Source organism: Triturus cristatus, chromosome 2_2, assembly GCF_964204655.1.
Source record: "Triturus cristatus chromosome 2_2, aTriCri1.1, whole genome shotgun sequence".
Classification (NCBI taxonomy): Eukaryota; Metazoa; Chordata; class Amphibia; order Caudata; family Salamandridae; genus Triturus; species Triturus cristatus.
In genome coordinates this window covers 295,672,750-295,744,838 of record NC_140582.1, presented here as the reverse complement: position 1 = coordinate 295,744,838, position 72,089 = coordinate 295,672,750, and positions in this window count along the sequence as shown.

Sequence of the window (72,089 nt, the reverse complement as noted above, 5' to 3'; positions counted from 1 at the left end):
TGCCATATTTTTTAGTTGAATTTTCCTTGCCTTTATTGCTTTTTTATAGGATCTTCTTGCCTCCACAATCCTACTAGCGTCTTTCCCACTGTCTTTTAATGCCAATAAGAGAGCGGAATGCACACTACAACATGCCTGGTCAAACCAGTTTTTAAACTTCTTAGGTCTTGGTTTCCGGTCGAGGGTTAGGTTGTCCACTACCTGTTTTGTTATTCTCTCAAAGGCACCAAGAATATCCACTGGTTTAGACTCTATTGCCAAGCATATATTTAAATCCACCAAATTACTATGATACAGATTCTCAAGGAAATCAATCGGGATAATGACGTCCCATCTCAGACGTCTTCCCTGTTTAATAGGGACTAAGTTTAAATTAGAGATGGCAGACAAAGGATTTGACCTAGTCACAGCATTAATGTTGATTTCCATAGACAGAGGATTATGATCGCTTAAGACATTTGGAGTAACACGAAAAAAGCCTATCAGATCCTTCAAAAGACAGGAAATAAAAATATAGTCAATAATGCTGTTATGGCCCTGACCGGTAAATGTGGGAACAGGAGATAAGGAATCCTGCGTTGGAACAAATAGATGAAAGGCAGATACAATACTCTCTAGGTACATCCCTCCCTTAGAATGGTCAAAGTGGGCTTCCTCCTGAGGGCAATAGACATGATTAAAATTTCCAAAACAATTGAGTTGACATACATGAATATTAAAATCACCAAAAAGTAACAAAAAAAAGGGTGTAACATTATTTGCATCAAACTCATCCAAAAAGGTGGACAATGCTTCTAGGTGCTCCAATTCATCCAACCTCGTGAATGAGTTTTAAAAATTCACGACTAATAATGTCGGGAGATTGGTACCTACTAATTTGACCGCCAATATATTAGGTGAACTAGTCACTACAAGTTCTGTACTATACAGTAACTTGAGACTAAATAATAATAGGAGACCGCCCCGAGGTCTCCCCGACGAGGAGGACACAGCATATTTATTAAAGGTTCAGTTAGCACAAATGAACAATAGAGGACATTATTTCAGCCGTGCCATTGGCACTTTTTTTGATATTAGTTCTATTTCTATTTCATTTCTTTTCTTTCAGTGCCCAGGATTATATTGGTAACCATTATAAAAAGTGATGGAATTCTTTATTGACATTCAATCCTAGTGTCACACAGTGTAGCCTCCATCTGTCTGAGTTGTAATGTCCTATTACCTCCCCTGATGTTGGCACTGATGCGATCTATAGCATGAAATGTGATATCCCTGTTGTTTGGATGGACATCAACAATATGTTGAGCTACTGGATTCTTTACATCACCATTTTTTATATCTCTTACATGTTCTTGGATCCAGATTTTAAGACTCCTGATGCTGCTCCTAACGTAAATCTTATCACAAGCACATATGATTACATATACAGTGTGCGTTGTGTTACAATTCATGAAAGCCATTATTTGATTTTCTTTAGGGCTATTATATTGGAAGATTTTCTTTTTGTTCAATCCATATTTACAGATGGAACAGCTTCCACAAATGTGGAAGCCATTGGGTTTCTCTGGTAACCATGTTACAGATGATGTTTTGGGTGCCATTACATGACTTGGGCATAGGATATTCTTAATCGTGATCCCTTTCTGATAGATCACTTTAGGTTTATTTGGAACAAAGTCAGATGGAAAGCTGTCTGTTTTGAGCAAATGCCAGTTTTTTCTAAGTATATTGAATATATGGTTACTGTATACCCCATATTCTGTAACAAACGCACACTGACCTTGAATAGTATTGTCAGTATCGCGTATCTTATGTATTAGGGTATCCTTTCTTTTACTTAGTCTGATCTTACTTTAGGCTTTCTTTAAGCAGTTGACATCATAGCCTCTAGCTTTAAAGTCCCGTTTGACTTTACAGATGTTATTCTCAAAATTATTATCCTCACTGCAGTTTCGGCGAATGCGCACCATCTCACCATATGGTATGGCGGCAATTGTTGTTTTAGGATGACAACTGGAAGCATGTAACACACTGTTACACGCAGTTGGTTTTCTATACAGATCACTATGGATTACACTCTCTTTTACATAGAGCCTAAGGTCTAAAAAAGTAATCTCATACTTAGATCTACTCACAGTAAGTTTGATGTTACGTTCATTATCATTAAGAAAGAGAAAGTAGTCATTGAGTTCAGAGGAACTCCCTCTCCATATCAAAAAAATGTCATCTATATACCGTGTATAGAAGAGGATATTGTTAACCCAAATTTATGCTCCCGGGCCCCAGGCATGCTTCATCTCATGCAACCCCATAAAGAGGTTAGCATAAGATGGAGCAAACCTGGAGCCCATGGCCATTTCCTGTTTTCGGAGGAACCACTCTTCCCCATGCATAAATGCATTCTGGGTCAAAATCATTTCGGACATGGCAAGCAACATCTGAGTGTGTTCCAAATGGCATGCATTACGTTTGAATAAGAAATGCTTTAAAGCCCTAAGTCCATCATTTAGACCTATACAAGTATATAGGCTCTCAACGTCCATAGTTACTAACGTGAAGATATCATCCTCCCACCCAAAATCTTCCAGTTTACATAGAAGTTCCCTGCTGTCCTTCAGATAAGATGGGAGATTCTGTATTAGGGGCTGTAAAAAGGTATCCACAAACTCAGCCAAATGCTTAGTAGGACCACCATTGCCCGATATTATGGGTCTTCCTGGGGAAAAAGATCCCCCCTTATGGATTTTTGGGAGTGCATAAATGCAGGGATGTCTAGAATTATTAGCTGATAAATATTTATATTCTAGATTTGTTATTAAGCAAGATTCATACCATTCAGTTAGCCTGCCATTAATATTTCTTTCAATCATTTTGGTTGAATTAGACTGCAATTTCATATAGCATTCCGTATGTCTCAATTGTCTGTCAATCTCAGCTGTATAATCAAGATAATTCATTATCACAATATTACCGCCTTTATCAGCCTCACGGATTACCAAATCCGGGTCATCTCGTAAGGCTTGAAGAAAGGCTCTCTCACTCCTGGTAGTATTGTGGTGATGTGTACATTTTGAATTGAAAGCATGATTATCTTCCAAATTGTAAAGGTCCTGTGTTACCCTAGAAGAAAATTCATCAATCAATAATCTAGTACAAGCTGGGGGTATAAATTTCGAAGGGTTTCTAAACCCGCTATCTATAGTAGTATCTTCCACAATATTCAAATTTCGTGCATGTTCTAATAGATCACCTATATCTTCCTGATCTTGTAAAGTAGCCATGACATAGGACGTATTAATATCGGATATCGAAAATTCTGATACACACGGAACATTCAATACTGGGAGACAGACTTGAGGATGTTCAAGAAAATATTTTTTTTATTTCAATTTTTGAACAAAGCGAAATAAATCCAAATGTACATCATCAAATACATGTTTTCCTGTTAGACAGAAATTAAGACTTTTACATGGAATTGCAGTCTCAGTACCATCAAATTGTCTTGATGAAAGATTAACAATATTAACAGCATTTGTTTCACAGTTTTCTTCTATACTGTCCACATCGTCGTGCACATTCTGTCATTATTTGTTGTTTCCCATTTTTGCTTTTGTGACTGATCTGGTGTTTCTTGCCACCCCTCCTAGTTCGTCGCCTACATTCTTCTTTTTGTTCCCTATGCGATATCTCTGAACCTCTCGTAAAAAATCAGATGCCGGGTTTGGGTTAATTGTGGTGGTGCTGGAACCTTCGCCCGGATCACTATCTGCTGAGGAGATGCAGGAAATAGAGGTACTACTAGACAGTATACTGGGGGCCTTTTGGTCACGTAAGGGAGCAGTTACACTCTTAGCACTAACATCGTCATATTTACGTGCAAATGTAAAAATGTGTCCTCTCTCGTAATCTTTTTGATCCCTTTCTATTTTTTGCTGTTTTTTGCCTTTCAAGTAAAGTTGATACAATGCTAGTTCTTTCTTGAGGATCACATAATTTTTTTGTATTACCTCTGGTAAGTTAACCTCATTTATTTCCTTTTCCAAAATCGTTATATCTTCCCTGATTTTCTTTACTCTATACTCAGAGTTACGAACTAGGATATCCATCATTCTGTATGAGGCATTATACACCCACTCTCCAAAGAGATTTGGTTCTAGATCGTCATAATTTGGGTAGATGAGGATATGTAAGCCCCTGGGAATGCGCTTATTTTCCAAATATTTTTTGAGTGTGTCGCCGTCCCACCATTTGGTGAGCTCTTGTTTTTTAAGTTTCTCTAGGCGCACAAATTTATTTTTGAGTCCATCATTTCTTGTAGACACTGATGGGACATCTGTAATATTGCTATCATTTTTGTTAAAAAGATCACCTAAAAGCTCCTCCCTATTGTCTTCAAAATTCATAATAAGGATTTTTATGAAAACTAAGTATGGATAGTGAAAGAGAGTTTGTTGACTGTGCGTGGAAGCTCAAAGTTATATATCACAAAGAAATGGGGAACAAAGCATAAATACCCGCACCAGTCTTAACATCTCATGTAATTTAGTCACAGAACAAGGTGCAAAAGAGCCTGGGACACAATCCCCTAGGCCCCAAAAAATAGAGAAACCAGGAGAGACCCAACCGGTTCCTCTAAAACCATACAACAAGAGATAGCTCTGCACACTTGTAAGTATTCAATATGAACAATCCACAATAAAGTACGACTATAGTACAATTGTTTGCTTTAATAAGAAGTCAATATTGTTCTGTTGGTATTAAATTTAATCTTTTATTCATTTTGCAACCGCCAACGCGTTTCGTCCAGACAATTGAGACATACGGAATGCTATATGAAATTGCAGTCTAATCCAACCAAAATGATTGAAAGAAATATTAATGGCAGGCTAACTGAATGGTATGAATCTTGCTTAATAACAGATCTAGAATATAAATATTTTTCAGTTAATAATTCTAGACATCCCTGCATTTATGCACTCCCAAAAATCCATAAGGGGGGGATCTTTTCCCCCAGGAAGACCCATAATATCGGGCAATGGTGGTCCTACTGAGCATTTGGCTGAGTATGTGGATACCTTTTTACAGCCCCTAGTACAGAATCTCCCATCTTATCTGAAGGACAGCAGGGAACTTCTATGTAAACTGGAAGATTTTGGGTGGGAGGACGATATCTTCACGTTCGTAACTATGGACGTTGAGAGCCTATATACTTGTATAGGTCTGGATGATGGACTTAGGGCTTTAAAGCATTTCTTATTCAAACGTAATGCATGCCATTTGGAACACACTCAGATGTTGCTTGCCATGTCCGAAATGATTTTCACCCAGAATGCATTTATGCATGGGGAAGAGTGGTTCCTCCAAAAACAGGGAACGGCCATGGGCTTCAGGTTTGCTCCGTCTTATGCTAACCTCTTTATGGGGTTGTATGAGATGGAGCATGCCTGGGGCCCGGGAGCAAAAATTTGGGTTGACAATATCCTCTTCTATACACGGTATATAGATGAAGTTTTTTTGATATGGAGAGGGAGTTCCTCTGAACTCAATGACTACTTTCTCTTTCTCAATGATAATGAATGTAACATCAAACTTACTGTGAGTAGCTCTAAGTATGAGATTACTTTTTTAGACCTTAGGCTCTATGTAAGAGAGTGTCATCCATAGTGATCTGTATAGAAAACCAACTGAGTGCAACAGTGTGTTACATGCTTCCAGTTGTCATCCTAAAACAACAATTGCCGCCATACCATATGGTGAGATGGTGCGCATTCGCCGAAACTGCAGTGAGGATAATAATTTTGAGAATAACATCTGTAAAGTCAAACGGGACTTTAAAGCTAGTGGCTATGATGTCAACTGCTTAAAGAAAGCCGAAAGTAAGATCAGACTAAGTAAAAGAAAGGATACCCTAATACATAAGAAACGCGATACTGACAATACTATTCAAGGTCAGTGTGCGTTTGTTACAGAATATGGGGTATGCAGTAACCATATATTCAATATACTTAGAAAAAACTGGCATTTGCTCAAAACAGACAGCTTTCCATCTGACTTTGTTCCAAATAAACCTAAAGTTATCTATCGGAAAGTGATCACGATTAAGAATATCCTATGCCCAAGTCATGTAATGGCACCCAAAACATCATCTGTAACATGGTTACCAGAGAAACTCAATGGCTTCCACATTTGTGGAAGCTGTTCCATCTGTAAATATGGACTGAACAAAAAGAAAATGTTCCAATATAATGGCCCTAAATAACATCAAATAATGGCTTTCATTAATTGTAACACAACGCACACTGTATATGTAATCATATGTGCTTGTGATAAGATTTAGGTAGGGAGCAGCATCAGGAATCTTAAAATCCGGATCCAAGAACATGTAAGAGATATAAAAATGGTGATGTAAAGAATCCGGTAGCTCAACATATTGTTGATGTCCATCCAAACAACAGGGATATCACATTTCATGCTATAGATCGCATCAGTGCCAACATCAGGGGAGGTAATAGGACATTACAACTCAGACAGATGGAGGCACGATGGATCTGTAGATTACACTGTGTGACACTAGAATTGAATGTCAATAAAGAATTCCATCACTTTTTATAATGGTTACCAATATAATCCTGGGCACTGAAAGAAAAGAAATGAAATAGAAATAGAACTAATATCAGAAAAGTGCCAATGGCACAGCTGAAATAATGTCTTCTATTGTTCATTTGTGATAACTGAACCACATTTTTTTTTAAAGCGATGGATTAAGTAATATTTTAGAATCCTGGTTTCTCCATACTTGTAGAAAATCACTCATTGTTAACTAGTGATCAGTGAGACACCAATAATGTATTTAGACGTTTGTTTTATATTCCATCTGAAAGAAAGAAGGAAAATATAAAGGATAGGTGACAATGGTGATTGTCTCATTTCTATTAAAAGTGACATTTATCTTATATACTTGTAAATATTGCCAATAGCGAACATGCTGTAAATATAACCAATATTAGCTCTATGTTAGGACACATGGGTCGTATTTATTATTTAATGTGTAGTTGATACATTTATAACCAGGTTTCAGTTGAGGCACTACATTACGTACTCATTCGTATCGCGTTAACATAAACCTTATATAATACTATCAAAACGCGTCTCATTTAAATATAAATTTTAAGTAAATATAATTTGTGACGCTCCATAATACGGAGCATATGTTTATATATATTTTAGGAATTTCGGATACAATCATAAATACTGTCGTGTCAAAACGCAATATTTTCGAAAACGAATAAAGAAAATTGTACCTTTCAAATTGAAATATAAAAAATACATCAAACAAAGAGCTAGCTCATGTGCAAAATATAATTTGCTTTGTTGGAATGCACTTTACGTTGATTATCACACCACTACAAAATGGCATCCAAATTGATAAGGTTGTGATATTATCCATTATGCGCTTAGAGATCGTAATCGATCATATATAATTGACTTATGTGATCAGTACATGAGGTTACAATATGAGTAATCACTTATACTCTTTTAAATACATTTTTATACGATTGTCATTATAAACAGATTTTATACAAACTAGCAAAACCCTTGCATAGTTCTGTTAGCCCGTTCCAAGATGACGCCTCCTTATCTTATTTCTCATTTTCGGTGTCTTATTCTTCCGGTTCTTTTGGTGCAAATCAGCGCACTGATTCTATTAACTTTTTGACTAATTGGTCAATTTACCAATTACGCTATATATAAATTGGCGTTGTAACGCAGACGCTTTGAAACCTTCATTCCGAACTAGACGATCGCGTAAGGACGGATGCACACTGTCATCGTAAGTGTATATAGGGCTCTTTGTTTTTAAAAATAGTCCTTAATAGTTTACTTTAAAGCTCTCTAAAGGAAACTATAATAAATATCCATTAGATCGTGATGTTTTTTTATGTGCAACGTGTATTTTGTGACTTTTTTTACCATTTTAATATGGCTGCCCAAATGACTGACATGAAGATTGGGATTTGCGCTGTAAATGGCAGATTGCACCAATGTATTAACAGCAAATTTTTTGAAGGCTTTTGGCAAGACACCATACTAAATATGCCAACTATCTCAAATCTTGTTCAGTTCAAGTAATGCATATATAAATTAAATTAGCTGTAATAGCCATTTTATATATATTCTCCTCCTGGTGCCTGTACATTGGGTCTTCTTATGAATAGACACTTTCTGAAGATCCATTTCGGCCTATGTAGCTAAATATGCTAATTAGCAAAGCTCACGAATATTGCACATGAGAATTCTTTATGATAGATCTGCCTTTAGGTAATACACTGTATCTGTTATACCTGATATATATATATAAAAAGAAAAAGAAAAAAGGCATGTAATGCACCTATTTTATGACCAAAAACCCTGAGCTCTGCGTAGACAAATTGACTTTGGCTAGTAATGGTCTCCTACACATTGCTCATTTTATATATTCTCCTTTTTAGGACCTACGCTTAGTCCTGATGAAACTATAGACGTACAATGTCTGGACAAATTTCCTCTTAAACAGACTTGGTTAGACATACTGGAAATGGATATTTGAAAATATAAAAGGTCCATATTGCGAGGTATGTGTATATCTGTATAGGACACAGTTGAAGATGATATGATATGGATAAAATACTGGACTGACCTTTTTTTATATAAAATTGTATGGATGAATGGGAATTCAATACAGTGTTACCACCTAATAGGTTGTGTTTTCTCATATATGATTGCTCCTCCTTTTTTCAATTATTGTAATAAGGTTTTGGGTTTGCATATATTTTTTGTACACCCTGGATATAATGTGTGCTTTCTATGTTCAACAATCATCAACTAAGTGATGTTGGTATTTTGTTATGAAAAATTTAAAAATTGTATATGTTCTTGTCATTTTTAAATGTTTGTATATTCAGTATTATAAATAGTATTTTTTATATATCTTTGTAGCCCTGAAGAAGTCCGATTGTGGACGAAACGCGTTGGCGGTTGCAAAATGAATAAAAGATGAAATTTAATACCAACAGAATAATATCGACTCCTTATTAAAGCAAACAATTGTACTATAGTCGTACTTTATTGTGGATTGTTCATATTGAATACTTACAAGTGTGCAGAGCTATATCTTGTTTTATGCTATGTTATGCTTTGCTATGTTATCTCAACTTATCTCCTGTGTATTTGTAAAGTGACCTATCATCTGAGAAGTTGTCCTGGTGCTGATCAGGTATATGCTTAACACTGTCTATAGTAGGTTGGTTAATTGAAAAGCAAGGTTCTCAGCTTCTTGCATAATTCAAGAAGAGAGGAGAAGGCTCTGAAGTGGAACACTGTTCCACACTTTAGGAATGATGTAAGCAAAAGCCCATTCTCCTGATCTGGTTCTGTGTATATGTGGAATGTGGACGAGCAGGTGTACTGCACAGCAGAAGTGTCTGGGTGTTTGGTGGAAGGAGACAGAACTGTTTAGGTAGGTGTGGCCTGAGTTGTGCAGTGTCTTTGATGCGTGTCTGAAGAGTTTGAATCAAGGGCATTTGTGTATCAGGAGCCAGTGGAGTTACCTATATTGTGATGTGAGTTCAATGTGGGAGGTTGAGGATAAGTCTGGCATCAGAGTTCTGGATGTTTTATAGTCTATTAGTGAGTTGTGTGGTGATCCCGGCATAGGACTAGTTCCCATAATCCAACTTGCTGGTGAATAGGGTGAGTGACAGTTTTTCTTGTGTTGCATGGGAGCCATTTAAAGATCTTTATCTTCATCTTCAGGGTGAGGAAGCAGGATGCAGTGATAGCATTGACTTTTGAGGTGATGTGAAGTTTGTTGTCTATGTGTATTCCAAGATTCCTGGCTTGGGCTCTGGGTTTGGGTCTGAGTTTGGTTGGCCACCAGTTGGAGCCCCATGGTGAGGTGTTCTTGTCAAAATCACTACATCTGTCTAGTCGGTGATGAGCTTGAGACTTTCATTCAGTTAACGACTTTGGTAATTCAGGTGGTGAACTTGTTTCTTGTGTTGGGGGTCTTGTGCACGCGTGAGAGTATGGGTTGCATGCCGTGAGCATAGGAGAGGATGTTGATGTTGCTTGGGCAGACGACATTAGCCAGATGGATCATGTATGTATTGAAGATGGTGGGGCTGAGCAATTAACCTTGAGGCACTTATTGGCTTCCAAAAAGTAAGGTGTCAGTCTGACAGCTTGTGTCCTATCTGTTAAGAAAAAGCAGATCCAGCAGAGAGCGGGTCCTTGAAAGCCAATCTCGTGCAGGTGCCTATTGAGGAAAGGATCTGAAACCCTGTCAAATGCTGCAGAGAAGTCCAGGAGAATGAGCGCTGCCATGTCTCCTCTGGCAAGGATCATATGGATGATGTGTGTTGTGGTGATGACTTCTGTTTCTGTACTATAGTTGGGCCTGAATTCAGATTGCATGCTGTCAAAGAGCAGATGAATGTTGTGGTGGTCGATGAGGCGTTCATTGATTAGTTTCTAAGACTGTTGCTGGGTTTGGTAGGAGGGAGGTGGGTCTGTAGTTAGAAAGCATGGCTCGGTCACTGTTTGGTTTCTTGAGCTTGGGGATGACCGTGGCATGTTTCCTGGTGTCTGGGAATATGGCAGAGTTGATGGAGGCATTGAGAATAGGTGTTATTATATGGAAGTGATTGTTACAGAAAGATTCAGAGAACTTGTTGCAAAGGGGTTGTGAGTGGGTGATGTTGCTGGAGGAAGACGGAGGTACAGTGTAATCTTTGAAGATGGCAAAGATTTCCTAGCTGCTGTCAGTGTTTGAGTCGTGCGATCTGCAAGGGATGTGCGCTTGTTGTTTCATATCTGCTTGCGGCAGTGTCTTAGGGCTCATTTGATGATGCCTTTATCTGCAGTGTCTTGTCTTGTTCTCCAGTTTTGCTCCAGTTCCTTGCAGTGGTCTTTCGTCAGCCTGAGGTCCCCTTTGTGCCAGCTGTCCTATGGCCAGGCTCTTGCCATTGGGTTGCACTACCAGCGTATGCATTGACCCAGCTGTTGAGAATCTTGAAGGCTTTTAGCAGGTTGCTGAAGTGCTTGCGCTGGTGCTCGAAGAGGGCAGAAGCCCACTCCTCTTCTGAAATGCTTTTACAACTGCTGCAGATGGTTCCGATGGTGATAGGGCTGTGGTGGTGTGGGATGGGAATACTGAGACTGATGAGGGCATGGTCTGGTGAGGTCATAGTTGCAGGCTTGTAACATGTGGTGTTGCTGATTGAGGAGATAATCAGGGCCAATAGTGTGGATTGATTCTTCAGTGTGCTTACTGAGGCCAAGATTTCTGAGGTTTTCAAGTAGGGACATTGGGTTTTGGTTGGTGCAATTTTCTAGGTGAAAATTAAGATCTCTGAGGGTGATCAAGGTGCTGTTGTTGATAATGATGGGTGAGACAAAGTCCATGACGTTGCAGGCGAAATTGGTGCAGGGTCCTGCTGGTCCGTACACAAGGGTTCTGCTCAGGAAGATGTTGGCTTTGATGCGTATTTTGAATGTGATGTGTTCTATGTAGCTGGTGTGGGTACTCCTGTAGGTGATACAGATGATGATATCTTTGAATATGATGGCGAATTTACCTCTGGGCTTGTGCTGATGGTCTTGCCTGATGATATTGTAGCTGGTGAGGATGGCTGTAGAGAGGTCTGGTGGTGAGATTGTTTTTTTTCATGTTTCAGTGAGAAAGAACAGGTCTGGAGCATGGTTGTGCCGAGGGTCCCAAAATTGCCTTAAGCTTAATTCCAGTAAGACGGAGGAGGTTTTGTTTGGTAACAATCCGGCTTTTTGGTCACCGGCATGGATACAATGGGCCCCCTTCCGACACCAATAAGGAAAGTAAAGAACTTAGGAGTCTATATTGAAAATAAACTCTGTTTTAAGGATCAGGTCAATGCAGTGGTCTCGGCAACATCTTATACTTTGAGATCCTGCAAAAAGATTATACCGTTCCTTCCCAAAGATAGCCAAAAAATAGTCATTACTGCCTTAGTTATGTCCAAACTGGATTACTGTAATAGTCTCTACCTTAATATCCAGGAAGGGCTTTTGAAAAGACTTCAACTACTGCAGAATGCAGCAGCCAGACTGCTCACCAGCACACCCAGACATGCCTCAATCTCAGCTGAGATTAAAAAGCTCCATTGGCTGCCCGTGAAAAAACGTGTATGTTTCAAGGCCCTGTGTGTGGTCCACAAATCCCTCCAAGGATACGGACCCCTTCATCTTAAATTGAATTTCCAGTGGTATGCTCCTAGTAGAACTCTGCGCTCTTCAGAAGCAAAGCAGGTATCAGTGTTCTATGTAAAGAAATCCAACTGGGGAGGTAGACGTTTTGTTGTTGGAGCTGCTAAGGCATGGAATGACCTATCGTTTCATCTTAGATGTATAACAAATCATCTGGATTTCAGGAAGGCCCTGAAGACTTGGCTTTTCCAGTCTAATTAATTATTAACTTTCCCCCGCGCGTAGGCCTCCATAGGACATTTGATTTCAGAGCCAGGACACCCTAGGGTAACAGTGCGCTCTAAAAATATCGATAACATTGACATTAACATCTCATGGTGTGTTTGGTGAGCGAGAGGGTGTTGAGGAGAAAGCATGCATGCAGGCATGGTGTGTTATTTGGGTGGTGTTTGGTCTGTGTGACCTTGAATGGGTGATTGGTTTGTGTGAGTGTGAGCAAGTGAGGTGCCGGTGGAGTGGTGGGTGTAGGGTGTGGGAGAATGCATGAGAGCTTGCAGGGGGTGTATGCAATGCTCCTTCTGTGTTGTGTGGTGTGGCAGCAGTGCTTTGAGTGGCAGCCTGGGTTAAGAGAATAGATAAGCACAGCAGGGTAACAGTGGAAGAACCAGGGTTCCTTGTGCTGGGTGCAATTCAGTTGAGGAAGGGCAGACACGGGCTTGCCTTTGGCACATGTTCTCTGCGCCAGTAGCCTATCCGTGCTGCAGCCATCATTAAATAGGTCCTAGGAGAAGAGAAAAGCACAGGGTACTGTGGGCAGGAAACCAGTGATGTCACTTCCTGCTCATATGGATGATGGGAAATCCAGTGATGTCACATCCTGTGAAGATGGATGATGGGAAATCCAGTGATGTCACTTCATGTAAAGACGGGCAACAGGAAGTAAAGTCCTCTTGGCTTTTTTTAAGGATGGTATTGTCGGAAAACCAGTGACGTCACTTCCTGTTCAAATGGATAATGTGAAATCCAGTGATGTCACTTTCTGTGCACATGAGCAATGGGAAATTAAGTCCTCTTGCTTGGCTTCTTATTTTAAACACTGTTTCACTGAGAAACCAGTGATGTCACTTCCTGTGCAGAAAGGCTGATGGGAATTGCAGTGATGCACTTCCTGTGCAAATGGGCTATGGGAAATCAAGTTGTATTTCTTGGATTCTTCTTTTAAAGCCTATGTAGGACTGAACATCCCGACGCCCAGCTTCAGATTTTACTAATGCACTGCTGCTGACATTCCCCTCAGTGGCTTAAAAAATGTCTGGAGTGGAACAGCAGAATCCTGCCTGCACCAATAAATATATATATTCCATTTTCAATGACGTGAACACTAGAGCATGCCTTTTGCTGCCAGATGCTTGCTGCTAAATACCCTGAAGAAAGCTTCCATGCCTGCTGGCATGCTTGTATTTCCACTGAAGTGCATCTTATCATACTTTGCCTGATGGCAACCTTCAGAGCTTGATTGAATACTGAAAATGAGGGCTGCTTTCTTTTCCATTCACCCACTGTCCTCTTCAGGGGGGAACATACTGTGAAACAACCATGGCCTTCTTGGCATCTTATCATCATCATCAATAGGCTCTTTGTTGCCAAAGAGCCTATTGCCACGTGCTTGTGAGTTCCTCATGTCACTTCCGTGCATGTTGTTATCTACCCTTGCAATGCTGTTTCTTTGATCATATATCTTGCACATTGGGTGAATCCTGCAGCAAGCCAACATCTTGAGGTGTATCATGCTCCCTTGTACTCAGTTGAGGGAATTTCCTCTTCCTACATAGTGTTTGGATGTAGCGTTTTACTGGACAGTCCAAACCCCTGTGGGCTTCCTGCAGAGCTGACAATGTCACCTTCCACGACTGACCTCCTGAGGGCCCCTTCCACAATCTTTCCCTGAGCTAGTGCGCACATGCCTTTTACTTACATTGAAATTCATCACAGATATCTATTTATTGTGTATGTTCATGCTACATGGAAGCTTAATATGGTTCTCTTATTTGGATTTTTAATACTGCTATGTTCAGACACATGTGTGCTAGGAATAAGTTATGGTGCTATCTTGGAGCTTAAAGAAGTTTTAATTGTAATTGTAATTGTATTTGTATACCGCTTACTACCCCTGACGAGGTGTTGATGCACTTTTCAGCAAGTAGCACACAACTCCGTAACCCAAAGAGGATTAGTGGTGAATTAGTATAGGGAGATATGAAATTAATTAGTGCTGTGGACATGTAAGTTTGTTATTTAGATTGAAAAACAGATAGTGGACAGATAGACGAGGTAAGGGTTTGCATTTATATAGTGCTTGCTACCCCTGATGAGGTGCCAAAGTGCTTTTCATGCAGGTAGCATGCTACTCCAGAACCCAAACAGGATTAGTGGTGAATTAGTATAGGGAAATATGAAAATTAATCTGAGCAGTGGACATATGAGTTTGTTATTTGGATTGAGAAAGGATAGTGGGGGGATAGAAGAGGGAAGGGTTTGTATTTACATAGAGCTTACTACCCCTGATGAAGTGTTGGAGCATTTTTTGGCAGGTAGCATCAATAGCATGATGATGATGGGTACTTTTCAGAGGTAAAACAGTTATTCTTGCATTCCAATGGATAGTGGAATGAGAGACCAGACAGCCAACAGGACGAGATGAGGTGGAAATAATCAACTAGTTGGAGCCAAAATCCCTTCCATATATATTTTACAGAAAAGGAAACAATGTTTTGCAGACAGCTGTGCTGTAAAGCTAGACCTTTTAATTGCCTGATTATCTGCCAGTGTGCTATACATAATACAGACCCAGGGTTCTTGCAATCCCGTCTTCAATAGTGCCCATCACTATGGAATCGTCCATCTTCTTCTTTGCTAGCTGCGCCAACCAATTGAAGAGGGCATGTGGTGTTCCAGCTTTTCCCGATTTCCCTCTCAATTCCCGAAATAAGCTCCCCTTTCCTCTCAGTTAACCTATACCTACAGCTCTCTCGAAAGTTCTTAAACACAGTTTAAAAATAATATATATCTAATTAATAACCTCTCACTGGATTACAGTCTAATACTGGCAAAATGCTATAGGTAGCCACTGCACTCAATATTTTCAATCATTATTATCTATCCTAATGCTGCTTTAAAGTCTTTAAGAAGAGGAGGGAAAAATCAGCAAAATATAGAAGTTAGTTTTCATTTAGGTCACGTAATCAATTTTTGTAGGTCTTGCGAGAGATAACTTTAGCTGGCTGTCATAGAACTACTTACTACTGTTTCTAATTAATTAGATTTACTTAGACAGGGTTTGCGTCACCCTCTTCTTCATGATTGTATGGCTTTGCTATCTGTTTCAAGATTTGATTCCATGGCTTTCCTCCAAATTGTTGTGTTTGTCAAACCCATGAGTATTTCCCGCCCACTGTGTTCTGACTGGATGAGTTGTATCCTTCCACTGCTGACTAATAGAGTCTTCCTTTCACTTTCCTTTTCTGTGTTCCTCCCCTGTAAGCTTGTTCCTCCTGACAATTCTATTGTGTTGTTTTTACTTTCTCCTTTCTCCTCTCACCGCTGTTCGGCACCCCTTTCTCTTCCCATTTATTTTTACAACCTACAGGTTTTCATTACCTATCATCCCTGCCCCCCTTTGCTTTATTTATTAACCTTCCCCGCGCATTCGCTGCTCTCTGGTCCTGCTCCCCATTTAAAAAAAATATATTTCTTCCTTTTTTTCTGTATGGGCCTGTGAGCTGAAAAGTGCACCTTTGTTCCTTTTTAGGTCTCGGCTAGACAGTGTTTGCGTTGTTTCCTCAAGACACGTTGCATTTACTTTGCAGGTTTCAGCCCGCACTGAGGCTTCCCATTGGCTGGATCCATCATTGCACTCCTATTCTTTCTCCCCATTTGTCCATGGCATGCATTTGTCATTCCTCCTCCTGTGTTTAGCCTTCCCCAATAGCAGGGACCAAGTAGTATATCAATTCGCAGGTCACCATTTTAGCATGTGTTTTAGGAACTATCTTTTTCTTTGTTGAAAAGCAATTCACCCGATCGGTTCTGTTTTCACTCACTACGAGCTCCTCCCTGTTTCTGTAAACTGGCTTGTGAATCTTGTTCTTATCTGCACATTTGCTGATCATTCAAAGACCGAGCTCAAATGTCAGACAATGTTTTCAGAGGGAACCTGTTCCGTGCACCCAACCCCTCTCTCATCGCTGTTTGTTTTCTCAGCTGGCTCCATTATGCACCCCCTCCCTCTGTGTTCTTCCCATCCACCCTTGCCTGTGTGCATGCAACCACCAACCCTCTCTTGTTCTTTTTGTTTCCTCTTTCCCCTGTCCGTTGCTTGCCACTTCCCACTGTCCGTTGCTTGCCCCACCCGCCATCCCTGTTGTTGTTTGCTTTTTTTATTGTTTCAGTGTCAGATTGCCTCCTCTAGAAGCTCTGTTTGCACAAATCACTGCTCTTGTACCTCTGAACTCACCGCTCTTAGTGGATCGTCCTGCCAGTAGGAGGCTGCCGAGGATGCTGGGCCGGAAGTTCATCCTTCCATTATTCCTCTAATCCCTGCTATATTCTGCCCACCTCCCTGTCCGCAAGATTCACAAGACCCGGAGGATTTATTGATCTCAGCCTTCGAGTGTGCAGAGGTGCTGACAGGGGACTGTGGGATGTGACTTGAGATCACTCAGAGTGCCAGATCCTGGTCTAGGCTGCATGTACTGTGGGATGTCCTGAACTGGTGATGTTGCTACCTGTAACCGTGGAGTGGGGCGGCTTTTTCACTGGCCTTGCCACTTGATACCAGATAGGACCTGATCAGCCTGCTTCCAGCCCCTCAACTGGAGGGCAAAGTCTGCCATCGCCTGAAGGTCCCGGTGAGTCACACGGTGTTGCCAGTAGCCGTGGAGTTTATCTGGGTAGGGGCTGGTATGCCTGGGCATGCCCCTGCCCTCTAAAGAAGTGAGACCAGGGTAGCTGGATGCGGCCCACGCCTTGCCGCTCCGGGTGTAAGAGGCTCTCTGGTGAAGACTTTCAAGATCTGTGATGACAGCGCTAGGGCCTGGCCTACCTCCCTCCTGTGCCGCCATGGGATCCCTGGTGGTGACTGGTGAGATCCACGGGTAGCATGCCAGGGACTGTGTTTGGGAAAGCGCTCTGGGCCATCTCTTTCCTCGACCACCCAAGTGGCAAACGTAGGCTGGAACAGCCATGCAGCCTGCTGGGCTTCTGTGGCAGCCCTTCTGAGAGCCTCACAGGCGGGACCCCGGCGGAGCGGGATCTTGCCACTGACAACATGCGGGTGGGCCTGCTACTCACCAAGTGCCCTGTAACTAACTTGTAGGGCTCTCTGTGACGTCTGGTGGGCAGACCGTCGATCTTTCCACACCGCGCACTTGAAGATCTTGGTGCGTCTGCAACAAGCACTACCTGGGCAGTGAGAGCTCGGCCATCTGGGATATGGCTGGTCGTCCCGCACTGTGGCTCTGACATCCAGCACTCATCCACTGCCTGATCACACTCTTTGTTGGGGCTGCCCTGCTGCATATTCATCTAGCTGCTGATTGTGCGCTGCCCCAGGACTCTTGGGAGCTCCAGGACTCATTTATGGGGTTAAGCTACCCATTCCCGCAGTGCCTATCTGCCAACTGTTACACCAAGAGCATGAGGAACCTACTCTGACCTCTACTGTTCTGGTGGACCTGTTTTAAGTAAGTAGCTGTGTACTTTGCTACCGCCCCTGCTGACCTTTGATGTGTGCTCTAACACTCTGACCACTGCCCAACAGAAGTACATATAATCCCAGTCACATAGGGCCCTCCACCTTGCGGTGCATTACTCTACACCTGGAGGAGCACTGGGCAAAGCGCATCTGAAACCCCATATCAAGAGGCGCAACCTCAACATTTCCAGTACTGTCTGCCCTATGTCTACTTGATGGAATGCCATACTGAAAAAGATGACTCCTTTCCTTTTTGTATGCCTACTAGCAATAATATGCGGCACAACATACTGGCTTCTTTGGAAAGCATGTGCAATATAACATTTAATTCACAGTAACTTATTTTGATTGAATCAATTTGACAGGTGCCAAGTGAAATTTTGTTTTGATAATAATCTGTGTATTTTCAAACTTTCTCTTGCAATAAACATAGAACATGAAATGTGAAACCTAACATAACAAGCATTTGCAATGCAATTGGTCTCGCCTTTGGGACCTTATATGTATTTAGCTATGCAGCACATTAGCCTCGGTGCTGAAACATCTACTTTTCTTTAACATGGAGGGAAAGTAAGCACCAAACTGCGTGACACGCCAGGTATGGAAACACATGGAGAGAAATATTGCCTTTCAGCGTGAAATTATATAGTCCAAAGCTCTGTTTTTAATGTCAAATCAGGGCCCACGGTGGTCATATCACTGAAAATACAAGATTTGAAAAAAATATTGTCTACGGGTGCTTGTGGAAGACAATTTCTATGGACTGGAATCTAGAGAATGCTAAAGTGATTCTGGTATTTTACTGACCTCTGCTGGTCTTTTTCTATCAAGAAAGGTAAATAGAGACAGTTGCCAGAAAAACAAAATAAAGAAAGTCCCTCAGCAGAAACTAATTCTGGTATTCTATTGACCTCTACAGTTCGTTTTCAATCAAGACAGTTATATACAGGCAGTTGAACAAGCAGAAAGCAATTCTAGTATTTTACTGACCTCTACTGGTCGTTTTCTATCCAAACAGCTAAATAGAGGCAGTTGCACTGGAAAAAAAAGTCCCTAAGCGGAAGGAGACAAGCCCTTGATAAAGTACTAAAGTATATGCAAGAGGTCTCCAATGCTCGACCAAAAAAGGGTCTGATCAATATGCCCCTTTGCACATGTCATTCCTTAACAATTCAAAACGGTAAGGACAGGCAAAATATCGTTCAGTTCAGAGAGACATGATTATTGGAATACCTGGGTGCTCCATTTCTCAACTGCATTGTCTCTCAGCTTTCTTCTAAATAATGTCTCAATATTTATATTTATATACATTTAGAACCAGAAACTCTATGTCAAGCATTTTATGGTTACATCTTTAGCATACAATCATCTACACACACTGGAACACTCGGGTGCATTTTCACAGACACAGACATAATATATTTAATTGCCTAATAGAATTTTTAAGATAGGCATAGCCCGTTTTAATTGATTGTAGCCAAGTTATATCTTTTTTAATCTAGTTTTGATGACACTTACTTATACATTACAGTGACATCATTAGGTCATACATAGGTTATAGAGAGGCACATGTATCTATCTGGGGTATTAATGAGTAAAAGAGGTACTCCTGCAGGAGATGAAGAGGGTTGAAAAAACGTTTACATCACTCATTTCCATCAGTAGTGTTAAATTACCAGGCAAGGTCTCATGGATGCTCTTAGTATAATATAACATAAGTCTTATTTTTGTCTAGGAAAATGTACATCCAGGGTCAGTGCTTTGTAATAGCATACCTGGACATTTGCCTAGGGACGCAGGCGGTAAAAGATTACAAAATACTTCTATTCAAGGAAATCATTTCATTGTAGCTCCTGAGTATTTCTCATATAATATGTAAAACTGAGCAGAACACTACGGGCTTCTATTAAGGCGCACATAAAGGTTCTTAAGCAAATGGAATGCATGCTTTGTTGATTTTAAATCTGCTTTCAGAGCAATGAACTGTCAGCTACTATGTACCTAGTTGGTCGAGCTGGGCCGACCAATGAGGCTGTTGAAATTGATAGGGGCCTCACGTTCGGACACATGGGCTCAGGTACGGGTCAGATAGCAGTGGACAGCAAACTGCAAAGGCGGTAGTAAAGAACTGCCTTCAGCAGGGCTCTGCGCTTGCTTAGCTGCTATTCTCTCTGTTTATCTATGTCCTTTCCTCAATTCTAGGACGGATAACTGCAATCCCCCAAAATTAAATGGCTTGTCAAACAATTCACCGCTACGACTGTACACCTGTAGGGCTTCAGCAGCAGCTGGAAGTTCTCGAACCTGCTGCAGCTCAAACAGTTTAAACATTAATATCAGCAGAACCAAGGCAACATAAGCTGGCAAAATAAAATTGCTATTTACTTGGGAAATTAGAAAGGGTAACGCATACAAAGGTGTAGTTAGCAATGAGGGATTGAACATTGATGACCAAACTTAGCAGATGTTCTCCAGGAAACTGACCAAAATGTCAGGTTTCTGGTTCCATAGAGGTCACTCAATACGTCCTTTACTGAATGCCTACTTAGCAAAGGTGGTCCTAATAGGCACTTATGGGCACCTGGGGCTACTCCAAGAGAAGCCTCCATTTTTAAAACTTCTGAAGGATAATACAATGTGAAGAGCTTCGAGCATCCCCACAGTAGTCATTGCAAAATGAGGTAACAAGTATAAAACCCATTTTTTTCATGACTGGGGAGATGTTAACTCAGCTGTGGATGACTGCCTTGTGGATTTATGTAAGGATGAAACACAACTTTCCTCCTGGTATATGATAGAAAATAGCTATGGGATGTTTATTTTATCATAAAGTAATTCTTCAGGGCTATACCAGTTCATTGCCGAAGAGGCAACTGAAACTAAAATTGCACACAATGGGGCAGATTTATGTTCCCTGGCGCATCCCTGCAAATCAGCAAGGATGCGCCAGGGAAGATGCGTCACGCAAGTTTGCCCTTGCGCCACCGCAGATGCGCCGCATTTACAATGCGGTGCATCGTGGCGCAAGGACAAGCAGATACGTGACGCATCTGCCGGCGTAAGGTTGGCGCAGTGCTGAAGTTGCGTCGCAAGCACGACGCAACTCCAGCACTGTTCCAACCTACCCTATCCCTAACATGGTGTGTCAAGCCTTACGCCTGCTTCAAGCAGGCGCAGGGTTTTGACGCATCAGCGTTGGGAAAGTGACTCAGTGAAATCTTATAGATTTCACTGAGTCAATTTTCAGGGACGTTCCTGCGACGGAACGCCCCCCCCTGTGTCGAAACGCCCACGTGAAACCTGACGCAGGTTTCACGTGGCGCAGGGCTTTACACCGTGACGCATCTCCATAGATGCGTTACGATGTAAATGGGGCGCAACGTGGCGCAGGGTTTATGCCGCTGCTGCATCACAAAAGTGACGCAACGGCGGCGTAAAAGGGGCGCAAGTCCCTCATAAATCTGCCCCAATGTCTTTGCTGACAAACTCTTCCTCGACCACACAAATCCCTGATTCACTTTGATAATGTCAAGGAGATTCCAGGCGGATCTGCCTATTTGATTAATCTGCCCAAACCTGATTATCGCTCTGCACCTCTCCCATTTTGGATGAGTGTGCAAGCTAATCAACGTTGTCAGAGCAGGACTAAAGCCCTGTCAATCTGCCATTGCCAATGGCGCAGTCCAAATGACTTGGCATTTATTACGCTACGGCCGTCATTCAAAGTTTTACTGATCACATTTTTCAAATTACCTTTAAGGAGGCAGGCCTGCTCACTGTTACACTGTCATTCACACAGTTGTTAAATTTAGGCCTAATAATGAGGCAATTGTAGTTGCTCTCTTTTTAAATGCCTACAATTAAAGTCATTCCTACTTTTATGAAAGTCATTCTTAATTTTATGAAACATTATGCTGGCTTATGTTGTGTTTTTATGATCCTTTAATGGTCTGTCATTTATGTTGTTTTTATTAATTTTTAATATGTGTAGTTTTAGATGATGTTGTAGTAAATGCCTTTGCTGGGGCTTATTCTTGTGAATGGAAAGGTCCTTACAAATGCATTGTATTTAATTGATTTATGTAGGATCTACAAGTTGCTACCCATCAAGCGGGATCCAGAACAATCATTGTATTGGACTTTGCCACTTGGTGGCATAGTCCTGTGTGAGAAAGTGCCATCTTTCTTGCATGGTATGCCCACACTTTTTGCTGAATTGCTGATGTACTTTGACTGAGTGTGTCCTAGGCTCCTGCCAATCAGGTGCCCAGGGCCTGTGTTCGTTCCCTAAAAACTGCACTGAAGCCTAAACCCAATTGGCATCTCTGGCCACATGTCAGCCCCTGGTAAATGGTGCTCCAGGTACCCAGGGCCCTGTGACCAGAGAAGGCCCCTAAGGGCTGCAGCACTTATTGTGCCACCCTTAGAGGCCCTGTGCCCTGACACACACACACTGCCCTTGCAGGCTGAGTGTCTTGGTGCAGAACAAAACAGAGAGTCGACATGGCACACATCCCTGTGTGCCATGCCCACAAACACACTGCCCTGGCATACCTCAGTCACCCCTCTAGCTTGGTGCCCTATGCCAGTGGTGTGGGTACAGGTGCATGAGCCCTGTACCCCTACAGTACCCAGGTCCATTCCTGGGCACTGTAAGTGCAGTGCTGCCATTAAGAGTATATAGTGCTGGGAAATCGCCATCACGAACTCCACAGCACCATGATGGCTGCACTGAAGACTGAGAAGTTTGGTATCAAACTTCTCAGCACATTAAACCCACACTGATGCCAGTGTGGGATTTAATGTAAAGTGCACGACAGAGGGAAACTTAGATTTGCCCCCTGAAACTAACCAACAACCCGTGTCCTGACTGAGAGGCTGCATAGGCTGCCACCCAGCAGGCATGTTGCTGGACCCCTGGGTAGAGAGCCATCCGCTCTCGTGGGTCTGCAACAATCCACATCCTGGGCGAGGTGCTAGGCCTCCTTCCCCAGGATGGGCAGGGGAAGCGTCAAAGGCATGCCACCTTTGTGAGCTTCTCCAGGCCACTTGCTGTACTCAGCAACTGGCCACCACTGGTTCTGGCCCCCACTCTGGCGGGAAGATCGGTGGGAAAACCCAAGTGAGGAAAGGGGGTGTGCCAGCCTCTGCCAACCCCACCCCTCAGGTGGGGGAGGCGAAGTGAAGCACAACTCCAGGCTCTTGCCATCTTGAGGATGGGGAGCCCTACCCAATCAGGACTAGGCTCCTGCCCCCCTCCCACTGGAGAGTGGCAGGATAGGGGGTGTACCCACCCCATGGAAGGGACCCATTGGTCCCTGACCTTCACCTACCTGTAACACCCCTAAACTTAGTATTTAGGGGCACCTTGAACCTTCCTTCCTCAGATCCTAATTCCGTAACAAGAAGAAGAACAAGAAGAAAGAAGACCTGATGTGCAGCTGCTAACAAGAGGACGACTCCAACTGATTTGGCTACAGCCCTACAGGCCTGTCGAGCCTCGAACCTGTTCCTGCTAAACCCCGGCGTCTCCAGTGGTCAGCAACCTCAAAAACCCCGGAGGACCTTACTGCCTTGCTCCTCTAAAAGACTGGGACTCCCGCGAGCAGTGGTTCTGCTCAAACAAGCAACAACCCCTGGTGCCAAGCCAGGAACCGCAAATCCAGCACACTCTGCACCCACCGAGCTCGGCCTGTGCCTGAGTGAACAAAGTCCAGGAGGACGTCTCCCCGGTGACTGTGACCAAGAATCCAGCACCCAAGGACCCTCCGCGACGCTCCTGAAGACGCCTGCAGCCTCCGGGGATCCCCCCATCCGTGACCAGCAGAGGGTAAGATTTCCCGACGCCAAAAGACACCCCTGCACCTGGCGCCCTGCGGCCGCGGCCCCCTGTGCCCAACTTCTGGGTGCCTTCCTAACCCACAGCTCCCCAACTTACCTCTCGAAGTGGTGGTCACAAGTGACGATTCTCCATCCCTGAGCTTGCAGCCTTTGTTCGTCTTGCAGCTTTCCCATTGAAATACATTGAGCGCCCGACGGCTCAAAAGCACCCTGCACCCAGCCGCCCGAGTGCCCCTGGAAGTGCAGCATCTGTTCTATTTTACTTCCCCACTTGCCCTGTGCAAGTGACCAGGAGCTCAGCTCCCACAGCTGCGTGGCCTGCCTGCAAGCAGCCACCAACTAAAGGCCCCCTGTCCGCCATAGGCTAACATTGGGCCTACTCTCTCTGCACCCGGCTGCTCCTGTGCCACTGAGGGTGTAACAACTGTACCTACCTGATACTGGGAGACCGCTGAGTCTATCCCCAGAACCTTAACTCTGCCAGTCGAGTACTTACCTGAATGCCGATAACTTGCATTTTCTCCATAGGGTAACATTGACTGGTTTTCACTTGGAAATTCTTCTAAGTGTTGAGTTTTGAAACTTTAAAATATTCACTAAAAATCACCCGATCAACGAAAACGAAATTACTCACCTGTTATCCAGAGAGATCCGAGTGCTGGATCCTTGTGCCTAGCACTGACCCTACAATGCAATTACAACTGTGATTTTCCGATAACCAATCTTTCCTCCATAGGATAACATTGCCTGGTTTTTGCCAGAAATTCTTCTAAGTGTTGATTTTTGAAACATACAAATATTCCTTAAAAATCGCCTATATAACAAAAACGATTTCTTTCAACTGTTTACAGGAGATGCACCAGGGCTAAATCCAGAATCCAGCCCTGAGTAAGAAAAACCCATGTAAAGTAATGGATATTGTGTTTACTTTAAAATTCCCATTGAGCTCAATGTTATAATTGTGTTTAACTTGTGTTGCCTATTGCAGCAACTGTAACTATTGCATTTAAAAGTCTATTGCTATTTGAAAGTATTCAACTAGAGCATCTCATTCTGAGAAAGTATTTTTATACCTACTTGTGGTTCTAAAATAAAACAACAATATATTTTTATAAACAAAACAATTGGCCTAGAGTTCAGTTCTTGAGTGTGTGAGACCACTTGCTGACTGAGTGTATACAACAAATGCTTTACACTGTCCTCTGATACTGCCTTACTGCTCGACCAAGCTTCCACTTTAGAGACTAAGGTTATATCCAAATTTAGTCTCTGCCAAACCTCTGGGGACTGTGGACTCTGTGCACACTGAACCTTACTTTGGTGCAGTATATACAGAGCCACTTTCTTACATCCTATGAACAACTAAGCCAAAAAAATCATATCTAACCATAGGTTTGACAGAGAACAACACACCATTGAATAGCACATTATAGGGTAATCTTTACAATCATCATTTTCTCAAAACCCCAAAAAGAACCAACTGAGAGCAACCAAACACTGAAGGAAGAATTTTGCCTCCTTAGTCAAACAAAAGGGGTGTTTGCTCATACTAAAAGCATTTTATTCACCATTAAAGTTTTTATCATTTGCCTGTTCAAATCCTGAAATTCAATTTGTGATGATCTGCAACCTATGGTAAACGTTTTTAAGTGAAAAAATGAATTTGCGAAAACAAGGCTAGATCAACAGATGGTCAACTATAACGCTTAAACCTCCTCAACTCTGACCAGCCTGGATTATTTGTATTAGTCTACAAAAATCTTCTTTCTGAGCTTACCTCAGGCTGATTTGAAATCATGGAACCCACTTCTATGACTTCCTGAATCCTTCACCATCTTGATTAAACTGTACTCGTTAAAGTAGAAAGGGAACTTGCTTTGGGACTCAAAGCTGCACATGCAGCTTATTGAATTTATTGAATTTACAAATAACTCTGGTTGCCTCACGATCGTGCTCCCACTAAAAGCAAATATTTCAGAAAATGAAAACCTTGGAAAAACTTTACATGGCATGGTGTTATATTGTGTTGAGCTCTGCGTCGCTCAACTACTATTGTGATTCATGGAATGTTCTCTATGTGAGGGTCTTCATGGCATCATGGGGTTCCACAGGTTTGAACAGTGTGACAGCAGTTGTTGGCCATGCCTGACTTGGGATGGTTTGGAGAGGTTTCAGCTGATAGAATAAATACTTATACAAACATGCTTGTGGCCTCTTGCTTTTGACAACAACATTTTGGTGATGACTCTTGCCAGTCTCTTGCCCAACAGTCAGCAAAACCCCTGTTCAGGCACATACTGTCACAGCTGAGGTAATCAGATTTCTGAGCCACCGAACTGCAAGGTAACAATGCAGCTACCTTGGTACCCACCTCCCAGTGCAGCATCTTTGTTAATGAGCACCAGCCTTCACTGCTGGTCTCCAATGCAATGCCCAACGACAAAGCCACAAGCAGCGCTTGTGCTATGAGTCTTCATGCCACACCCCAACTCGCATGAATGCTCTTCAAAATGCCTCACATTCTCCAGCTAAGCACTCAAACTCTAAGTACCTCTCACCTCAGCAGAGTTCTACCCTCTTTCTCATCATGCTTCTCAAAGCACTATGCCTCATGTTAGAACCAGGGTTCTCTAGTTGGCTGAGGTAGGTACCTTAGTCCAAATAGAGGCGCCTGCTTCTAGGTCAGGGAAAGGAAGGACACCTTCTCAGATAGCCCCTGCTCACCCCCTCGGTAGCTTGGCACGAGCAGCCAGGCTTATCTTCAAGGCAAGTGGGTAAAGTATTTGCAACCATGCTCTCATCAACCTAATGATGACACCACAAATGGACTCCACATGAGTTTCATAAGAAAAACAATTATAAGTTTATAAAAAAAGATATACGTTGAGACCACACGATAATAATTCAACATATGCCTATTTGTAATATTTCACCTTGCTGGTTATTAGGCCAGAAAGCCCTGGTAGATTCTTGCAGTATTAATGAGCCCTTCTCTATGATCCCCTGCAGTCCTAATGCAATGCTATGCATTTTGTAATGCAAGATTCAATGCAATTGAACTCTTGTATAAAGGAAATGGAAAATATGATAAATATAAAAAAAGAAGCAGCAATAGCAGAGGGTGTAGCTAGTGTGGTCCTAGTAAATCCGGGAGTGCAGCAGGGAAAGGGAGTTCAAAGTCCTGTTGTAGGTGTAAAAACACCTTTCACATTGTAGATTTCAAAAATTGTCATGCCGTAAACAAAGATTGTAGGAGGTGCAGCAAAAGGGGGCACTTTACCAGTATGCACAAGGAGAGAGGGAAGAACATATTTCTTCAGGGAGTGAAGAAGCAAAAGGTGTAGCTAGAGTGTTGGGTGTACGCGACAATGAGGTAATGCTGAGGAGGAATGGTAGACAAAAGGAAACTTTGGTGTACAATGACAAGGAACTGAACTACATGGTAGACTCTGGTTCTATGTACACTAGGTGTCTCAAACCTTTTCTGTAATATGAGCTAATTATGTTCAGTGAAAATCATAATGGGCAACTAATATCATTAGTGTAGTAATAGTGACCACATAAGACAAGATGGCCACTCCATGCATGTTAACAGCAGTGATCACCTCAGTTGGTCCAACAAGGTTACCAGCATTATTGTGAGAAAGGCTTTATCAGTTTAGAATGCTTCAACATTGTATATACATGACAGCCATACCTGCAATGCCGCTGTTACCAACTTACTAATCATGCTAACCACATACATACCAACATTTATAAGAGATAAGTGGGAGAGTTGAAGAAAATAATCAAGAGAATGTATATTTTCTATTGCAGCAGAGGCAATTTCAGGAGGGAGACAGACAAGACTTTTTTTGCTTAATAAATCGGGAGTCCCCCATCTGAATCGAGGCTATTGGCATGTGTGTAACTCGTCTCCCCAGGGACTTTCAGTTTATCACTCAAATATCAATTTAAATGTATTTTGGGAATCCATCAACATTTTCTAAACATTAGCCTACGAGTTTTGAAAATACACACATTGTTTTCTCAAATATACACAGTTTAATTTTGGAATACATATAATAATTTAAACGAGCAGAGTATTCCAATTTAGTAGGCTGGGCTGGACGCAGCAGAGCTACTTACACGTAGCTGGAGGGTTAACAATAGCTTAAGAGCTCTTTGTTGAAGAAGTCTGATGTAGACCATTATACCCGAAGCTCTATTAGTTGGAGTTGTATACCTTGACTATGGACATTGATGCCAGTGGATACTAGGGGGGCTTCATAGGTGTGATATGGTACACGTGGGCAGATATATTTTTCAGGGAGGGATAGATCTATACTTGGAAAAGTATATTTAGCAAAGTCTGATAACCCATTATTATTACAGCCCATCAGAATGACCTGCATATAATCATTAATTTCAGAGTAATGCATTAAGTCATGGTGGTGGAAGACAGAAATACTGAAGAGATCTACGGAGTGGCTAAAGCAGTGCTGCAAGTGAAACTGGTGCTATTGAGTGAGGTATATGCAATGAAATAGTGTTGAAGGTAGGAGCAGTGCAACGGGCCAGCAGAGCCCCAATTTTGATGAGGGAGGAGGAGAAACTTTGTTAATAGAAACTGTTTGTGATGTGGTTATTGAATCTGTTGATGCTGCACTGTGGGTATCACCTGTGGTTATTATAAAAAAAGATGGCAACCCAAGGTTCTGTTTACACCTCTACTGTTTGAATTAAAGTGTAGTGGTAGACAGGTTCCCAATACCAAACATAAGCAAGATGTTGTTGATGCTTAAACATGTGAAGTGCTTCTCAAAACTAGAGACAAGGAGTGCTTATCATCAGATCAAAATGCATAAGGACTCAAAGCTGTTAATAGCATTCATAAGTTCTGAGGGGAAATTTCAATTAATCCCCTCAACGTTTATTCTCACCTCAGCAGTGAGTGTGCTCCAGCTGATGGGATCGTAAATATTCATGGATTAGGTTCTGTTCTTTCAAGATGACATCCTGGTTTTTGGTAAGAAGGAACACAACTTGGCACTAAAGCAATTCCTGGACAATTTATGAAAGGCTAGGTTGACTGTGTATAAGGAAAAAATAAAACTATATAGGAAACAATTCAACAAGGTTAATGCACAAACAATCAAACACTTCAGTTTTGAACCCCTATTGGTTGAATATGACAACTAATACACGTATTTTTTCATTAACTCATTTTATTTCTTACTTTCTTGTTCTCATTTTTATATATATATGTATAGCTCTTCTTTATACATATTCTGTATCAAAATCATTATGTCATATCATATTCGTGTAGACACTTGTGATTCTACTATACAAAGAAATACCAAAAGGAGACACAAAAACAATGAAAAACAGAAAACAACATAGGAAATAATCATTGGTTATGGCTAATGCTTGATTCTACGCGCGTTTCGGCGCTCTGCCTTCTTCAGGTGGCCATAATTCTGATACCTCCTACAATAAGAGAAACAAACTATAATTGTCTGTACATACCATGACAAACTAAAGTGCATATTAGTAATTCTAAAAAACCTATCTTAATTTACAACTATTTACAAACATATATCGATTTCTATCTTTGTACAAATTCCTATACATATTATTTACAAGAGATAGGACAAAATCGATCTCATTCATTTCCAATTCACTTTAGCGGTCTGCAGTATTCTCAAGTGTTTGATTGTTTGTGCATTACCCTTGTTGAATTGTTTCCTATATAGTTTTGTTCAAAAACATTTTTGCTTTAAAACCCTAGGATAGGAAATCTAATTTAGGGGTACCCTTGTTAAATTACAATATATATAAGGAAAAAATATACATCTCTAGTACAGGAAGTGGAATATTTGGGATATGGTATCCCTCTGCTTACGTTAGACCAAGGGCAGATGGCATTAAGCGGGCTTCGGAACTGCAAGTCAAGAAACAACTATGTTTTTATTGGCTTAATTGAGTATTACGCAATGTTTAAAAAACCTTTGCAGGCAAGAATAAATGAATGAGGGTATTCTTATGCAAAGGAAAGATGTTTTAGTGGACAGATGTACAGGAGGACTATTTTGAAGAGTTAACATTAGATATTTTTGATAATAAAATCTTGACATTCTATGATGTGTAGAGCCAGACCATAGACACATAGGAAGCAAGTGCCACAGGGTTTGGTGCAAGGCTCTCACAGATTTAGGGGTGTAAAGAGAATGCAGTGGCCTTTGCTTTTTGCTCATTGTCTCATTTTGTGAGGAATTACTCAGTTATTAAGAGGGAGGCATTGACTGCTGCATAGCATTTGGATTACTTCAGTAGATTCAGTTGGGGAGGAGAGGTGATCTTGCTCACCAATCACAAGCCTTTACTCAAAGTGTTGCAGCCGGGAGGAGGGGCAATGAATGTATCTTATAGGTTAACTAGGTTAGCAGCCAGACTGCAATCATACACTTTAGGGTAGAATACATTCTGCATTGGAGCAAACCACAAGTAGACTGTTTCCCCCTCTTACCCTTAATTCTGAAAATGAAGATGAGAGTGAATTGGGAAATGTGTTTACAAGCACATAAGATGTGCTATCTGAGTGCAAGGGACCCATGACAAAGGAGGAGGGATTGGCAGCAAAATTGGATGTTCAAATGAAAGCGGTAAGGCACTTTAGAAAAGGGTGGAGATAGGATTGTGAGAGCTTCGGAGTGTGCTCATTTTTTCAAGCCTGGAGATAAATTGAGTGTAGGAGATGGAAGGATTACACGTGGGGGATGATTTCTTCCCCTGAGAAGCTGCATCATCGCATTTATGCACTTGCTCATGAATGGGCCAAACCATGAAAGGGTTCAAATAAATATTTTGAGGGCAAAATAAAAACTGTGGGCCTCATGCAAAGTTGGGCAATAGTGGAAGAATCTCTGATTGTGAGGGTAGGCATTAAATCCAATAAATCTGTAAGAGAATCTGCTGGCACAGTCTCTGCTACCATAGGGATAGTACATGGAAGACGTTCCACTGATGGATTCTGTTTCAGAAAGCAGATGTCTCTCCATTATTACCTAACTACATCTCAGTGCCTGTGTCCTTTATTGAAAATAGTAAGTCTTGGTGATGATTTTGACCTCCTTGAGGGGATGTGCAGTGAGCATTGAAATGTGTGTGTGTAAAGAAAGTCCTCTTTAGTACATTAGACATCCAGCTGTTTGATCCACTGTAAAGCTTTAGGTGATGCAAACATTATGGTGTCATCACTGCCATCGCTGGACACCACAGAAGCAGCGGAAGCTCCTCCGCTAAGGTGGAGGAGCATCGCCTACCTGCTCTTCGAGCAGTTCAAAATGTAAAAGTAAAATGATAATACAGAATGTTATTATAATTTTATTTTTCAGTGCTGGCTTAGGTGAGGGAAGGGGTTGTGCTGGCCTGGCCAGAGCAGGGGGAAGAGTGGTGGGCACTCTGTAAGTGCGCATGACAGTTTGGCCAGCTGTCTTGGGCCAGTCAAACCTTCATGAGCACTTAGCATGTTCCCCACTGGACTGTATTGCACAGCCTGGGTCGAGAACATGCACAGGCTCCCTTTGCCTGTCACACCAATCATGACACTGCTGTCCTGCTGGTGACAGCAGTGCCGTGATTGGCTAGGTGAGCCTGGTAGCCTGTGTGCTTCCTACTTCCAGGAGTCGACCAAAGAGGACCGAGAGGCGATGGCCGACTTGTAGGTTAGTTGTTTTTAATTTTTATTTTCCATCCCTCCTCACCCCCCCCCCACCTCACTACCCCCATTAGGTAGCAGCCACCCCCCTCGTTTTGAAAAATTACGTCAGTACTTAGGGATGGAGATCACACCCTATACATTATCTAGGGCTGATTTCATTGTGTGAATCCAAGTTGCTCTGTTATTCTGTCTCTGGTTGAAATGAATTCAAAAACATCCTTTTTTTCTAGCAAATAGACTGCATTTTGTGCTTACAGCCCTAATGTTTAGATGATGGCTGGCTGCTCAGATCTGCGCTCCATCACTACAGAGATATGAATCTGTAAATCTGACAACCTAGAACATTGTATATTCCACTGTAATTGATGATAAGCTTTTTGATTAATAAGTGTGTTTCTAAACAGAAAGCAACTGATGAAAGCAATTGATCGGTGATAGATGGAAAGCGATTTCCCATCTATTATTCCCCCCAAAAAACACAACAGTTTACACCAGGTGTCAACCTCCTTGTTTATTATGTGCTGGTAGAGTTTGCAAATATCGGATCAATCCCTTGATAAAGCACAATTTTAAGAGTTCATTACAGGTTCCATTTTTTCAGCTTGCAATATCCGTGAAACTACATCAATGTGTCGCAAACCCTAAAAATTGGAATGCAGAGTTAACTGAGAGCGCATTTTCACTTAGGGTCGGATTTTCAAAGAGGTTTGAGCACTTCTGTGTAATTTATGCCCTTATAGATCACCGTTTTTCCCCAGTCGAGGCCTCAACGTTTTGAACAGGCTCAGCAGACAGGATGGGATCTCACTGCATACAGTACCTTTTCGAAGAGGTTGTCGTGCATGCCTAACTTGGACCGTGTCAGTTCCTGGATAGCAGAGCTGCTCTAAATAACTCCGATCAGAACGATTACAGTTGCTTCATAATATGTGGAAAAGCAATAAGTCAACAGAAAGGTCAGCAGTTTTTAAATGGCCGCAAACCTTTATTTAATTTTTTTCACAACTAAAGGGGATATTCACAAGGATTTAGCTCCGATTTATCTCCACCTTAATGCATCAAAAGTGGAGACAGACCTAACATCCCATTCACAAGCTGGTGCAAACTGCAGACATCACCAGTATTCCCGCGATAATTGCCCCAAAATATATCACCACGGTGGACACCACCAACTAACCCTAATGAGATGCAGAGTAGGCGTTCCCGTGCAAAAACACCCAAAAAAACCACAACACCACATTCACAACAACCTGCCAGATCTGCGAAGCGAACCAAAAACAGGCGATAAGCCGCGGTAGCCACAGGTATTTAACACCTGCCTCAAGCAGGTGTAAAGACGGACGACTACCCGCAGTAGGCAACGGAGCCCCTCACACAGCCACACCTGAAGAACAAACAATGACATGGAGCTACTCATCATGCAGCTCGAAGCCCCAACAGGGCCACAACATCCACTGCCACCACCCCAGGACCCTGACCCGCCCCACCTCCGGACTACCACAGAGGCAGCGCAGAGTAAGACAGCGGACCTACTGAAATCGCACCACTCTCACAGACCTAACCCCAAGGAAGTCATTGCCCACTACAGGCTCAAAAGTGCAACCATCCTCCGCATCATGACCCACATCGCGCACAAGCTAACGCTCCCAACACAGCGGAGAATTAACATCCCTCCGCAGACAAAACTGCTGGCTGTGCTGCACCTGTTGGCCTCTGGTACCTTCCAACCAACAACTGCCAGAGTAGGAGGGGTCTCACAGCCAGCCCTATCAAAGTTCATCACACCTGTCCTGGATGCCATCCTCAGCTTCATACCCCAGTACCTTCACTTCCCCAACACTGTGCAGGGACAGCTGGAGACAAAGCAAGGCTTCAATACCATAGCCGGATTCCTGGCCGTGTTGGGGGCAATCGACTGCACACATGTCCCACTTGTGCCCCCTGCGGATACTGCACACCACTACCGCAACAGAAAGCATCAGCATTCCATCAATATGCAGGCAATAGTGGACCACCAGGGACTCTTCACCAATGTCATTGCCAACTACCCAGTCACTGTGCAGGATTCCTTCATCTTCCGACAGTCCATCATCAACTAGCGCTTCCAGGATGGCACATATGGAACGGGGCTGCTCGTTGGTAAGTGCCAAATCAACACATCACACACCCCAAAGCCACAAACACACAACGCACAACTGTGGGAATGCACACGTGACCAAACCACATACAACATGTCAAACTACACGACCACCTACCAGACACGTCTACACCACTCCATGGTCATCCTGGGCTACTGTTGCTCCCAATACAGACATTTCATGACACCATAGCCACACAACAGCTGAGCGTGTGGAGCTGTGGAATGCAGCCATGTGGAAGGATGCAAGTGACCTGTGAGTGGGAATGTACACAACGAGAAGTGAGGCATCGATGTGCAGGACAGACAAGGGAATGCAAACAACTGATATGTCCATGCAAACCACAACTGCTGGTGACTGGAGAGTAGTGAGCAGTGGACGCAATAATTTCACCCCAGGCCGTGGGACAGATAGCGGAAGTGTTGCACGCTGCGTCCCCCCTGTGTGTGTGAGTGAAGTGGGTTGACCCTGAGTACGCCAGAGCTGCACAGGGGTGTGGTGACAAACCCCGTTGCGCAGGGTGTGGTCCACTCCAGGGAAGGCCAATGTCACTGACAGTGAGACGCCGCGTGGCCTGCCACGAGGCTGATGCCGTGAGCAACGGGGCCTGCGACCCTGTGCGCCTGCTGCACCCCAGGACGCTGATGCACAGACCAGGCCTGCCCACCCCAGCGCACCAGTGCCACACTGCTCACATGCCGACACCGTTGTGTGTCAAAGAGGGCCCAACACGTACCGGTGCAAGCACCAAGCCCCAGTCCTGTGAACTCTGCAGTCTCCGCAGACCATCGCAGGCCCCGCCGGCACTGGTCCACATCACTCCTTACTAATTTACATGCTCCACCGGCTTCTTCTTCGGCCCAGTAGCTCCCACATGTGGAACAGTATCCTGAGTCCTGAATGGCAGTGACCCCAAGTCCTTGGCGGCGGCCACAGCACAAGAATCCCTTCGATCAGTGAGGCATCATTCCATATCGCAGGCCTGGGACACGTGGTGCCACTAACCCTGTGCGCCATGAGTGACCGTCATCAACCGGCGGAACATCTTTGGTGTCTGAGCCTGTGGCCTGGGGGTTGTCATCAGCAATAGACAGGTACGGACCTGGTGTCTTGCCGGGGTCTGTGGCATTCATATGCGCCATGTTGCCGGACACAGCTGGCATGTGCCCTCTGCATCATGCTCTGAGGGTAGGCCACCCATTCTCCCCGTGACACTCCACGGAAGGCACCCATGACACATGTGAGACCCTGCTCTGACCTCATGACCCTATCCAAATCTCCCGCAGGTCAGCGTCCCGTGGCGGTGGACCAGTGTCGGCCACTGTGCATCCGGGGCCACTAGCCCTGTGCGACTCGAGTCATTCCCCCTTGTTGTACTGACATTGCATTTCTGAGTGCCTGATGACTGTTGGAGTTGTTGCCAGCACCAGCTATTCCCTGAGGGCTGGCTTACACCCACCCCACACGCAGCCAGCACAGGCGTCACTGGATTAGTGGGCCTGCCATCACATCCTGCCGAACCAAGTATTGACTCTTTTCTCCCTGCACTGTCACAGGTGATCAAGGATATGCACTCTGCCCTTGGATGATGACACCCCTGCGAGACCCGAACACACTCGCCCAGAGGCAGTACAATGCGGCCCACATACGCACCAGGGGCATCGTTGAACGCACATTTATCGTGTTGAAGTCACGTTTCAGGTGCCTGGACTGCACAGGTGGAAAGCTCCTGTACAGCCCGGACATCGTGTGCAAGATGATCGTTGCATGTTGTGTGTTGCACAACATCTGTGTTCGCACCAATGCCACATGGACCCCAGTTCCAGAGGTACCGGGCGATGATGGTCACGATGGGGCAGGTGGCCCACATCCCACTGCAGCTGCGGCAGGAATGGCCCATAGGAACTCCATCATTGACACTTACTTCTCATGAGCACGTCACATTGTGGCCGTCCATGGCAATCAAGGGACAATAGATGTCCAATTGCACTGCATGTGAGATTGAAACATATTTGCAGGGTACAGGTTGTACTTGTACATTGTCATGTTACATTTTCCTGCGGTCTCAGATGTGATTTGCCATGTTGTACACATTTGTGGAACCAGTTGTGTCCTGTGTTCAGTTGTGGAGGGGTTGCTGTTTGTACTGGGATGTTGTCAATGTCGAGGTGAACTTCTGCTTATGTACGTATGCTGCACTGTAGACAAGTTGCTCCTGCGGCTCTGATTTGTCTGCCACTGGTCTCTTTCATGCGGTATGCCTGTCTGTTCTGTTCTTCCACGGTGCTTGGATGTTGTGGTATACATGTTGTCCTCTGCAGTCAGTCAGGGTGCATCCGTGGTACTCGACTGTTGATGTATTTTTTTCTGTGGCATTTTCCGTATGCTGTTCTTGTGCTTTTTCCCGCATTACGCGTGAGTATTCTTGCCCTTGCACTGGTTGTCACTGTTTTCTTATCGCACTTTGGCCCATCTCAGGTTTTTTTGCGTTGGGCTTTGTATTTTTGTTAAGGGTGGGCGACAATTTCTGTTCCACTCGCGGAAATTGTGAATTTTTGACATTTTCGTGTTCCGCACGGAACGCAAAAATGTCGAAACGTTCACGATCCGCGGCGGAACGGAAATATGCAGGGCAGGATTCATTCTGGCACGATTCTCCTGTCATTAAACCTCAACAGGAAGCACTTACAGATATAAATAAAGCAGGTGCCCGAGTTGAAGGTCAAATTCAGTAGCGCATTAATCAGCGCAAAAGATTCGTGAGCACGGTGGAGGCTAGGCAGGTGTGCTTTCTCCCCATATCTACCATCAACAATTTGCTGTAATCCATTTAATTTTTTTTCTTTTTTTTACTGATCTTGGTTTAATCAGTAAAAAAAAAGAAAAAAAATTAAATGTTCATTTTAAGAAGGTGGGAGAGAGCAACACAGGGTAAAAACTTACAGAGTGGGTGCGGGGGAAAGCAACATGGACAGCACGTGTGGGGGAAAGCAACACAGAGGGTAGGGGCGAAGTAGAGCAAATGCACAAGAGAGATAAAGCAACATGGGGATAAAAGCAAATGGGCGAGAGAGAGCAACGTGGTGCTGAAGGATGAGCAAACAGGTGGGAAAGCAACGTGGTCAGGAGAAGTACACAAGGGTGAACATATCACAGAGTGGGAAGAGAACACAGACGAGGGAGCAAAATGGAGCATCACATGGAGGAGAGAAGTACGCAAAGGAGACAGCTGGAAAATACATGCTCTCGTATGGTGTGCTTAACTAAAAAAGGAAAAGATCATGCATAAAAAGTAAGCATTGGAAGGATGCAAGTAATGTGACCATGCTCCAGAGAAGGGACAAACTAAAGAAGAGGAAGTGAAGCCCAAACAAGCTAACAAATAAGAAGCAGGCAAATAAGAGCCAAAATACAGCCAACCAATGGTAAGCAATGGTTGCGATCTGTGTTCACTGTAAGCTGACATCAAGTCTTTTTGCAAACCAAACAGCTTGAACAGTCTGGTGGGCAAGACCTAAAAAGGGAAAGCACCAGAGGGATTCCCTGTCTGGGTTCTTTGACATAACCTCCTGGTCGACAGCATTCTTGACATTGAGGTCACTTCAATAATGACCAGGTGGTTCAACAATACAGTGGGTAAGAGAGCAGATGTGACATTTCAGGTACAGATGTAATCATCCACTGCTAATTGGAGACTGAGATTAACACTCTTCTAAACACAAAGGTAGTGATAACAATACCTCATTATCCAGAACAATTAGAACCTGAACGGGGTTAAGGTACTCTAACAAAGCGCTACCCCAGGCCTTCCTCTCATGTGAATGAATTATTGAAACTGCAGCTGATGTGTTTAAAGACACATGACAAATAAACAACATGTTGATGGACCCCTTAAAGGCTGAGAATTGTGCCTGCAACTCCCCATATAAACAGATTGGGTAAAACTAAGGGTGGGTGGAGTTCGCAGATTTGCACTACGCGGAATACCGCAGAGTTGCACAAAAAAAAACTCAGTGGAATTCCGCGGAGTTCCGGATCAGCCCTATACTCTGAATCCTACCCCACGTGGTCCGCCAGGACACCAACCTACAAGCATGTTCAGAGCAACCCCTGAAAGGTATGAACTGCACATCCACACAGATAACAGGGATGGACCAAGAATAAGCAGAAAGATAGGAAACAAACTGTAAAAACATGAGGTGCTCCAGGTTAGTAGAGAAGATGGAAAATGAATGTTAGATCTTCAGGATCAAAAAAACATCTCCGCGTAGTTTAACATATTACAATGCATATGCGCTAACAACAACCTTCACCAGCAAACTTACTATCAACTAAATCAAAAAAGCATTCAATTGGCACACCATTACGCTACGTCACATCTTGTCATATACTCTTCACTGGACTACCCGAGAACAGAAATGCCACGAATAATATTTTCTGGCTTCACGCATTAACAAAACTTGAAAAACAAAAGAGCACAGTGTGCAATGGAACACTTGATCTATCCAACAGAAGAAGGAAGGAAAATCCCAGTGCTGCTTTGCTTTTTTTGACAGCCTGACAATAGTGGAAGAAGCTGAAAAAACTGAGAGTATGCAGCGAGAAGCTCAAAGCGGGGCAATAACCGCGCTACTCTCGTGTCCTACCCTCCACCAGGCTATTGAATATTGTCCACCAAGCCCAAGACGAACCTCTGGCAGACGAGTTAGCGGGCACAACTGGAACTTCCAAGGCACCATCAGATGAGTTCTTTAGCCCTCCCCCCGTGGATCAGCACACTCTTGGATTGGCTAAAAGTATGCTGTTGCCAGAGATTGGGTACTGCGTAAAAAAAAAGAGTTGCCTCCTAAAACATGCCTATAGGTTACCTGATTGGGTAACGGAGTGAGCCAAATTTAATGGGTTAAATGCTTTGAAAGCATCTACTATTGGTCTCAGTGATGCAGGCATGTATCGACATAGGCAGTAAGCATCATGACGCATTTATTGTCACTGGGGTCACATGATAGGGGTGGGTGGTGGGGACAAACTCCGCCATACCGCAGAGTCAGAGTTTTTTGACAACCTCTGTGTTCCCAGCAGAGCACAGAGTTGGGAAAACACTGCAAAATCCGCTGGTGGGGCAGAGTTCACCGCCCACCCTTGGGTAAAACCATTTGATGCATCAGATCCTTTTGTGATTGAGAAGGCAATCAATATAAAGCAGTGATATGGCTATGTTAATTTCATCCTCTAAAAACCTTTTAGCATGGAAAACACTGCTTCTTAATTAGTAAACAGAACAAAGTTTTGTGAAAGATTCAATGTTCAATTAAATAGTTTTTGTTTAAATTTAAATAACTGTCATAACGTATGTTGCAAATGGAGAAAGAGCACTTAATCCAATCCAATCCTGCACACAAACTAATAAATAAAATGTACTTCAGGGTAATCCCTGGGATTGCCCTCCTATCCAGGTGGGTGCATGACCCAGGAAAGGATGTATGACGTTACAACGCATACATTTACATCGCGGTACATTACATCACGGTTTTGACAACGCAAGTCATTACAACGACTTGCCCTAGATGGCGCTCTAGGACAAGGAATAGGACTTAGGAGTAGTATCATTTACTATTCCAACTCCAGTCTACGTACAGTAGGGAAGGTGTTGGATAGTAAATTATACTATTCCTTGTCCTAGAGCGCCATTTAGCGCAAGTCGTTGTAACGACTTGCGTTGTAAAAACCGCGATGTAATGGCATCGCGATGTAATCCCCGCGTTGTAAACGATGTTTTCCCCCAGGAAAGATACTTATTGGAATTACAATATTGTCTCAGGGCATCTAGGGGAATGCAAACAGAATGTTGTGCAGGAGGGATTGGACATGGTTGGTGAAAGGATGTGGAATCCTAGGGGTACCTAGCCCATACCAATTTCCACTCCCACTTAAAAAAAACATGCACAATGGGGAGACACTTAGGAAGAGCCTAGACCTGAGACCGAAGATGGTGAAAGGATGCCCAGCTGGAAGGGGAGGCCACCTCATGACATACAAGAATGGACTTTGGAACTTTTCCTCCAGTTGACCCACTGGACTAGGATGGCCTATCCAGTGCCAGTAGCACTGGCCGACTTATGTCCTCTGAGGAACAAATGGGGGGGGGGGATCCTCCCTTAGGACGTTTGTGAAGTGGCCTTGGCATCATCTAGCTTCAGGATGCCTTTCCAGAAGCCAGGAGACTCTTGAGACTGGAGAGTGCAGCAGGGAGGATGTTTTGCTGGCTGGAGGAGAAGGGCACCCGGAGCCAAGCCCTAGATAGGGCTGGTGCAAGGAGCAGTAAATATCCAGCTTCCTACAAAAACACCCTTTAGAGGCACGGTAGGAGGCCTAAAGAAAATGCTCCTGGCAGCTAGGGCTGGCAACCACAAGGAAAACAAGCCCAATGTTGTCCATATTTACTCTACAGGGCCCAAAAAACGTGATGATTTCCCCCTAGAATCAGGAATAACAGGTGCCTAGCACTCTGCCATATCTTAATAGAAAATGCCATACAACGGGGCTCATCCTAGGAGTCTAAGCGTGACGGGGAGTTTGTGAGGCTCCCACCCCAGAAGCACTTTTGGCCCCAGAAAATCCATTTCCTGGATCCTGATACAAGAAAACCAATAGTGATGAAGTGCATGTTTCCTTCTGTTTCCAGAGGGCCTCTCAGTTCCTGAGGACTGAAGATAAGAGTGTCCCATGCGCTGCTCCTGCTCCGGGCCCGTGTCTGAGGGTGGTGGTGGGCTTGCCTGGCTGCAGCATTCTTCCTACCCTCATGGACTTTCGATTAGAGGGAGAGAATATCAGCTCCTGCGTGAACACAGCACAGTGAAGGCCAGTTGAGGATCCACCAGGGTAGCATGAGAGTGGGCTCTGCATGCTGCTTCGAACAACTCTCGGCACTCTGGTGCCCGATGAGCATGAGTGCCCAGTTTTTAAGAGTAAATGCAAGCACTGTGACTGCACACTCCTGCGAAGCGTCAAAGCCGCCAACAACATTTGAACAAAATGGGCAAAGGAAGCCCCATGATGCCCAGCAGGGCTCACATTTCCATATACTGTTTCCTTGGGCTGGGCCACCAGAACATGTTCTCAAATGTGTTGTGCAGTGCTGCAGGGGGTGCAGGAGCGTTCCCATGTTTCTTTAATCAAACTTGCCCTAAATCTCCCAGGGTGCATGTCCCTAGAAGAGGTTAAGCCTATATTTAAATCACTCAGAGCTGGAGCTGTAAGTTCATAAGCTCAGGCCTGAGGAGTCCCACCGTGGTGGGTCTTGGGTAGCATTTTCTGACCTTTAGGTTGTGTGAAAAAGGCTCAGGTATATTATTTTCCACATCAAAATGCTTCATTGACAACATTAGTATTAAATAATGAACATTTACTATTAAAATGAATGCTATGATTTAATAGTGTGCTTAGTCATTTAACGGTGGTGCCCTATAGAAACATGACATGATTTTGTTAATGTGGTGTTACCCAGAAAAACCAGTAGGCCTGTTTTATATATATACTGACAAACCTTCTAATGTGTTATATTAACAAATTATAACCTATGATTATTGTCATTACTGTGGTGATATCCTGGCAAAGCTAGTTGTTCTGCCTTATTTATTACCCCCGTATTTTGTGATGTTGCATCTGGTGTAGGTGGGGGTACTGTGACCATGGGTTCAGGACCCATTAGAAGGGTAATGTGATATGAGGTGGGTCACCAAAAATATTTCCCCCTATCTGGTATATATATTTGTAATTTTATGCGTAGTATTTAGAAGTGCATTTAGTTTACTGTGCAAGTGCATGTAATAAATGTATGTTTCTTTTTTGAAAGAAAAAGCACTGACTGAACAATAATTTCATAAGTGTTGTTGTTGCATGCTAGCAAATTGGGATTGCTAGCTTACACCACATCCCCTGAGTGGGCCTTGGACTGCTAACTCTGCTTCATTACCCTGAAGGAGTCAAGTGCTATAATGGGGTCTCGGTTCCCAGTAATAAGACAATCGTGGACCTATTACTTGTGAAGGACTCACATTCTTCACAACTAATAACCCAATTTCTTACAATCCCTATATACTTTCACAATGTTTTTGTTCTTATTTAAGCCTCAATATTTGTATATCACAATGTTTCTGCCCTTGATATCTCGACCTATAACTATCTGTGATTGTAAATTAATTGATGTTTGTCACTGTGAGGGAGCCTCTCCTCCAGCAGCAATTGTCACTTTGTTTTGTTGAAAAACTATGTGTTAATGCCTAATGAAGACAATTTGGTTTAAAAAAGCTAGTCTATGTATGTTTTCTTTGGGAAATGCTGAGTGAGATGTTGTTTACCATTGCAGCTGATTCTGAGACCAGCTATACTGTCTTGCTGGATATACCATACTCTGGTATTGAGTACAAGGTGAGCATTAAAAAAGGATGTGTGCATAGGACAAGTGTTTTTGAAGCTTCAGGACTAATATTGTTGCTCCTCGATGTGGTATATGGGTGGTGAAATTTCTAGCTATGCAACATTCCCCTATCACAATTTATGCTACCTTCCAGTTCCAGGTCAAACAACCATCTGGGGGCACTGCAATAAAAATATGCTATACATGAATAGAAACTGTCTGAGCCTTTCAGTCGGGGCGCTTGTGATGCTGCTGATGGTCCACATCTCTTAAGGCCTTTTTCTTGACACAGAGAGATCCTTTGTTAAGTATAGAAGATGGAACCCGAGGCAACCTAATCATTGATTTCTTTTGCCCATCAAAAGTAAAATTTCTTGAAAGACTCTTTGACTCTTTCTTATTATCCTCAAAAAGGAGCATAAACGTTATGTGAGACTTTTGGAGAGACAGGGCCTTTCTACGCAAGTTCCTGCAATGCAGATTACATCATCATCTACAGTGAGACACTATAGGCACCCAAGCCTCCATTTACAGCTCTATATAATATCTGGTAATCTAGTTCCTACTGCTGTACACCATGTTGGATTTAATCATTAACTACATTTACAGTGACACCTCAGTGTAAATTCCTGCAATCGATACTGCCAGCTAAAGTCTGATCGAAACCAACTAAGAAAATATAAAGGATGCAAAATCAGCGTTTCTGCTATTGCTGATTATTCCGAGACGTTTCTGCAAATTCTCTAATTCCAGAAACAATACCCTCGAGTAATACTATTAACGCAGCAAAATATTACCGTGTTGCCTAATATTCTTGGTCAGCGATCTGGAGTCATCAAAAGCATCTATAAGAGAAAAGGACAGTCATTCACCTGTATCTTATAATTGGCAAGATATGAACTATATAAAAAAAATGCATTTTTAGAGGAATTTGTTTTAATGAATTTGCTGCACGTATGAAAAATATGATATACAGGGAACCAGCAATAAACAAGATGGTAGATAGATGTGCCCTGATCAGTTTACTGGAATACATGTACGTGTGCAGTTCCTTTCATCAAAACCCTCACTTGATTTTACTGAGCAGTGGACTGTGGGATAGTGAATCTGTACCAGGAGCCAAACAAATAACATCTGTTGACAAGAGCTGAACATTTCCACATGTGCTGAGAAATCTTTTGTGCATCCAACATGTCTATTGTGACATTAAAGAGTGTTGAGTATTCTCTGGCAAAATGGAGTGATGTTGTTTTTGGCCAGCTCTGCTGCTTCCCTTATTTCTTGCCAACAGTTGGCTTGAGTTGAAGGAGAACTGTGTGAATAAAAATTCACACAACAATTGATTTGTACCGAGAATTATTGCTGGCCCTTTTACAGAAGATCACCACTCTGCAACCTGACAGATTTTCACCACCAACATAAATCTCCTTAATGAAGTGGGAATTAAACCATGACAAACCAACTCTGCATCTTCTGTATATTAGCCCTCCATTGCTACTTGGTTAATCACATTGACTTTTCTGACTATTGGCTTTAAGAAGCTGCAGTGTATAGTGGTTAGCACCTCATTCCTGAAAGCCTCATTTAGTCCCTCAGGTATCTGGCTGCATCTTCCTCTGTTCACACCTCTGTTGCTGCTAGCTGGACCATTTCCTTCTGATAACTTTTATTGATTTATGAGGCTGTGTCTTTCACCAGTTTACAGACATGTTGCACCTTGGTAAGCCACATAGCCCCGGATAGCTTTGGTGAATTTAATATTTTATATCTACAACTGGTTACGCTCCAGTCACTACTGGGTGGACTATATAAACTTAGAAAATGTTAATGTTTTTGTAAGCTATTTCTTCCATTTGGTTGAACCTCAAATATTCGAGGTGGATGACATAGCTTCTGGTAACATGTTTTTAGGAAGCTACATTTTCACTGGTTTGCACCCTTTTTGGTCAGTTAGCCATACTGTATGACCATTCTAGCATTTGGAAGGATACTCTTCTATTGGTGACAGTGCCATCACTTATAGGACCATAAAGATTCTGATAACTTTAGTCTTTTTAGGAAGCTGTATCTTTCCGCCACCATAATGTTTCAGGCTTATGTCTGGCACTTTTCTGGCACTCTTCAGTCAATCACGGACAGCCACATCCAACACTTTAGCACACGCCAGAAAATTGTGCTGAGCACATTGAAGAAATTGTCCAAGTCAAAAGATCCTGAATTCCCTTCTTTCTTCCCCAGAAAATTCAACCCCCCATACTGTTCCCACCACTGTTCCTAATGTCCCAACAGAACCCTTGATCTCTACAGCCATGTGTTTCCCCCACTTGTATCTCACCCTGAGCTTCTCTTCTTTAATCTCTTATCTACACATCAGTACTTGTTTTTCTCACACCATCCTCACCCACTCCTGAATCATCCTCATCTTTTACCTCACTTTCTTCTCTCGTTCCTCACCACTCCATTCCACCCCACTCACCTTAACTTTCCAATAACAAAACAAAAACCATTATAACTCCTTCCTTTTTTCACCCACACTAGACTCTTCCATCACCCCATCCCACTCCATCATATACAACTCTGCCCCTTCTCCTTTTGCTTATCATTCCATCCTCACTACAATCCCTCACCCCTTTTCTGTTACTTCTCTTAGCCTCACTCTGCCTTCCAAGCCATTCTCCCCCAAATACCACCCCACTGCCATTTACCACAGCCGCTCTTACACCATATCCGCTTTCCTTCCTCTAACTTCACTTCATCCTTCTATCTCTTGTCTGACTTACCCATCACTGTTCCTCTTCCTGCTTCTTTCCTTCACCCTCTCAACAGAATCTCAACCCATTCTACTCCCTTATCATTTTCAAACCTATCAAATCTCACCTAAGCTTCCATATGGGATTCTCCTCTGCAGTCTCCATCACCTACAACCCTTACCAAGTCCCCACTGAAGCACCCTCTGTACTGCATCCTCATTAATGCGGGATCCATCAACAAGAAACAGCTGAACATATTCATTCTAATCCCAAAAGTCCTCCTGGACTTCCATTTCACCGAGGCCCAACTCTCTGAAAGACCAGTCCCCGGAATAAATATCCTTACCAGAAACCATTCCACCAGACAAAAATGGCAGAAGAGCAGCAGCAGACTTTTTGAGTTCCTTATCAATCTCCAGCATCCTAGAGCTCTTGGTTGCAGAGTGTGAACCCATGCTCCTCATGTATGTACCTTTTCCCCTAGTTTCATACTCATTCCTGCTGACCTAATGAACTTCAGTGCAACTCAACCTTTACAAACACCTTCCCATACTCCATCACTGCCTTTGCCTTCAACCACAAAAACATATGCATCCTGGATGATCTCCATTATCCATTGATTAATCTGAATTTAACCCTCCTAGATGTCTCAAATCAAACTCGGAAGTGTTAAACCTGCACCATCCAGCAGGTCAGCTTTTGTACCCAGTTCACCTTATGCAGTTGTGAATGGGGACTAGCATGTGAAATGTTGTTTGGGAGCTTTTCTGCACAGAGCACTTCTCTTACCTCATTAGTTGGACTGCACTATGTCTTCTTACTGGATCCTGGAATAAACTACCCTTGAAAAACAAGACAGTGCAAAATGTTATGCTAACGCGGTTTTCGACCCAGAATGAAAAAATAGGGCACAGAATTACTGGGACTGTTTTTTTTTTTTACTTTGATCACCACTCAGGAAGAGACCTTAGTAGTTTTTCTTCAAAGAAAGTCTGACAAGCTATTAGTGCATTGAGTGATGGCGAATGTATGGGATATTGTTGCGAATTAAAAGGCCCCGTTTTCACAACAGAAATCTATCAACGATTGACACAATTACTGTTACTTGTACTCCTGTTGCAGTGGTTGTTCGTGTGTCTTTTTACTTCTGTCTTGCTTTTTCGCTGGCACTGTTCAATGTTACCATCTCTCTTTCGCCAGAGCATCAGATGCATTTGTAGTGCGACCGATAGTTATCGACTTTTCGTTTTATTTTATAAAATGTGTGAAGATACGGTATTTGACATTTCAGTTCACACATGAATAGCATGTGGCATGTAGAGATTGGTGAGCAGGTAGGGGACATGTTGAAAACATTTGTGTTACCCTCATGGGGATCAGCGCAACATTTCATCTATCTGGGATGTAAACATGAGTGGCAATCTGTTGTGCTATTATAACATGTTATTCAGGGACATTTTATTTAAAGGTGCGTGAAATTGTTAAATTACCCATGTTGTTTCATGTGGTTGACAAACTTTGCATTTCTTGAATTTTTCAAAGTTTCACAGTTTCTTAAAACATGGCTCAAGAGCACTAATCATGCAACAGACAACAAAACGCTTTGGAGAGATTCTGCACAGAAATACTTTTTGCAAAACAAGTTTCCTGCTTAAAAAAGGGTCCCCGGCAGGCTTATTTACAAACTCTGAGGGAAACTTGATAAAGTTTCCTAATAAAAAACTTGGTAACTTCTCTCCCCTACTTCATAAATGGTCAATAATAAATGTGTGCGATCTTTACTTTATCTCCAAAGTGCTATGGGGTTCACATTAGGTGGTTAATTAATTTTCAAAACATAATGTCTTGTTTTATACTTGCGAAATGAAGCATCCTTAATTCTAAAACGATAGCTTCTTTTTTATCACACATTTGTATTGATATAGTTAGGTGTGCACTCTGACAATGTCCCATATCAGACTATATTGCCCGAATGTTCAATGCAGAGCAAATAACGTATTTCAATGTGATATTGAATAAATAAAACACTGTACTTGAATATAGCACAACTACTGATCTGTTGTGTTTTGCACTATATTGATCTCATGTAGGCACTTGCCATGGTATGTAATTTGCCTGTGCCATGCAGTGTTGAAGATGTGCCCAGAGGCTGTCCATCCTGTGTTATAATTATCATGTTTTAATACTCCAGGTATCCCCTTTTTTAGGTTACACATGTTAACCATTTAGACACAAGTGACAAATATAAAATGTATGCTTGTTTAATATCACTTCTTTTGGCAATGCAATAATTAGTACTGCTGGAATATATTCACAGTATTTAATCTAAGCTGCTTTCTCTGTTTTAAAATAATTATTACTGAGTTGTGAACAGGGTTTCATGAAAACTGATACCTTCATTTCTCGTTGATTATTATTAATCAAAGAGCATGGGTTCACAGAATGAAAGTAAGTGAAAAAACATCAGGCCACTTTTGTTTATTCTAAGAGATTCAACAATAGGTAGATACTTTTATGTAAGTTAGATACAGAGGGCCTCATTATGGTGTCTGGTGGAAAGCCATATGACAGCTCGTTGGAGACTTTCCGCACGACATCAGAGGTTTCCGTCCGACTGCCGTATTACGATTCTGGTGGTTGGAGGGAAAGCTGTGGGGGAATTTCGCTCTACTTCCGATGGGCACATTAAGCCTGTTGGGGCAGCGGTCGGAAATGTAATCCTCAAATGGCAGCAGAGCCAGCCTCGGCTCCGTCATAGTGATTACCGTTTTGTTTTATTTCTGCCCTTTCATGGCGGTTTGCTCCCATGAAAAGGCAGGTGGAATGTGATGTTGGGGTCCCCTAACAGTGCCCCTGTCCCCCCTGGGCCTCCGCTCCCCAAATATCCATGCACCCTGTGGCAGGCCATGCATGGTGCCTGGCACAAGGTGCAGGAGTGTTTAAAAGCATCCACTTTTCTATTGCAGCTTGTGCTGAGGCTATTTTATGGCCGCCACACAAGCTGCAATAGGAAAATGGATGTTTACCACCACCCATAGGGCGGTTGCATCCTAATTCGGTGGGTGGAACTGCCGACTAATAGTCGGCCGGACTCCATCCCGCTATGTTGTCGGTCAGACGCTCGTCCGACCAACATTGTATTAGGCCCCAGAGTGTTGCGAACAAGAGAGAATAGTGTGCCTAGAGACATGCCATGCGGAATTGCTTCTCCTACTTTTGCGGAAGGCTAACAAGAAGTGTATTAATCCTCATGTTGCTGGGAGCTTATCAGCCTTCCTTCCAATGCAGACGAGAATAGCAAACAATGCTATTATATTGAACACTAAGTTAGTTGTTCAAAACAGGTATGAGAGCGTGGATCATCTGGGAAAATCGAATTAGGTTTTCTTTTGGTGCTGAGTTTGCTAAGGCAGCTAAAAAATGTGAGGGAGCGATTGACATAAAATTATACAGCCAGTATGTTGGAAAATGTCTCTGCTATTCACATTACTTAAAAAGATGCAGCTACAATTCTGTTTTTAGGTCGAGGACCGTCCGGTCTGCCGAAGGCAGAACCGGAAGTCGGAGATTTAATGTTTCTGAGAGTGGCTCTTTAGCCCGCCTCTCTTTTTGCCTCTCCTCCATTGGCTGGCTTCCTAAACGGAGGCCAGCCAATGGAGGAGAGAGCCGTCCCTCCAAATAGGCTCCGTCTTTTTCAGATTCGGGGGCGTGTTCCGTGCTGTTCTTTCCACTTTTTAGCCACACCCTTTTAGAACAGCAGGAACACGCACCCGAGTCCGAAAAACGCCGCTGCCTTTCTCCGAGGCATTTCTGCTTAACCTCGGAGAAAGGCAGTGGTGTCTGGACTGAGCTCCAAAGCCGTACCGCCATTACCCACTCTGAAGTTGTCCTGCTCCGCTCGACCCTCCCCACTCCCCTTGAGTGGGCTCCTCTCTCCTCACACCTCTTTCCTCGGCTCAGCTCGGTGCTCGGCGCTCTGTCCTGTGTCCATCTGCGCCAAACGAGATTTGCTCAGACCCCGAACCTTCTTAATCCTCCATGACATGAGTCCATATTTAAGCGCTTGTTCAGATTCAGACGTGTGGTAGCGTAAACCCTAGTGTGTTGCTACGATCTGCAATTATGAAGCCCAGCGGGGCCTCATTATTGACAAACAGGGTGCAAAGGAAACAACAGGAAGTGGTTATCCGGGAAAGGGCAGTGGAACCGCTCTACTTTCAGCTGTTCTGAACAAACATGATCAAGTGACCGTAAATCAGGTAATTTGCCCTAAGCAGGAACTCGACCGACCTGCTCCGCCGGTTTCAGCAGCAGCGCTGCGGGTGCGGCCAGAGAGCGGCGGAGCAGGAGGTATTCAGGGGGCACGAACGGTAATACTTGTTGACGACCAAACGTTTAAACTTGTGCACCCGACACCGGTCTCCGAGTCTGACTTATTTTCTTTCCCAGGAGTGCGAGTATTGATTGTGCCTGTTATGTAGACGCGAATACAGTTCGGCGGGCTAATGTGCCACCTGCTGCTGTGTTTTCTGTGAGACGGGCAGGCTGCACATATGAAGAAACCTTATACTCGATACACTTCTGAACTCGATCACACAAACACAATTGGAGTGGGTTCAAATAACTTCTATTACAGAACTGCACACAACAATGTTTATTGTATGTGTGCTTGCAAAGTGGCCAGTCTGACACGAATACACGACGAAAGAAGCTGCAACAAGCATTTACAATGCAACGGTCTCGGCATTGTTAACGTTAGAGCTATTGGCATTGCTCATGACATTATTTTTGTTTATGTTTTTGTTTTTAAAACATTTAAAGAAACAGCATTGTTATTTACAATGTCAATAGCTTAGTCACTCTGAAATTAGTATGGACACTCCCTAGAACTACAAATGTGCAGAAAGAGCACATTTTGGAACTGCCCAATAGGTATCACATATGCAAAAAAAAAGCTAATGCCAATAGAAATGACAATGCCATTTATTTAGGGATATGAAAATAAAAAATAAAATAATGAGCAATACCAATAGCTCTACCTATAATATTGCCGAGACCATTGCATTGTAAATGCTTGTTATTATAGTTACAATTCACATTATGTGCACTAGGTTAGGATTTTAATCTTCAAAGTGTATCCATTGTATCCTAGTGTTCTTGAATGTGAATTTCTATTATGAAAGAGGATTTAGGTTCCAATAATCACTCCTGTGATATTTCACAACATTTATCATCACCTGAAAAGCATGTCACTTAAGTATTGCTCCGTGGGTTATGGGATGGTTGCAGTCCAACTAGATTTCTGTCTCATGTTGGCACATTGACAAATTCCTTAGTGCAAGGCGGTCTGAAAAGTCAATTTTCCTGGCCATGTTCTAGAGAATCTAGAAAACATTTCATTTTGGCACCCAACGTGAAGCACATTCTTATACAACTTTGACTAATTTTGGAGGACCCACTCAATTAACCAACCATCACATTTAGCACAAACGTCCGCTGTAATATCGGACACCTCCTTCAGCTCATATTGGTACTTTCTTCCCACAATGGGTGAGTCATGTGCTTCAAAGACTCGTACTTACTAGCAGAGCCAAGCCTGAATGTTGCCTCACATGAATGGGGAATACCTGCTGTTAGCAACCCAGGGAGTGAGACTCAGGATCTTGACTAGACAATGAAATAATATCATCCTTCCGAAGTCTGTGTGTATTATTTCTTTCTTTATTTCATTTATTTATTTGGAGTTTTATGTAGTGCGAACAAAACCCTTTCGGGTGACAGAGCTCTTTACAGATATTGTGCAAATGAGAGTACATGTGAAAAAGGAAAGTAGAGTTGAGTACAGAATATTCAGATGTAGTACATGTGAATAATGGTAAGCAAAACATCCCAAACATAGTACATGTGGAAAGGGTAAGTAGGGAGATGGAGGCACATAATGTAGCAAAGGTCCAGGACTAAGACACTTTTCTTTGTGACAAGAGGTAGCAGTCCAGATCTCGGGCAGAGTCAGACAGGGAAATGGGGTATGGCCAAGTCCTTAGGGAGAGAGGAATTTGTTAGAGAGAAAATCTTTCAGTTATTTCCTGGTCTCAGTAGGGAGAGAGCTACGAATGTTTGTGGCCATTCCAGAGTAGAATCAGTTGTAGGTTGTCTTTTTTTTGAATTTTTGTGGTTTGCAAGGAGCTTGGTCTTCTTCAGGATCTGTTTACACCCAATAAGGTTAGTTTCTTGGACAGGTAGTGGTGGGTATTGTGGTGTAGCGCTTTGTGGGTCATGTAATCAATTTTAAAGTTAATTCTGGCCTCAAAGGGTAGACATTTCAGTGCTCGGTGGTTGGGAGTGATATGATCACTTTTTTTTTATCCTGTTATGAGCCTGACTGCTGCATTCAGTGTCACCTTCAGAGGTTCAAGTGAGATTGTTGAGAGACCCACAGGTCTAATTTCGACAGCACAAGTGCATGAGTTGCAGTTTTGAGGTCAGTCGCAGGAAGGAAAGGTTTTAGATGTCTAAGAATATGCAACTGATGGTTAGATCGTCTAGTGATAGCGCTGATGTGCTTTTGCATGAAGAGGTCTTTGTCTCTGGTCATACCTAGGGATTTAGTTGAGTTGACGATGTGTGGGGTGCAATTAAAGGCAGTAAGAAGAGGGAGCTAGTCTTTGACATTAGGGGTGGTGGTGAGGGGTGCAACAGTAAGTATTTGGTGTTAAGGGCATTGAGTTTGAGGTGGTTATGAGTCAGTCATCGTTGCATTAAAGTAAGGGTGCTGTTGAGGGTATGGAGGCCCTTGAGGGAGAGATTCTCATGTATACCTGGGTGGCGTCAGCATACATGTGGTAGGAAATGTGGGAGGGATTGAGTAATTCAGTTAGGGGCTCCATGTAGAGGTTGAACAGTGTCGGGTAGAGGGTAGAGCCTTGGGGAACATCCATTGATAGTGTAGATTGCTCTGAAAGAGTATGAGAGAAGCATTGAAACCTATTGTGTAGAAAAGAGGAGAAACATTTAAGCATGGTGCAGGAGAGGCCCATTCTGTGTTCTAGAACGTTTAGCAGTTTGATGGTGTCAAAAGCAGCTGACAGATCCAGTAGGATTCTGAAAAATACCACTTCTAGGCAACAAATGGTCAAGCTTATGACAAAACCTATTCCAACATAATCATGATATTACAGACTCAGTGCACGTTAAATTTGCAATAAAACTTCATTTTATTGATACAATTTCATATAGTGTTATCATAAAAAAAAAATCACAAACATAAGAAACTGGACACTGACATTGCAACATGCTTCCTACAATAAATCAACACAAATATATACAATAGACAAACATGTATAAAGTGCAGAATGAACAATGATTCTAAATATAAATAAATAAAACTTGACAATAAACAGAGACATTTAAATACAGATTTACATAGGTGGCTAAGTGATATATTTTCCTAATTTCTACGTGCGTTTCGGCATACTGGACGCCTTCTTCAGGAAAGCCACAATGATTACTAAACAAAAAAATACAAAAGTGTAAACTGAGTCTAATAAAATTCTTAATACATACAACGTGACAGGCCTGTGTTGCTCCGTGTCCAGGATAAAAAGAGACTGAAATGATCCAGATAGGGTTAAAAGAGGAAAAAGGGGAAAAACAATGCTCCTTTACCATGTTCAACTAATGCGTGTACAGTACATAGCTAAAAGGTATTAATTGTGAATTAGCGTGGACAAAGAAGAAAGGATGTGCAAAGTATGTCCCCATGTAGATATATTAATAGAAAGAGTGAGTAGAATTAATATAAAACAGGTTGAATCAGTCTTATGCTTACCATAGGAGGACAAAAGGACGGAACTGATGAAGATGAAAATACTTCAATAGGTAATATGTTTGGGTTCTAGGGAGAATAGAATAGATTATATAAGTCTCACAAATATAAGAGTAGTCAGATGGACTCTACTTCATGATTAGAGGATGGGAAGATATGTGGAATAGGATTACCTCCACAAGACTCACTTGGCACTTGAGCCCAAGTTGCCACAGGATGGACTCCCAAAACTGAAGTAATGAGTAAAAGGTTAATCATTGTAATATAGGGACATAGTACTGCACAGATTGCAGTAGATCAGCGTATAAATTAATTACATGTTTAATATTGTACTGGTATTGAAAATGATGTATATACGGCACTTGAGCCCAAGTTGCCAGAGGATGAACTTCCAGAACTGAAATGGACAGGTGCTTCTTTAGACTGAAAAAACACGGCAATGAGTAAAAAGGTAATCATTGTAATATAGGGACATAGTACCGCATAGTTTGCAGTAGGTCAGCGTACAAATTAATCAACTGTTTATTCTTGTACCGGAATTGAAAATGATGTATATACAGCTTTTCAAGGCGCAACTGGTGGATAGTTCCAGTAGACGATTTCATGTCACTATGCTTTCGGTATGATGTTCCTATGGTTTCATTGACTATGTGTTTTGCTCTATGGAGAAGAAGGGTAGATGAATAAAGACGATCAGTTGTTCATTGAGATATTATTTAGTTTCCGGGAAGTCGATTACCGCATTCATGCATGAACTAAATGTGACAGCCAGATGCCTAGTTACAGGACATGGCTCCATCAGTATAGAGCAAAATTCCCCATATATCTTTATCCTATGGCAATAGGTAGGTGGTAAACCCACTAGATGGCATGAAACCAATACCTAGTTCTCTATTTGTTCCAAGGTATGAGATACATATAGTATCCTATTTCAGTGCGAATAACTTCGTGTTCGAAGTGATACTGTGAGCAAGACTTACCGAAATTGCGTATTACGCTGCCTGCTCCAGAATATAGAATATATGTGAGATCTTACCTTAGCAATTTATGTGGCTTTAGATAACTAGTACAGGTCACTTAGGGGTTGGTAGCAGAAATCCCATCAAATATGATGGTGGCGGCCGCAAACGGATTTAAAAACAGTTACGCCGCATGATTGCAACATTGCGAGCGGCTGCGTTCCTTGATGGACAACTAAGACGCTAACCAAGAGTTGGTCTGCTCAAATCAATAAAGTATATGCGAGATCTAACTATGCTAGAGCACATAACTATAGATAACAAGTACAAGTCACTTACGTGTGGGTAGCTGAGGTCCAGTCAGATAGTCATAGATTGTATTGGTATCCACGAGGGGGATTTAAAAACGGGTGCTACACGATGACATCATCGCGTACAGCTGCGTTCCATGAAGGACCACTGGAGCGCTAACCAAAAATTTGTGGGCTTGAATCCATAAAATAGTCTTAGACTTTCACCCACTGGGGAAAAAATTTTAAATGCACATCCCTTTGGGGATTTATTTTGACGGAGGCAGCAAGATCCACTTGGGCTTTAGATGAAACTACGGTCAGCACAGGTATACGGACTACTACAACCACAATGCCTTGCCTGGTGACGCCCATAGGGGCGGGACTGTGATAATTGAATAAAGATGTTCCTAAACTCATGCTGCCTCTGTTATGTGATGCAAGCCAGTGATCAAGGGCTTATGGCTTGAAACGCGTTTGGCAATTGCATTGAAAGTTGAAGGCGGAATGCTGGCTGCCGCAGGTGCGTGTGCGGATTCGCCACCAGGAGTGACATCTCTATCGGGGACACCCTTGGTTTTATATATATATATATATATATATATATATATATATATATATATATATATATATAATTTTGCAAAGCACATGAATTTGAATGATATTGTTAAATCTGGCTCATCATCCCTAAAAAGAGGAGAGGGAAATATCCTAAGGAACACACAATGGTTCATTTGTCTTGGAGGTACGGATTGCAGATTGAGGGAGTATTAAAGGAACATGATGTTTCTCCTACATAGCCCAAACTGCATGGGAAAAGTAGGAGATAGATCACATTTTTTGTTTTGCAGTTAATGATTTTTTTTTGCTGCAATAGTGTATCCATTGGGAGTAAATGTATCTCCTTTAATGGCAGTGTTGCATGACTTACGTTGCAAGCATTTAAAGGTTCATCTTACTGGCACCATCCCGTCAATGGTTTTCTGAATGAACGGTACGCCCTCCATAAACCTCAACCGTATGACAATATCTTTCATATTCTTGTTCCTTCAATGAGCAAACAGAGGTTTTGAGAGTTTGTTTCCTGATCAGTATCGCTCTTTAAAATGTGCCAATTGGAGTTGATGATCTGTCTAATTTTTTCATTCATAGTTGAATATTTGGTGACACAGAATAACTGTGTAACCCTGGAGGTGGTATTTGTTTTCAGAAGTGAATCTCTATCGTAGAATCTTGCTCTTTTGTAAGAATCGCAAATCAGTCAATGAGGATAACGCTAGCCAGAAATTTGGCTTTCATGGTGGTCGCTTGTAGGTCGAAATGTTGCAGGTTAGAGCAGTTGTGTTGCAGTCCGAGAAACTACACAAACGGTATACTTTGTTTCTGAGCACGCAGGTGGTAACTGTCATAGTGCAACAGACTGTTTAGTGCAGTTGGCTTGATAAAGAGATCAACCTCCAAGACGCCCGTATTGTGTCGAATGACTATATCTAGAAATTCCACTTGTTTTTGGCTAGTGTGAGCTGTGAAATTGATATTGCACAGATTTAACCACTCTAGAAATTCAGTCAGGCATTCTTCAGTATCAGTTCAGATAAAAAAAATATTATCAATATATCTGGACCAATGAGTAACTGATTCAAAATAAGGCACGATTTCACTGTGGATAAATTTCATTTCAAGAAGTGCCATATAGATATTAGCCACTGAAGGGGCTACCGAGGACCCCATACTTACACCCTTGATTTGTCTGTAAAGGGTCTTTCCAAATTCAAACATGTTTTCAGTAAGTACAATTTTCAGACATTCACGAAGGAAAGCTTTGGGGCATTGGATGTTAAATGTGTCAATACACCAAGTAACAGTCTCAATAGCTTCCATCTATGGGATGTTACTATACAATGATTCAATGTCTAGTGGTACTGAGATATGTCTGACATGGTTAAATGGAAGGTTCTCAACTTTATTGATAATGGCTCTTGTGTCCATAATATATGATGGAACTTTGGGTATATGGGGCCTCAATACGTTGTGTGTATATTTCGAGAGAGGTTCTGTGATCGACCCAATGGTGGAAACTATGGGGCGATATGGCAGGTCTTGAGTGTCTTTATGAATGTTGGGAACCCCATAGATGCATGGCATCTTAGGTTCCATGTGATTCAGATAATCAAACTCTTTAGTGCAGATGTCTCTATTTTGTAATGCGATAGTGATCAACTGTTGGATCTTGGATGACACTTTACAAGTAGGATCTACAGAAACTTTGATGTAAAAATTCAGATCATTGAGAAGCATTTTTATTTTGCATTCATAAGTGGAGGTGTCCAAAACGACAACACCTCCTCCCTTGTAACAACTCTTGATGCAAAGTGATTTCTCATGAGAAATCTTCTGAAGAGAATTAAATTCCTCTTTACTGAGGTTGTACACAAGTTTGGGTATGTATCGGGTCGCTCTATCTAACCAATTGAGTACTACATGTTCAAATACTGCAACCTCCGGACTTAATTGATCCAATGAGGGAGTGAACGTTGAAGGGTTCGATAATCCCGATATATTCTGAACTGTAAGAGATGACATTTCGTTATTTGCACAGACTTTTTTAAGCCTGATTTTATGGAAAAAGGTCACAATATCTTGATATAGTTCAAATGTATTACCTGGGACGTGTTTTCGAGGCAAGGACACCGGATTACATTTGGAAGGTACACCATTAACAAGAATAACTACAGGTTCAGTATCCTCTTTTTCTACACCAACAGTTTCAAAATTTTTCTTAAAATCTAAAGAGAACATTCGCAATTTTCAGTGGGACTGCAATCCTGTTAATCGGAAAATATCAACACTTCTCAAAAAGCAGAAGGGCTTGGACGACACGTTCAATGTACAATATTAGCCTTTGTGACTGAAATGTTTTCACAAGGTTGTAATATACTCCTTCAATGAAGAAAGTGATTTGGGGCTTCGGCAAGAGGTAGGACCCTTCCACTCAGCCTACGACAGACCCAAGATCTGCTGACCTTCAGGCGGCTACTCAAGACCTGGCTGTTCGACCAGTAGTGGCACCCGCCTCCTCTCTTCCCTTTTTTTTCTTCCCCAGCACCTTGAGACCCTCGCGGCCTACCTGTGCCCCAGACTGCAGTGAGCAGAGTCCAGGAAGTGGCTTCCCGGGCATGAGCAGCGAGTGGAGGAAGGCGAAGGCGAAGGAGCGGACAAGCGGGAGGCCCCCAGCATCGGCACCGGCTTCGGCTTCGAAGAGTTCACCGAGCACCCGAAACCTCAGCAGTCGGAGTAGCCTGGCAGCCCAGCAGCGGCAGGCACCGCATATCAACAGGAGCTGCAGGGACAGCCCGGCAGCCACAGGAGCTGCAGCGCAAAGCCACGAAAACCCGCCCAGTCAGCGGTAGGAGCCGTGTCATCCACCTGGCAGCGGTGAGAGGCGGCAGCAGTGGTGAGGGCAATTCCCGCGCAGCAGCTGCAGGCTCCAGCTAGCCAGTGCTGGTGGCAGCTAAAGGCTGCTAGAGTTCATTAAAGACTGTTACAGACTGTTGATTGAGAGGGTGCCGAGGCCGGGAGGACCTCTGTGCTGCGGCTGTGAGGATGCTCGCGAGGAGGAGCCGAAACAGCCATTCTAGCAGCACAACAGCGGCAGGTGCCGGGATTACCAACCCCTCTGCAACAGTGATACCAACAGCAATTACCCCAGGACAGTCCCCAGACCCAGATCTAGACCCCAGAATCAGCATGCCAGGCCTGTCTGAAGGTCCTGGGACCTGCTCAAAAGCCAGAACATGCTCAGAACGCGCCCACAAGCACAAGACTCATCGAGACTGGAATCGATCCATCTGGGTGAGAACAAGCACCTCTGCACCATCACAACCATCTGAATGACCAAGCCTCGATAAGGCGCAAGGCACGGATAATTGTAGACAGACACTGAGTGGCAGCTTTGCCTACAGTTCATTTAGGCTCCACAATAAGTTCAAGGATTCTGACTCCTCCGTCCTGACCACTTATCTTGTTTGTCACGTGTCTGTTGGGAGCTCACTGGTATCAGTGTGCACCCCCTCTTGCGGAGCTGAGTTGAGGTGCTGTGCTGGCTGTGCTGGCTTAACCAGGCTGACGTCCCAGAGGTTGGGCAGCGCTTTTAGGAAACAAGCGGAATAGGCATAAGGACAGTGGTGGTGGAGGCGGAGGCAAGAAGAAAGGGGGAGCTTGTCCTCTGCTTTCTGCCTTTTGCCTTTTGTATGTCTTATTGAAAGGAGTCTCTGAAACCAGACCATTGTGGTTAATAAGAAGCACAGAGCCATCAGGCTCTCGGGCCACAGCAATACTGACTTCGGGTTTCACTCTTAGCTCTTGATCTTGCAATTAAATTGCAGGTAAAACCACCAAGGCAAAACCAGCAAGTCAAGTCGCGTGCGACAAAGGTGAAAAACTAGAGCATAATTAAGTGGAGGGCACCATGAGGTCTGGTCGTGTTCGAGACAGCGTTATACTCAAAAAAGACACAAAAAACGGAGGCGGAAAAACATGATGCTGGAAGAAGAAAGATCTGTACCACCATCAGAAATAGAGCAAGCAATCATGAACAATTGCTCTCTAATAGAGTCATTAGCAGCTGGAAACGCCTCTGGACAACTACAAAATTTGAAAAAAAAAAAAACTATAAACAAGCAGTTTTCTCATCAACCTAAGATTTTTACAAACTTTTCTTTCTTAAAAAAAGCAGGGTATAGCAGGGACATTTTAAGGATTTTAGGGGCCCTGGGCCAAGCATATTTTGGGGGCCCCTGTTAGGAACAGTTTTGAATTCATGATCCAATTTCAGCTTTTTCATGCCCTCTTTGGCCGGGTCATTGAACATGCACATGCACACTCGTCCAAATTCTAATTATGTTTACATGTAATATTCAGGGATAGTGATGTGTGTTTTCAATATTGTAATGTAGCAGCTGCTCACTAATATTACTGCAAATAATCTCTGTGACACTCTCCCATTTCTCATATGTGTGGTTCTGATTTGATCTTATAACTTGTTTATGGCTGTTGCATGTCACATAAACACAACATTTCTCTACAAAAGGTCTATAATAGACACTCACATATCAATCACATGGAAAAAAAAGCAAAGGAAAACGGTATTTAAAATAATCTGTGTAAGAGTTATTCAAGGTCATCAGGGCAAGACTGCAGAACAGAGCTGGGTCTGTCAGGGGGCCCCCTGAAGGTCTGGGGCCCTGGGCCAGAGCCCACTTTGCCCCTGCCTTAAAACGTCTCTGGGTATACCCTATTTTCAAACATAACAAACGTCACAGGCCTTCAATCACCTTTTCAACCTGTACAATTAAGTCAATCATCACTAGCTATTGAAGACCTGAAATCAACTTATGAGAGGAAAAGCCCTGACACAAAAAGAAGTGCAAACATAACATCCATCAGTCCCTTACAATAATATCAACACCTCAAAATGGCAAATCACGGATAAGCTGCATAACAACAGGAAGCGTTTCAACCAGAAATACTGAGCAAGTCCAAGCTCAAGTTCACAGACAAGAGGAGATAATTGAGAAAACTAAGACGACCAATGGTGATCAAGATAAAAATTACGATATATCAGTAACTGGCCTCAGTTTAAATGGTGATTGGAGATCCATAAACATCGAAAACAATCTTGATGACTATGACACAATTAACAAATCTTTATTTAATAACCAACCAAGCCAACTATATCAACTAAACCAAACAAGTTCTGGGGAAAAATTATTTTCCAAGGGAACCGATTACATTCAAAAAAGGAAGGACGGGGCACAGGATGTCAAGGGCCTAAAAATGCTACCGCCTACCTTTCCCTCAAACAATGTTCTATCAAATTACCAATCGGAGCCTAGCAAGGGGAGGGGGGGAATAAAGGATTTAACCACAATAGAAAATGTTATTAATGACACAGATGTCATAGAGATCTCCTCACGTTTGGGAACAGAAGATTGGAATGACTTAATGGCAGCTTACAGCCAAGATACAAATAGGAATGGGCCGAACATGGTAAACACAGTCATTGCAATTGACTTACCAGACGACCTATCGGACAGAGAGGAAAAGAAAAAGGAATACCAAAAGGATATGGCACCCTCAGCTTGCGCAGACAACTCATCAAAAAACCCCAGCCAGGGGATGGCGTGGGGCAGTTTGCTAAGCACAATACAACTTCTTGTAAAAACACTCCACTACCAGTCAGATAAGATGGACGCCCAGCTGACTCTTCTAGACACTCTGGCTGTCTTTGTGGTTGCTATCGATGGGAAATTGGGAGCATTAACGACACTGCTACAAAATAAACAGGACCAAACCCACAACAGGGACGTGGGATGTGGATGCGGCCCTATTATCGACAAACTGGCTACTCTACCATCAATGCTGTCCGACCTATGCATACAACTAAAAAATCAGCTGCAAAGAAAGGCCAACTATTCATGCACCAGACAAATGGACGTAGAATTAGACAAGCACTCCCTTGAAACTAGCACTTCATTCTCGATCGACAAAACAAAATATACAGGTTCAATATCGACCGGGACAAATGGTATTCGGGGGGAGACGGACATTTTGATCTATAAGAAATCTAACAAAGTAGTAAAAGACACGGGAGCAACAACAGATCAATGTCCTGCAGTTCAAACGGACGACAAGGTCAAGAAGCAATCCAACGCAAAACAAAGGAGGGCAAAGAAACGTAAAGGTAGAAATCAAAAATCAAACGTGGCTCAAGAAGGTTTCAGGCGTCTCTTTGGGTCAACGTCCCAATTTGACGAATATGAACCCAATCCTTTGGAAAAGATCAGTAAAAAGGAAGAAGTAGAGTCTGACAAAAGAACCAACAAAACTGTAACATTAAATGCTTCACAAGCTAGAGAATCTAGCAGATCGCCATTGTCATCGGCGAACGGCAGTAAAACTAAGGAGCAAGCACAGAATCAGATAGTAAAGCAGAACATCACAGATCCATCGTCCATGGTTACCAAAACGACCTCCACCGAAACATATGGAATTAACCATACGATAAAAAACGTTCTGATAACACAGCAGGCGTCACAGAATGGGGATCTCAAAGAAATACATGATAACGGATCGCTCCCCATTAGACAAATATTACAACCCACTGACATAAGATCAACGAATAGAAATGATATTAAAGAATATACAAGGGAAGAAGGAATCGGAAATAGGAACCTAAAATCAACTACTGTAGAGGGAATCCTCAGCCTTGGAGGGCGGAAAGTTGTCCCACCCTCACCAGAGCAAGCACTAGTGAGCATACCGCAAGGACATGAATTCGTACAAAGTCACAATAACGAATGCAAAAACAAATCTAGTCGCATGGATACATCAAAAGATACATCAAATATTGTTTGGTTTACCCCGGATTACATCTCAAAAGGCAAGTACGATATATTGAATAGAGGAAACATCCTACGGCTGTTAGCTCATATTCCATCTTTAACAGGTGTTACACCTCAGGACCTGGATTCTATTCAATTTTAATCAGAAGCCGGTACGAAGGTCGAAAAAACAAAAGCAACATGGACAACATCTTTAGTTGCACAAAACATTTTGGCAGAAACTAAGATCTTTACAGATTGGGGAATAACAACTGCCCCATATATAAAACCAAAATATCCTGACCTATTAATTCCTGTGGCTTGAGAAGGAGAACAGTACTCCTCTAACAGGAAGGGACTAACAGTATTTAGAGGCGCCAAAGGGATGGAAGGAGTAAGAAGTGCGGAAGATCTCAGGGTCAGGGGCTGTACCCCTGCCGGCACTTCACTAAGCTTTACCGATCAAGATGGATCTCAAGAACAATAAACAATCAGTTAAACTGACAAATGGAAAATCAAAAGGAAATAAAAAGGCAAAACCAACTAAAAATATGCTCATGGAACATTAATGGTCTTGCTTCCAAAATGACTGACTTGGATTTTGTTAACTACTTACAACCCTTTGACATTATATCCCTGCAAGAAACATGGCAACTAGAACCTCCACATTTGCATGGATTTCTTCGCTTTTTTACCAGTGCGGTGAAAACAGCAAAATTTGGTCACCTACAAGGGGGTCTAGTGACTTATGTCTCGGTTGTAAGTGGCTATGATGTCAAGGATTGAGGCTTCTCTACTCCAGATCTAAATATAATAAACTTGTCTTCCTCCACCCAAAGCAAGAAAGATCTTGATCTAACATTGATAAATGCTTATATTCACCCAAAAAGAAAAGGAAAGGTCGCAAAAGATCTATATAAATGCCTTGATGATATCATAACTGATACTTTAACAACTGATGTTATGATTACCGGGGATTTTAATCTCAACTTGATGGGAATCTCAACGAGTGACGTGAATCGCAATCAGTACATAGCCTGGAATATTCCACATCAAGAGGCTTAATTAACATCCTCACAATCCAAGTTTAGAGAGGTGGTCTTAGAGAACCTTGAGTACTATAATCTCAGAGCATTGAATGGGAGATTCAGCGGAGACACTCCACCAGCGTGTACATTTTACTCCACAAGAGTAAGCAAAACACTGGATTATACCTTTATGCCACTATCCCTATTCCGCCACATTGCTTCATTTAAAATAGATGAGAAGGCAGATAGTGATCCCTGTCCTCAGGAAATTATACTTAATATCATGAAACCAAAACTTGAACAATCCTTGGTACCAAATGAGCTAATTTACACCATCAATTATAAAAGGATCAAGTATTTGGCAGTAATGGATGGAGACATAGAAGCAAGAGCAAAACAACACTTTGAGGGGAGAACCGGGGTAAGCGAGGTTGAGAAATGGGAGAGCTTTACAACCAATATGGCAGGTTATACCACAACCCTGAAAATCCAATACACAAAGAAGGCTAGCAATACGCTCCTTCTCACAAAAGATCATAGAATAAAAATAGAAAGTATAAAAAATGACATCGCACGAACAATACGCCAACTTAGACACCTCCCAAATGACATGGTAAGACATTCCCATCTGCAAGAACTAAAATCATCTTTAAAAAAAATTAAAAGGGAAGCAAATAGAGCAATTGAGGAAAACCTGTGGGCAAAATTACATTCGGATATCAAGTTGAATGATGGGGCAAAATTTTGGAAAACAATTAACTCCTTTATGAATCCTAGGCACGAAGGAGTCTCTTCAAACATCAGCGAACAAACATGGGTAAACTATCTTAAAGGTCACTTTTCACAACATAATATCAATAATTTGACGATAGTTGCTGATGACAATGAACCAATTCCTTTGTGCGATATTAGGTATAATCAGCCAGCACGAAGTATGAGTACAGGTGTGACAAAATTCCCAAAACTAATTGAGCGCCAAATCAAAAAAGGGAAGCGGGACGGGGCACCAGGCCCGAATGGCATTCCTCCTATTCTGTACAAACTGAACGAAAAGGAATGGACTGGAGACCTTGTACCACTGTTTTTGGAAATTAAACATCTCAATGTTTTGCCTGCCTTCTGGAAGGGCTCAATCATCTCCCCAATATTTAAGGCAGGGGACAAAACTCTTCCAAGCAATTACAGACTGGTTGCCCTTATGGATAACGAAGCAAAATATTTTGCTGGAATCCTTTTGGAGGAACTGCAGGCTTGGGCTACAGAACACTCTCTAATTCCTGCTAACCAGACAGGATTTGCTAAAACTGTCGTGACATCAACAAACATCTTGGCTATGGGTCTGTTAATTGATAAGGCAAAAACAACTAAAATGCCAATCCATTTGTGTTTTATAGATTATAAGGCAGCTTTCGATCACATTAACCGAAACCTTCTATGGGCAAAACTAAAGAGATGGGGGATACCAAAGCCTCTATTAGATTTGCTGATTAATTTACATAGCAACACATGGGTACAGGTGAAGCTGGGCGACGGCTTCCATCTGTCAAGACGCATCATAACAAACAATGGTCTAAAACAAGGATGCGTCCTGGCCCCAACACTCTTCAACTTGTTCCTAGGAGATCTCACTCCGGTGCTCAATAATTGTAATTATCATGCACCAAAACTAGGAGGCCAAATATTGTCCTCGTTACTATATGCAGACGACTTGGTCTTAATCAGTCACACGAAAATAGGGATGCAAAATCTTATTGATGCAACAAAAAGATATTCTGATAAAAGCCAATTGACAATTAATCTGGATAAGTCAAAAACAATGTCAATCAACAAAAAAAGAAAGACATCGAATAGTTGGTTCTGGAATAATAATCGTTTAGAGGACACAAACATGTACAAGTATCTAGGGGTCAAAATTGACAGTAGTGGCCAGTTTATTTTACAAAATGAAAGCATCAGAGGAAAAGGCATTGCTATTGCAGTCTCGTTCAAAAAACTAAATGAAAAACTTACCAGCTCATCTCTTTTCCCCATGGAAAAAGTCATTCGTTCAAAACTCTTGCCTACCATTACTTATGGCAGTGAAGTTCAAAGAGGAAGAGATGCAGGAATTCTAGACAAAACTGTGACATCAGCATACAGGATTATTTTTGGTCTACCCAAATACACATCCCCGGCTCAACTGAGGTTAGAGTTTGGAGGTCACAAACAGGTGCTTGCAAGACAGGGGGCATACATAATTACGTGGGATAAAATCAGGAAGGCAAAACAAGGGACCCTTAACAGCCTTCTATGGTCAGAACTACAGCGGAACCAAGCATCGCAAGCTGCCAACTATCTGGCCAAAAGCCTGGTGAATCTAGGCTTAAAGGAGTTGTGGAATACTTCCATCAACCATTCCACTATCAAAAGACTGGTAAAGAAAACAACAAAATACCTTTCATGGATAGAAGATAAGTAGTCAGTTGCCAGGAGGTCACATGGGTGGTTTGTCTTAAACTCCTACTCAAATCAAGGCCAACAGAGTTACCTCAATCTGGGTTACTCAAGATTTTTAAAGCTGAAGTTTTTAAAACTCAGAATGGGCCGGATTCCTTTCAGATGCCATTTTCCACACTGGCAGAGGGATAAAGGGGACACCCTATGTCAGCTGTGCGACAAGGCAATTGAGGACATGCCACACCTTTTATGCTCCTGTGACAAATTGTTAGAAGAAAGAAAACGTTTGTTGAAATTTTTGTTTAATCAACGAGGAATACGCACGCGAAGGAATGCCGTGCTTGCCTGCTTCTCCCCCGACGATTTGCAGTTAAACTGCAACTTGGTGAAATTTATGAAGGAGGTGGAGAAAAGGATGCAGGAACTTGTCTTTTAACTTAGCCTGTAGTCACTTGTTAGTATGAACTACATATAATACACTGCTTATTATTATTACAATTACCACAGTGATGGAAATGGGATAATGAAGAACTAAACCTGGAACATTTTATCATTTTAGATTGATAATTAAGTTTAGGTTGGAAATTGTACAGTATGCACTTGCTTTTACTTTCTTTTTTATTTTAAAATGTGGAATTGCAATGGTTTTTATTAACTGTGCAAATAAAATGTACTTACTTACTTACTTACTTACTTATTACCTGTAGCATGTGGCACAAATGAGAGTCCTTTAGAAAAATGTGAGGCATCTAGAGGTACAGAAGATAAATTGAAAATCGGTATCACGTTCCCTGTCTCCAGTATTGGCTGTTGCGGGTTTCCAGCATGTGTTGATTGTTCGGCTGGTAATATTGAGTTTGATAGTTGACTCGGAATTGTGTCTGGAAACAAACTTTTTGTCTGCCCCTGCAGGCATCTCGCTGGCCTAAAAAAGGTTACATTGTGCCCATTGCTTGGGGTCAAATGGTTTGTGATGCCCTTGTTGAACTTAATGATATGTATTACCTTCCCCCTCAGAGTCCAAGGTGTTGGAGAAAGTATGGACTCGACAATTCCTAGGGCTATCTTCATTCAAATATTGAATTTGTTTATAAAAATTCTCTGCTAAGAGCTCTCATATTTGTGAGACTTAAATAATCTATTCTGTTCTCCCTAGAACCCACACATATTACCTATTGAACTATTTTCATCTTTGTAAGTTTGGTCCTTTTGTCCTCCTATGGTAAGCATAAGACTGATTCAACCTGTTTTATATTAATTCTACTCACTCTTTCTATTAATATATCTGCATGGGGACATACTTTGCACATCCTTTCTTCTTTGTCCACGCTAATTCACAAGTAATACCTTTTAGCTAGGTACTGTACACTCATTAGTTGAACATGGTGAAGGAGCACTGTTTTTCCCCTTTAACCTCTTTTACCCGTATCTGGATCACTTTTCAGTCTCTTTTTATCCTAGACATGGAGTAACACAGGCCTATCACGTTGTATATATGAAGACTTTCCTTAGACTCAGTGTACACGTTTGTATTTTTTTGTTTAGGAATCATTGTGGCTTTTCTGAAGAATGCGTCCAGTACACTGAAACACGTGTAGAAAATAAGAACATTTATCACTTAGCCGCTTATGTACATCTTGATGTATTTAAATATCTCTGTTTATTGTCAAGTTATAATTATATTATATTTGTTCATTCTGCACTTTATACATGTTTGTCTATTGTATACATTTGTGTTGATTTATTGTAGGAAGCATGTTTCAATGTCAGTGTCCAGTTTTTTTTTGTGAGGAGAAAAAATTATGATATCACTATATTAAATTGTATCAATAAAATGAAGATTTAATGCAAATCTAACGTACACCAGTCTCTAATATCATGATTATGTTGGAATAGGTCTTGTCGCAAGCTTGACCATTTGTTACCGAAGGGTGTTATTTTTCAGAATTGTTCCTGCCCTAGGATCTGGAAATAGTAGCAGAGGGTCATTTATTTTGACATTAGACAGATTCAGTAGGATCAGGAGGCTAGATTCATACTGGCCGAGCAAGCATAGGGCATCATCGACAATGTGGACAATGGCTGTTTTGGTGTTATGACCCGATCGGAAATCAGATTGGCAGTGGTCGAGGAGTTGGAATTGTTTGATGTGATTGCGAAGCTGTAATTGCACACATTTTTCTAAAAGTTTGGCCAAAGTAGGGATGTTGGAGATGGGGTGGTAGTTGTTGAGTTGTGAGTGGTCGGAGTTGGGGTTTTTTAAGATAGGGTTAACCTGGCCACTTTTGAGGCAGTCAGGTAAGGAGCCTTGGATGAGAGAAGCATTGATTATACTAGTCCAGAGTGGGGGTAGGAGATGAATGGGCTCATTTAGGAGTTTGGAGGGGAGAGGATCAATTAAATGATTTGAGTGTTTCAAGGAGGGCAACAGATTTTGGGTGCCAGTCTCATTGAGGTTGATGAAGCTAGAACAGGTGGTGTTTTTTTTGGGTGCGATAGGGGGATTATAAGTGTATGTTACTTGATCCATAGTGGGAGGGTGCAGGGGGGATTGTGAGGTAGTAGTTTGAGAGCGATCTGGATGTTGTCTGTGATTAGCTGTGTTTTCTCCGTGAAAAAGGAGGCAAAGGATTTGCAGTTAGGGAGGGCTTTGTCCTTTGTGGAAGCAGGATCACTTTTGCTGGAAGATTAGTTTCTGATCATTTCAAGCAGTTTCTTAGGTCTATTAGTTGCAGTGTCTAGCTGAGTTTGAAAGAAATCAGATTTGGAATTTCTGATATACCTATTGTAGGCACTGCATTTTTGACTTGGGAGTGAAAGGTTTGCCACGGAGTAGGTGTGTCTCCATGCTCTATCAGCAAGTCTGAGGTGTTGCCCTTCTTCATTAAGGTTACTGTTGAACCAGGGGTTGGAATTTTTGGATGGGATTCTTTTTTAGTTGTTATGGGGCTATAGTGTCCATGATCTTGGACAATGAGTTGATGTAGTGATCACAGAGGTCCTGGGTATCGATCATGGCGGGAGTTGATCTGGTTACTAATGGCTGATAGAGTGTGTGAGTTAATGTTATAGGTGCCACGGATCCAGTGTTTGGCTTACTTAAGTTGGCCTTTGGAGGTGATTGCCTTAGTATTTAGGGAGAAGGTGACGCAGTGGTGGTCCGTTCAATCACACGGGAGAATAGAATCAACTTGTAAAGTGTTCTCTTTTGCAATGATTACGTCAAGGGTGGCTCCTTTCTTAAGGGTCGGGCTGTTGCAAGCTTGGATGAGGTTGAGGTCCTGGAGGAAGGATTTCAAGTTGTTCATGAAGGGGTCATTGGAATTATATCAGTAAATGTTGAAGCCACCAAGGAAGACCTGGTTGGTATTAATGTCACTGTTGGAGGAGATAATTTCCATGACCTGTTCAATGGACGTGCGATTTCCCCTGGGTGGGTTGAAGAACTGCCAGTCATCATGATCTCGATTTTGAGGTACTAGCAAGAAGGCATGGATGTAGTGTGTGATTGTTTTACAGAGAATGAGGATCTGTGTATACTGGCTAGGTCACCCACAAGCATCCTGAGTCGTCTTGTCTGATGATGTCACACCTGGGGGGAATCAGGATGCCCGAAGTGGGAGCAGAGGAATCATTTAACCAAGATTCAGTGAGTATGAGGATGTCATGGTCCTGGTTGAGGATAAGAGCAGCAATGTCAGCCGTGTGTTTCACGTCTGAATGGCACTTTAGTAGACTGAATTTCACTTTGTGTTCATAAATGAATGCTACCTTTTTATACCTTTCTTCATCAAAGCAAGTATTTGACTGGACATTTTTTGGGGTTGCTGCATGGCACCACTGAGAGTCAAGTGCTGAAGGAGTAGTACTTAGCCCAGTTACTCAGATTCCATAGTAAGCTGGGCCCTCAGTCCCTGGACATCAGGAGTAAAAGGCCTCAAAACCCACTGCTGGGTACACTTACTCTTGCTTCCCCATGGCACTCTGAATGGGGTTCTGAAGACATAAGATACTGATTAGGCATGTGGAAGGGACACCTACAGCACACCCCTTCCCGATACCAAATTTGTATCTATTCAGAATGCCATTTCAGGAGTGACGAAAACTTTTCTGACTCCTAAAACTGAATTAGTACATATCAAAAATCAATTTGGTGGAAACCCAGAATGGGTGCATTTTTCACAGTTAAAATGCTTAGTATATCAGACCTATAGTAAGGTAAACTAGGACTCGGAGTAATGAAGTTCGCAGGTAAGTAATCAGGACATTACTACATTTTCTAATCTAAGCTCAGCTGCTAATTTCAGAACTTTAAAGAGGCACTAGTTACTTTAAGACTAATTCATCCAAAAAAATGTGGTGCTTAATGTGTTGAATATATTAAAAGTAAATGTGCAATACCATTTATTTTATCTACAATTCATGACTGTTGTCTGGAAAGAGGCTGAACCAGAATGAAAATAGATAATTTTAATGGTGTGCCAGCAGTTTGCATAAGTAGGGTCTAGTGATGCACAATTCAACAGCCATAGATTTCCAATCCCACCGCTTGCCTTTGCTGTTGTCAATAGCTTCCCTGAGAAGTGAAGGAGGCAGCAGGAAAGGAGCAGACAGTTGAACTTGCCTCTTCGTTCTTTTCAGCATATTGATTGATGTAATGATGCTTTTTATTGAGCATGTTGTCAAAGCTGCCTTTCCCATAAAAAGATGCTAATTTTCATATTTGTATTGAAGAGAGAGTAAAAGTGTGCAATCCAATTTAGCCGAGTCCGCAGTGTGGAGGGCACCTTAAAACCTTCACTTCTTTACTGCGTTTTTCTTCGCCTTAATGTTCCGGCTGACCCAAATATTATAGGAAAAGTGCGCTGCTGTAAAATATAAAATGACAGAGGCCCATGATAAAATTAATAGCTTTTATTCTGCGAACGGGCAAGGCTGTACAGTGGTAGCATATCTCACATTCTGTCAGTACAGCCCTGACTGAATGCCAGAAGAGACCAGAGCGTCTGCACAACCGCAAGTTCAGTTCTTTATTGATTGGCCAAGTTCCAGACATTGGCAACATTTTGTCATTGTGAGAGCATCACATGCATGATGCTCTACATCTTTTGATTTTGTTCATTTAAATATGAAGGAATCCATTCATGCCCACATTTCCAAACAAGTTACATTTAATGGCTGTATAAGGTATCATAGTAACCAAGCTTAGTTACCAAAGGAGCATACATTAAACTAAACCAAGCAGGCGGAGCCAACCATGCCTGAAGATGGCCTCTCCAAATGGCAGTCTGCCAGGGGCATGTTACTAGGCCATTTCTCCCTTTCATTATAGGCATTCACCACAGTGGAAGGCTTTGGAGGCTTGGGATACCAGAGTTGTGCCATATGATGGAGAGGGATCCTACTGAGAGGATGAGGTTTCTTCACCGGCTGAACTGAAGAGAGCTTGGTCATATGACCAAGCTCCATCTCTATACAGTATGGTACAAGGGCTGTAGAAGCATGTCCCCGGATGAAGCATGCCATAAAAGTGGTTGAGGGCTTTGCTTCCAAAATGATGGAATCACACTAGAAAAGAGACTTAAAAAATATTCCTCAATCTTTGAGTGTGGTACAGCTATAGCTAGGAGTGTGAATGATGATCAGTTGCTTCTCTCTTCCTCGTGTGTGGTGTAGGTCAATGTGGTAGTACTGATCTAGCCACGCCTCACAAATGCCTGGACATTATGGATGTAAGTCTTGATGAAGCTGAGGAATTACTCAACATACTGCTGGATTGAGACACAGAAATATGGCACTGCAAATGCAAAGTCACAAAGCCTCAAGATTACTTACTAAAGAAGAAACTAACATCACATGTAGGACATTCCTGAACAAGTCACAAAATATGAAATGATCCTTCTAAAACCTTTTGTCTCCTATTTATTGAAGTTACCACTCCTGGACCTGCTTGAGGGCTAGAGGGTGCATAGAATCTGATCCCACAAATAGGTGAACTGACAGACCCTGCCCTGTAATTGCTTTCTTGCTTACTGGGCCATTAGCATATGCACATCATTCTATAGGCAGTGAAAAAAATGGGCGCCCATTTCTTCTTAAATGGGTGGATCATCCATGTCTCTTCAGAATATTCCCATGAAATTAACATCAAGAGGAAGAAATTCATAGCATTACATACCAAACTATACCAATGGCATATCAAGTTTGGACTTTTGGAATCTGCCTTAATTATAGTCGCAATACACAGCAAAATCTATGGATTCTCTGACTTGATATTTTTGAGACTTTTTGGGCTCCAATGTTTCATTACCAACAGAGATAACAGTGCTCCAGTCTGGACAAGAAGCAGCCTAAAAGTGTTTCCACATACTGCTGCCAACCACTCTGCAAGACACGCTGCCAAGAATTGACAAAACCACAGAACCTTTTAAAGAGAGGGACTAGGTAAGGTGGTCAAAGTCGTTAAAAGAAATGAAACAGAGACAAATCTAACCCCCGCTGAAAAATCACTCCGCTGATTTTAGAACACTGGAGCAGTGGGGGACGTTGACATTGTGATATCCTCTTCTGGTGTTTCTTTCATTTTGTTTGATTATTGAGTATGCTCCTCATCCACCTTTGTCTAGGATTTTGAAGTGTTTTTCTGACATTTTAATTCTTTAGACTATTGGTTGTATATTTTACCTTTTTGCACATTATACCCAACACCGTCTTAGTTATGGGACTGACTGACAGACATCCGTTCGGCGGTCCTGACCGCCCCATTAGGATGGGACCGACCAGTGTTCGGTCGCATTCCTATATTTCACTATTGGAAAATGTATTCCGGCCGTAAACTGGCCGTAATGCATGCTCCCATAGTGAAATTGGAGGTGTGGTTCATCCCTGCCGCCCATGGCAGGCACCTCAAGGTGACTGCCACAAGTTTCAGGGATCAACAGGGGGGCCACTGGTCAGAGGCCGTGAACCCAAGGGGACCCTGCTAGGGGCCCCAATCAAACTTTATGACATGGATTCCATGTCAGACAGGCCTACATAGAAACCATGTCAGAAATCGTGCATTGTGATCTCAAGGGTGGAAAGGCCTGCCCTTGAGGTTACAGGCTGCCTTCCGACTGACTGATAGGCTCTCCGAGCCTGTCAGAAGCCAGCCGGAATGACTGGCCAGTTTACTTTAGGACCGCCTCCATCATAATGAGGTGGTCATGAAGTAAACCGAACAGCCAATTACGATGCAGCCCTAAAGGTTCCGACCATTGCTCGTAGCCTTTACGGGCCACATCATAATCGGCACCTAAGTCTGGAATGCTTACATCATAATAAAGGCAATATAATCAACTGTCTTATT